General features: G+C 44.6%; 1 protein-coding gene and 1 long non-coding RNA gene across 2 annotated transcripts in view; both read left to right on the forward strand.

Moving 5' to 3' along the window:
* The window catches only part of LOC125339071, a 21,345-nt gene extending 12,651 nt beyond the window's left edge, over nucleotides 1–8,694 (forward strand). The window contains exon 3 of the long non-coding RNA XR_007208396.1: nucleotides 8,609–8,694. This is a non-coding gene — a long non-coding RNA (uncharacterized LOC125339071). The remainder of the gene's footprint in view (nucleotides 1–8,608) is intronic.
* A 17,054-nt stretch (nucleotides 8,695–25,748) lies between these two features.
* On the forward strand, nucleotides 25,749–60,421 carry Znf331 (zinc finger protein 331). The gene is made up of 8 exons (XM_048368983.1): nucleotides 25,749–25,808; nucleotides 27,748–27,868; nucleotides 30,122–30,204; nucleotides 40,057–40,177; nucleotides 51,380–51,447; nucleotides 54,454–54,574; nucleotides 57,985–58,950; nucleotides 60,375–60,421. Exons 1-8 carry the CDS (start codon nucleotides 25,749–25,751, stop codon nucleotides 60,419–60,421), a joined length of 1,587 nt encoding a protein of 528 aa, XP_048224940.1.
* Nucleotides 60,422–72,089: the final 11,668 nt, after the last annotated feature.

The raw sequence follows: 72,089 nt of genomic DNA on the forward strand, positions 1-72,089 counted from the left end.
CAACGAATTCACACAGGGGAGAAACCTTTCAAGTGTCAGCAGTGTGGCCAGTGCTTTAACCAGCTGTCCAATTGTAGAAAACATTTCCAAATTCACACAGGAGAGAGACCCTACCAGTGCAAAGATTGTGACAAGTCATTTAGACATGTCTGCAGGCTGAAGGAACATGAGAGAACACACACTGGGGAGAGGCCATTCCCATGTCTTGTATGTGGCAAAGCTTTTCAAATATGTTCACATTTAAAAAGGCACCAACGGATCCACACACAAGAAAAATATCACAAATGCAATGCATGTGACAAATTGTACATGCGGCGTGGGAATCTGATCAGACACCAGCAAATTCACATTGGAGAGAAACTTTATGAGTGCAAACACTGTGGTAAGACCTTCTGTTCTATATCCAAATTGAAAGGACATGGCAGGACACACACAGGAGAGAAGCCCTACACATGTGAACAGTGCCACAAATCTTTCAAATCCAGCTCAAACCTCAGAGATCACCAGAGAATCCACACTGGGGAGAAAACTTATGAATGCAACACTGTGGTAAGACGTTCCGGAATAACTCCAACTTTAAACATCATGGGAGGAAACACACTGAAGAGAAGTACTACACCTTTGAGCAGTGCCACAAATCCTTCAAATATGAATCCAGCCTCAGAGCTCACCAGAGAAGCCACACTGGGGAAAGACCCTACAAATGCCATTCATGTAGCAAATCATTTATACAGAGTTCACACCTGAGGACTCATGAGAAAATCCACGTGCCAACGAAACCCTATAAGTTCAAGGAATAAGGAATGGCCTTTCCACACTACTCAAGCCAAAAGAAACACAGAGGAAGCCACACTGGAAGAAAACAGAGAAAACAGAAAAGAGAGAATTCAGAAAAGTATCCAACTAAGCCTGGGCATTACAATGAGCACAGAAAGTAGGAAGGAGAGAAGACAGAAAGGAAGGGGATGGATGATATCAGTAAACCACTGCTCCAGTTCGCTAAAACACAAGAATCCGTACACATAGCTCAAGAATGGATGGCAGTATGGGTTAGCAAACATGAGATTCTGGTTTTGCACTCCAGGAAATGAAGAAAAGAAGGGGAGGCTCAGATTTGGAGGGGGCATGTCTACAGTGGTGGAATGTTTGCCCAGCAAGTTTGAGCCTTATGTTCAAAAGTAACCCTACACAAAGAATGGACTTGGCCAGGCCCTGGTAGCTCACACTTGGACTCCCAGCTGCTCCGGAAGCTGAGACCTGAAGAGCACGGTGTGAAGACAGGCAGGGCAGGAAGGTCCATGAGACGCTTATCTCCAATTAATCATGAATAAAAGTGACCAGAAATACAGCAATGGCTCAAGTGGTAGAACTCCATCTTGAAGCAAAAGAAGTTCAAGGATATTGCCCAGGCTCCGAGATGAAGAAGGGAAGGAAATGGTCAATGTTTAAGGAGACAAACTAGCCTGACCATGGAAGAATGGATACATATTTCAAATAGGAAATTTTACAATGTCCAAAAATATTTGTTTGGGGATGATTAATACATAATTTCAAGCATCAGTAAACAGTGAAAAATTTCTCTTTGAAAGAGTGTAAGTATATTACAAACCTGCAGTTCCTAATGTAAATCTGGGGTCACTGAGTTCTAAGTGCATGGGTAAGAAGGTTTTTTAATCACACTTAATTGCAAGGATTTTCGTGAATGTATAATTGTGTTTTAATCTGTATATACCAGGTGTACAGATGTTTAATTTATAGTGATTCATTTTAATACTTAGTTCCCTTTACTAGGGAGTGGATTTTACCGTTTGAAGTCTGAATGTCAATAAATGAATGGTTAACCTAGCACTCAACTGTCATTTATCTCGTTGTCGAGAATGTTAGGGAACCAAGAGTCAGCCAGGGCCTTACCCCTGGTATGAGACCGCCCCCTCGAAAATGAGTGCCCCCCATAATAAGGCCTCCATTATCCTGGTTCTTTGCTGGAAGAAGTGTGATTGAGGTAGGCAGAAATTCTCCCCATCAGAATGAGCGTCTCCATGGACAAACAAACCCAACACCACTGCAGAGACACAGTGCAGGTGCCCCTGGCCTGTAGGCCTAGGCTCTGGGGTCAGGTGAGGCCCAGCAGTGCTGCTCTGGATCTGAAGTCTCCATCTGCACCAGGAAAGCCTCCATGCTGACCCAGCTCCAGGGAGGAGGGAGTCGGGCAGCAGCAGGGCCTCTGGTCACACGCAAGTCACAGGCCGACTGAACACAGACATCTTGCTGAATTCAGGAGGATTTGAGGCCAGTGGCCAACATGGGCTCAGTGCAGCAGCTCTGCTGACGAGGAAGCACCCACCTCACTGGAGAAGATCCAGAATCTCATCCTCAAAGGTTCCTTTGCACCATGATGGTTGGATGAAGTCGATGCCTCTTGCTGAATGGTGGGCAAAGTCAGGGCCTCTATTCCATGTACATAGGGGTTCAAGGACCACTAATACTCCATGGAACCACTGATATGCCTACGTGTTTATAGGCCAACTAATATTTCATGTGCATATGTAGTCATGGGAGTACTAATACTCCATGTACCAATGTGATCATATGACCATGTACCTTGAAGGGAGTGTTGAGGTAGGGACAGAAGGAGCACCGTCTACTCCTTGAGTTCCAGCTCCAGCACAAGCACAAACCAAATACTGTTAAATCTTTGTGGCCCACAATGCTCCTAGCATTTGAATCCAAGAGCTCTTTTTTTTTTTTTTTTTTTTTTTTTTGCCTGTTCTGGGCCTTGGACTCAGGGCCTAAGCACTGTCCCTGGCTTCATTTTGCTCAAGACTAGCATGCTACCACTTGAGCCTCAGCGCCACCTGTGCCTACTTTCTATAAATGTGTAGCTTGGGAATTGAACGCAGAGCTTCATGTATAGTAGGTGAGCACTCTTGCCACTCCAAGCCCTCCAAGACCTCTTACAGGGAAAAACAGGCTGCTGATGACCACTGAGACCCCACTTAGCCATTGTAGAGTTGCATTTTGGGAAAGACTGAAGGAGCTATTCCAGTTCCCTTCATTCCATATGCTACAGTGCATTTCTCAGAGGCATTGGGTCAGAAGCTATTAGATCTGTGAAGCATTGCATGCGAGGAAAGTCTCAGGGAAAGCCTCTGGTTGGATGAATTTCTCATTGGAATCTATTTACCAAAGGCCTATGGGGCCAACACCAATAGTCTGTGGACTATTGCAAGCTGGGAGAAGAAGAGTTTAGAAGGCCAGCCTTCATGATTGATGCTGTGGGGAGTGTCATGGGGCGGACCGGGTGGGGAAGCGTGGAGAGGATGGGGTGTCAGCATAGGGAGGATGGGACAGAGTGACGTGGATTGGTTGGAACATACTTGGTGGCCATCTTCTCTCCTGCTCTCAGCAGACATGTCACTCAATTTTGGCAATGCCCGGTCCTTAATGTCTGTAAACCAGTCCTAATTACCTGTCTTTAACAAGATGAGAGATTAGAAAGGGAGAGGAATGGAAATGTCAGGGAAATGTAAGTTAAAATGAACAAAACCTGGGCTGGGGATATGGCCTAGTGGCAAGAGTGCTTGCCTCGTATACATGAGGCCTGGGTTCAGTTCCCCAGCACCACATACACAGAAAGCGGCCAGAAGTGGCACTGTGGCTCAAGTGGCAGAGTGCTAGCCTTGAGCAAAAGGAAGCCAGGGACAGTGCTCAGGCCCTGAGTCCAAGCCCTAAAACTGGCCAAAAAAAAAAAAAATGAACAAAACCTCATTCCAAGAAAACACTGAAAATATTGGTGGTGATTGGTTTTTATTTTGCCAGACCATCAACTTAAAGTAGGGGCCTGGGTGCTGTCCCTGAGCCTCTTGTACTCAAGGCTAGAGCTCTAGTACTTGAACCACACAGCTCCATTTCTAGATTTGAGGTATGTTACCGGAGGCTAAGTTTCTCACAGACTTTCCTGCCCAGGCCGACATTGAACCATGATTCTCAGCACTCAGACTCCTGAGTAGCTAGGATGACAGGTGTGAGCCATAAGGCTTCTCTTTTCTTAATGTTTCATTTGGGGATTCTGCAGAGATGGTCCTCACGGAGTGCATGTTATGGAACCTTCAGGAATCGCTCCAGTCTCACTGTGTACGAGAAAATCCACTGAGAAAAGCAATCACTCCAGGGAGAATCCTCACTCATGCAGACACCGTCAGGCATCTCTTCAGCCTCAAACAACAGGGGAAAACCTACCCTAGTAAGAATGTCTTCAAATGTGAGCAGTGCCACAAATTCTTCAAATACATGTCCAGCCCTAGAAGACACCAGAGAAGCCACCCTGGGGACATCTTTACAAATGCCACACATGTGACAAATCATTTAAGTCATCCTCTTCAAGGTCTGCAGGGAGAGCCACTAGCACCAAGGAAGGAAGGGGGCAGGTCAGAAGGGCAGTGACAAAGGAGAGAGCTTGGGCCAAAGCCCAGTGGAGAACAGAGACTGGGCAGGGCCAGAAGGAAAGGAGGTTTAAAGGACCAGTGGTTGGATGCTCAAAAAGGTAGGTGTGGCCTTAAAGAGGCTAGACTAGGGAAAAGACCTGGGCTTGGGCTGCTTACACAGTGGGCTGGGAAGAATCTGACTTGACAAGGAGGCAGCCCTAGGAAAGAGAGTAATTGGACAGAGCTTTGCCTGGGGTACACTGGCAAAAGGGATGAAGCCTTGGCAGACCCCAGGCCTCCCAGTGGCCACTGGCCGGAAGCAAGGATGCTAAAGTGGGGCTCAAGTTGAGGGTCAGAGTCAGGGTGCTGAGCTGCAAGTTCAGGCTGTAGAGGGGACAGGCAATCACTTGGCCTGGAGGGGCTGGGGCAGTGTTTCTATGGATTGGGCCAGGTCCCTGATGGGCTGTACTGGGCTCTGAGGGGTGAGGTCCAGGTGTTGGAGGGAGGCAAGAGCCAATTTATGGGAAGGACCAGGTATCTAGGAACTAGGGTAATGAAAGATAGAGGCAGGATTCTGATGGCAGAGCAAGGGTGATATTGGAAAGGCCAGGAAAATAGAGGAGGAACCAGGATGACAGGGAGTGAGCCAGGGTGGTGACGGGAAGGACCAGCTTGATGGGGGAAACTTAGGGTGCTGAGGGGTGGGGTCAGTGTGATGTGGGTGGGGCCAGCATGCTGAGGGACAGGGCCTGGAACCAGGCCCAGCCTCTGCTCTTGGCTTCTCTCAGACTCTGGGTGTTCTCCTAGGGGTTGGAGGTCAGACCTCCCAGGGAGGAGACCCAGGCTCCTTAGCCTGGCAAAGGAGATCTCACTGCAGATCATGATGCACCAATGCACAAAGGAGGTGAAGCCACTGTCATCTTGGCAAGGAGTGTGGCAACCAGTATCTCAGGGAAACTTTAGGAACTTAAATCTGCCCAATATAGGGAGTAATGCATTGTGTGCAGTGAAGTGTTAGTGAGGAAGACTGGCGTTGGCTCATTTTCTTTAAAAAAAAAAATGTGCTGCTTTTTAATAGATAGATAATATACATGTTAATGACATAAGATGATGCTTTCCTTCTGGGACACTGTAGAGACAAACAAGCAAACACATGAACCTTGCTATCACCTCAGGGACTTCTTACTTGAGGGTTTCACATGTCATCCTTCACCATTTAAAATTCCCACCGCCCCAAAAATAATCACCACAAGCACTCAGAACTGACATTGTCTGCTGTCTAAACTAATATTACTAGTTTAACAGGATCACTGGACACTGGTGGGTCATTCCTTTCCTCCTAGCTCCTCAGAAGTCTGAGATCAGAGGACTGTGGTTCCCTGAAACCTTAGGTTTACAGAATCCTCTGAAACACTTATCTGCCATTAACTAGGAATAAAGGAAGAAGTAGAGTTGTGGGTGATGAGCAAAGAAGGTGAGCAAGTGCACAGGGCCTGCAGTTGGAGCCCGGATATTGGCAGACAGAAACACCAAATGATTCAAAAAGCTTATTGGATACAAAGAAAAAGTGGCATTGTCTAATAAGAAATGCTCTTATTCACTGACTTCTGAAATGGTCAGGCCTCAGAATAACACCTTCACAGTAACAATACACTTACATTTTTTATAAAATTATAAAGACTCTTGTTCTTTATATTCTTTACCCAAGATCATGTAAGTATGGCCATTGGTAGTGCCCCGTGCACAGCCAGTTAAAATTCTTCCATTTCTCCCACTGAAAGGCAAGTCCACTTATGGTGCAGAAAGGAGCACACTTGGCCGCACTTCCTCCTGGTGTGTGTGCCCAGGAGAGTCGATGTGCAAGCCCAACCAACCCTGCTAAGGCCATGCACAAGGCCGAATGGCAGGATTATCCAGGGTTTCAAACTTCCACACCTCCTGACTCTGCACCCCCAGCAGCCCCCAGACCCCTTCACCTATGGGTGTGGAAGGGCAGCCAATGACTTAAAGGCAGACCCTACAGAGCAAGGAGTGGTTGATTAAGCTTATCTGAGGGAAGGAGGACACGCAAGGAGGGAGGAAGAAGAGGAGGAAGTGATGTTTGCTTCCCAGGAACTCTGGCCCAGGTCAAGGTCAGAACCCCACTTCCTCCTGGAATGTCACATGGTTCAACCTGCATGGAGGTTGTAGAAGTGGCTCAGAGGGTGGAGCTCTGTGCAAAGTGAATGCATCAGATACAGATGGGAGTCCTGCACTTAGACAAGAAAGGAAAAAAGAGGACTGGAAAACTGGCATTTCCACCTCCGTTCCTTGCCTGATGAGCATCTTCCATGGACTTTCTCTTCTGCTTTTCTTCTTCCCACATCAAGCCCACTGTTAGAGATTCTTCTCCCTGCCGAGGAGAGCATTTTGCCATTCTGTCAACCTCCCCCACTCCTCTGTGGACAAAGTCTCACCAGGAATCACACCCTCACATGACTACAAAGTGTGTCAGCAGGCTGTGAGCTCTGAACATGGGACTGGCATTGCAGGATGCTGTTGCAGTGCATCTTGGTTCTTCACCACCCATGGAGAAGGAAATGGGTGGTGATAGTTTCATCCCAGGTGAGGATTTCCATTAATGCCCTTAGAGAATCGGGCGCCATGGCTCACACCTATAATCCTTGCTCCTCAGAATCTGAGGATCATGGTTCAAGCCAGACCAGGCAGGAAAATCTGTGATATTTTTTGTTACTGTTGTTATTGGTTGTGACCTTGAACTCAAAGCCTGGGTGAGTTGTCTAAGCTCTTTTTGCTCAAAATTAGTACTGAACCATTTTGGAGGACAGCTCCAATGGTTTTGAATTTAGGATTAGAGTCTCATGGGGACTCTTTCTGCCCGGGTCTTTTGGAATTTCAATCCTCAGGTCTCAGTCTCATGAGTAGCATGGATTACAGGCATGAGCCACTGGTGTCCAGCAAGGTAGAGTGTTATATCCAATTCATCACCAAACGGGAAACAGTAAACATGTGGCTCAAGTGGTGGAGCATTAACTTCAACAAAACAACTCAATGACAGTACCCAGGCCACGAGTTCAAGCCCCCAGATTTGGCTCTCATTTTAAAAAGGGCTGGGAGAGCTTTGAAACCAAAGGGCACCTGTTGCTTAAAACAGCTCAGAAAATGAAGAGGATTTAGAAGATGTCTGATTTCTCAGAAGCTAAGTATAAAAAGCTGAGACATACAGGAATTTGTGAAATATAGAAATCAGGGGTGGCTGGAAGCTGGCTTTAAGTTCATTATTAATGAGTGGATTCAGGTGACAGAGATCATTCTATTTCTTTGATGTCCACTGTAGGGCAATGACAATTTTGGCTGATAATTTCTTTGTTCACTGGGATGATGAGTCTGGGTCAAATACCATCATCATAGATATCCATGGTTAATTTTCTCTTTGCTACTAAATTTGTTCAAATTTATGAGGAGGTGACAAGTTGGCATTCAGCCTGTCCTTTCTTTGTTGATCAAAATGAATAAAAACTTTTTTAAACTACAAAAACATAGTTAATGGGCTTCACTTCCTAGACTAGCTTTGACCGACCTCCCTCATACCTCACTCTTCTGACTAGGTAGGATTACAGTTGTGAAGCACCAGTTCCTAGATCATAGAAACCTTTGAAAACATACCATGCAAATCCAAATTAACTCTCTTAAAAGGAATCAAATCAAAAGTTGGACAATAGTTATTGCAGTACATTGTAAAATGTGAGGTATATATATGCATACACACACATACCCATACATATATATTTATATATACACATACACACACATTAGATTAAGAGATTCCATGTCAGGACAATAGACTCCTAATGCTATGTGACATAAAATATAGTAATAAAAAAACAAAGTCTTATCTTGATAACATAATTTTATATCATATATACAATTTCATCTTGTTCTCCTTTCTTATTCTATTCTTATTATACTGTGTACATGGTTTGGAGAATGTGATTCCATATTTTCACGTGCTCAGTTATACGCCTGGGAAACCACGAACTATGAAAGTGTGTATTTAAATTCACAAGTTTTGCTCATCTATAGCAGAATCATAACCTTACTTTTGTCAGTTTCCTGTACTATGAACAGAAACTTGTCCAAGTACAAATGCTCATATTGTTATCATTTGTCTTTTCCTTCCTGAGGACAGTTGACATTTGAGGACGTGGCTGTGGAGTTTACACAGGATGAGCGGCAGTGCCTGACCCTGACTCAGCGGGCTCTGTACAGGGAGGTCATGCTGGACAACTACAGAAACCTGCTGTCTGTGGGTGAGGAGCTTCCATCCTACTTCAAGTTCATTCTCAGAATTCCCTTGCAGAATATTTCATATCAGGCCCATCTTTGCTGAGTACTGGTGGCTCCTGCCTGTAATCCCAGCTATTCAGCAGGCTGAGATCTGAGGATCGTGCTTCAAAGCCAGTCCAGGAATGAAAGTCTATTAGACTCTCCTCTGTAATTAACCACCAGAAGCCATCTGTGGAGTTATAGCTCAAATGGGACAGTGCTAGCTTGAGCAAAAAAACTGATCACAAAAAACTGAGACAGTAACCAGGCCCTGAGGTGAAGACCCAGGATATTCCAAAAGTAAAAGATTAAAAACAAAACAAAAGAGTGAAGCCTGCTTAGTGCAAGTGCATCTCAGATAACCCCATTTTGAAAAATCCTGAGAACGGGTTGCTTTAAAACACACACACACACACACACACACACACAACACACACATGTACACACACACACACACACAAACACACACGTCAACCGAAACTGGTGGCTGACACCTGTACTCCTAGCTAATGAAGAGGCTGAGATCTAAAGACTTGGTTTAAAGCCTGCCTAGACAGAAAAGTTGGTCTACCTATTATCTCCAAATAACCCCATAAAAGGTGGAAGTGCAGTTTTGACTCAAAGAGGTAGAGTGCTAACTTTCACTGAAACAGCTCAGGGAGAGAACACAGTCCTAGAAATCAACCACAAAACCAATAAAAAGGAAGAAATAAAAGAAAATAACACTTGTATAACTTCTGATCCTGTATATTTTACTCTGTGTTTTTTGTTTGTTTGATTCTTTCTTTCTTTTTTTATAGTCCTCAGGCTTGGACTCCGGACATGAGCACTGTTCCTGGCTTTTTCTTGCTCTGGACTATCACTTTACCAGTTAAGCCACAGTGCCTGTTCTAGCTTTTTCTATGTATGTGGTGTTGAGGAATTAACACCAGGGTTTCATGTATGGGATGCAATCACTGTAATACTGAGCCATAACCAATGACCTACATTCCACTTTGGAAGGTAAATGAATGCTACAATTTATTTTGGCATATGTCTGTGTGTGTGTGTTCTCTGTGTGTGTTTGTCCTTATATATGTGTGCGCCTTGCACTCTCAGTAGATTTGCTTTCTTGTGGATATTCTCAATCCACTGAGAAGGGAAGCTTACAGGCATGAGCCACTGGCACCCAGCTTGCATGCCTATCTTAGCTGAGTGGGAATGCCAACTATTCAGTGACACAGGACACTGTGTCCCACAGCTCAGCAGCTCCAGGTCACCCTGCACATTTGACTCACTGGAAGCAGGATACTGAAAACTGCAGGAGGAAATTGCACGTGGGACCTGCTTGCCACAAATGCCCCTTCTGTGTGGCTGGGAATATGGCCTAGTGGCAAGAGTAATTTCCTCATATACATGAAGCACTGTGTTTGATTCTGCAGCACCACATATACAGAAAATGGCCAGAAGTGGCGCTGAGGCTTAAGTGGCAGAGTGCTAGCCTTGAGCAAAAAGAAGCCAGGGACAGAATTCAGGCCCTGAGTCCAAGGCCCAGGACTGGCAAAACAAAACAAAACAAATAACAAATGCCCCTTCTGTAGCTATACTCCAGGGGCATACGAAGGGCCATATTCTCTTGTGTACTCCAGTGCAAACACCTTCCTACTTTTTCAATGCCCAGGTCTTAATGTCTCTAAACTAGACTTCATCACCTGTCTGGAGCAAGGAAAAAAGCCCTGGAGAAAAAGGAGAAAGCACCCATCAGAAAAAACTATAGGTAAGTGGAAAGGTACTGAACAGCATCCCCAGAACACACTTCCAAAGGGAAGTTAGACAGGAGGCAGAAATTGGAATTGCAATATTTTCCTAAACTGGAAATGTCTGTTGTTGGTTTTTCCATTGGCCAGGCCTGGGAAGTGATCTCAGGGCCAGTGTCCAGTCCTTGAGCCTCTATGCTCAAGGCTAGTTCTCTAGCTCCTGAGCCACAGCACCCCTTCTCCTTTTTCAGGGGGTTAAGGGACACAAAGAACCTTGCAGAATGTCTTGTATGTGGCAAAGACTTTCGACAATGTTCACATCTTAAAATCCACCAACTGCTCTACACAGGAGAAAAACCCCACAGATACAATGCTTGTGACAACTCCTTCATGCAGCTTGGGGATATGATCATCCACTAGAGAATCCACACTGGAGAGAGACCTTACCAGTGTCCCCACTGTGACAAAGCCTTTAAACTTATGTCAACATCTAGGCAACACCAGAGAACCCACACTGGGGAGAGACCTTATGAGTGCAAAGTGTGTGGTAAGACCTTCCCGTCTGTCTACAGCCTGAAAGAACATGGGAAGACACACATTGGAGAGAACCACTAACATGTGAACAGTGCCACAAGTCCTTCACATCCAGTTCCACCCTTAGGATACACCAGAGAAACTACACTGAGAGAAAGGTCATGAGTGTAAACACTGTGGTAAGACTTTCTGCTATATCTCCAACCTGGGAGGACACCCACGGGAGAGAAACACTACACATGTGAACAGTGCTACAAATCTCTTCAAAAACAGCTCAAGCCTCTGAATTAACCAGAGAGGTCACACTGGGAACAGACCCTACAAATGCCATTCATGTGGCAAATCATATACACAGAGCTCACACTTGAGGAGACATGAGAAAATCCACAATCCAGTGGAACCCTAACATTCAGAAAATGAGGGATGGTCTTTTCACACTACTCAAGCTGGAAGAAACACAGAGAAAGCCACAGTGAATGAAACCTACAAACACTGAGAATTCAGAATAGCCTGTGCCAAGGCCCAGGAATTAGAGTCCAACACACACACTATGAAGGAGACAAGACAGACAGGAAGGAGATGGAGCACATCACCTGACCACTGCTCCAGTTGGATAAAACACAAGAATCCATACACATAGCTCAAGTGTGGAGAGCAATATAAATTGACAGACATGAGATTCTGAGTTACAATGCCTAGAAAACAAGAGATGAGGGAAACTCAGATTTGGGGACATTTCTTCAGTGGTGGAATGTTTGCCTAGCAAATTTTAGCCTTTAGTTCAAACGTAACCCAACAAAAACAATGGATGTGGCCAATGCCCTGGAAACAGTGGCTTAGGTTTGCAATCTGAGCTGCCCAGGAAGCTGAGATCTGAGGATGGCGGTGTAAAGACAGGTGGGCTGGAAGGTCCGTGAGACTCTTATCTCCAATTAATCATGAATAAAAGAAACCAGAATTACGATAATGGCTCAAGTGGTGGTACAACATCCTTGAGCAAAAGAAGTTCAAGTATAGTCCACAGGACCCGAGATGAAGAAGTGAAGGAAATGGTCAATGTTTAACTAAAGAGAAAAACTAGCCTGACCATGGACAAATTGATGCCTATTTCAAGTAGGAATAGTTAGAATATTCAAAAATATTTGTTGTAGGATAATAAATATTTTCAGTCACCAGTAAAGAGTGAAAACAATTCTCTTTCTAGGACTAAATGTGTCTCAAATGTGCAGTTGCTCAGGTAAATCTCGGGGCACTGAGTTTTAAAGTCAAGGGATAAAAAAGCTTAATTAACCAGTTTCATCAGGTGTAATTTGTGAATATATAATCTGTGTTTTAATGAGGTATCACTTAAGAGATGTACAGATACTTAATTTGTTGTGATTCATTTTATTCCTTAATTCCCTTTACTAGGGAGTGGCTTTTAAAGTTGGATGTCTGAATGTCCATAAATGCAACCTGAACCTCGCAGGGATCTCTAGTTTTTCTCTATTCTCACATTGCTAGGGACCAAATGGGCAGCCAGGGTCTTCCCTGATATAATCTCTTCCCCATAACGAAGCCTTAAATCCCATGGTCTACGGCTGAAAAATTTGTGACTGAGAAGATCCACACTCATCCTGAAAGGGCGTCTTGTCTTCCCCTACAGTGGCTGTAGCAGGGGTTCCTGTGCACTGACGTGCCTCAGTGTTCATTGGCCCACTGATATTGCATGTTCACATGGGACCATGGGACCAGCTAACTGGAGTGGATGGTCAGGCTGAGACAGAAGGAGCAGCACAGAGTCCCTGAGTTCAAGCCCCAAGACCAGCACACACACAAATTTGTTAAATCTTTCTGGGCAGCCAAATTCCCAGCATTTGAGGGCCAGAGAAAGAACTCTTCAGAGGGGACCAGAGGCTCATGGGGACCACAGAGTCCCAAAAGCCACTGTTGCACTGCATTCTGGGAAAGTCTAAGGGAAGCTCCTGGTTCCAGGAATCTCTGCTCATTGGAGTCTATTTCCCAGAGGCCTCTGGAGTGAACCCCAACAGTCCACAAGCTTTGAATGCTGGGAGAGGATGAGTCCCAGAAGTCAGCTGCCATGTCTGGTGGTGTGGGCTGTGGGCTGGTGGTGGGTGAGGGTGGTGGTGTGGGCAGGTCTTGGCTGGCGGCCTGGCATGTATGGGGCAGGGCGGGTAGCAGGTTGGCGGCCACATTTTGAGAAACCAGATCAGCTCCAATGGAGAGCTAAAGTTGGATGCCATGACCAGAGCAGGTCCAGGTAATGGGAGACAGGACATGAACAGAACAGACACCTGACATGGCATAATGGCGGCGGAGCTGGCCAGAGCCTTAGCAAGCTGAAGCAAGACACCTTCACCTTGGAGCATTTGAATTGCAAGGCCCCAGTTATATAGTTGGGAGGGTTACAGGGTTACTGGGCACTTAAAGTCTCCACATCAAGGCCCTGCCTCAAGGAATTTGGCACACCCATTACAGGGTGGGGGGAGTGGGGGAATGGGACTCCACCTCCAAGAGTTTTTGGAATCTTGATGGAACCAAGTTGGCCCTTTCTAAATTCAATTCTATTGTCTGCCACATGATCAATGCTAGAGAAAACTTAGGATTTCGTAAACAACAAGAAGAATTTTATTGAATCTCCAAGCTTAACAAACATCAATAACAACAGAAAAACTTCTTTTGTGTCTTTCAAACATTAAGTACCTTTGGAAGCAGGTACCTATATCACATCTCCTATATCACAGGCAGGCAGGTAGGCAAAATTGAGAAGAGAGAGAGAGAGAGAGAGAGAGAGAGAGACAGAGACAGAGACAGAGAGAGAAAGAGAGAGAGATCCATCTGCCTGAGTGCTCATAGAAGTTGTGTAAGTCGTATAAAATATCAGAGGTCCCATGTCACATAAGCACTGTGGCACTGTGGCTCAAGTGGTAGAGTGCTGGCATTGAGCAAATTGAGGCCAGGGACAGTGTTCAGGACCTGAGTCCAGGCCCAGGACTGACAACAAAATGCTTTCATACATATATATTATATGTAGATATAATTATAAATGTATATTTATATATGAACATATATACGCCTCACACTCTACAATGTACAATGAACTAAATATTGTCCCACTTCAGATTTTTATTCTTTTTAGGATCTTTAGTGTGGATATACATGGTGTATTTTACAAGGTCTCTAGGGGCTGAAGATCTGGCTTAGATAAAGAGTGCTCCCCTTGCATGCATGAACCCCTGTTTGATTCCTCAGCACCACATAAACAGAAAAGCCAGAAGTGGCATTGTGGCTCAAGTGGCAGAATTCTAGCCTTGTGCCAAAAGAAGCCAGGGACAGTGCTCAGGCCCTGGGTTCAAGCCCTACCATTGATAAACAATAAGGCTCCTATAATATCAGTATTCTGGGTCCAAAAGCACACATCTTTTCTCTTAGCAAAAAGTAAAGTTTGGTCAACTTTCCTGATAGCTTTTGTTGAAAAGAATTTATGGACTCTATAGCATCTTCCACAATCCTGGGTGTTTCTACAAAGTGTTTTCTGCAGAGTATTTTACCTACAAACCACATAATAGCATTTTTCTCAGCAGCTGCTAAAACTTCCCCCAAACAGATCATATTTTTGGACATAGAGTAAACTTCAGTACATATATGCTATTGAAATATTCTCTGTAGTCTGTCAGATCAGAATGGATTAAAACTAGAGTTTAAAGAAACCACACAAAACATTCCAATTCAGGAAGACAGAACAACATATTGTTGAATGAAGAAAGAAAATTCACCAAGCTCAACAATGTTATCTAATCTACTCAAAAGGTTTCAGGTGCTGGTTGAAACAAGCCTGGGCAGGGAAATCCATGTGACATTGCAGAGAATTGTAACCTCTTCGTAGAGACACTTAATAAAACTTAAATTATATTAAATGACATTGTAGAGTCAGGAAGAATGATAAAATGAATGATGGTCCATAATGATGGTCTTTTGGCCAGACTCAGCATTCAGTGAATAAAGTTATTAACAGGCAACCGTGTCATTGCCCTCACAGTAGAATCGAAGGAATTGAAAGATCTGTCACCTGAATCCACTGATTAATAATTGATGTAAAGCAGATTTCAAGCCACACCTGCTTTCTATACTCTCCAACTACCTGTATGTCTCAATTTTTCAAGAAAGGTTGGCCATTTTCTTTCTAAGGCTGTGTCTGTTTGATTGTTTACTTTTATGAATGCCAATTTTTTGAGTCTGAAGTCATGGCTTGTTTACCATCATTGAGGGTTTTTGTTGAAGTCTAGTACTCACCACATAAGCGAAAGCTTCACTTCTAGTGGTTGGTTGTGAATTAGAGATAACAGTGTAACTTGCCAGTGCCTGACACTAGTGCTCGTAATCCTCACTACTCTTGAGGCTGTGATCTGAGGATCAGAGTTCCAAGCCACCCAGGCAGAAAAAGTCCTGGTGAGAATCTACTCTTCAATGAACCATACAACACCAGCATTGGCGCTGTGGCTCAAAGTAGCTAAGGACTCACCTTCAGAAAAATAGCTCAGAGACAGCTCTGAGGCTCTGAATTCAAGTTCACAAGTAACGAACACAAATCGTCTCACAGATTTTCCTGGCTGCTCTGGCTTTGAACCATGATCCTCAGATCTCAGCTTCCAGAGGAGCAAGGCATACAGTTGTGAGCCATGATCCCCTGTTCTGCATGGCATTAGTTGAATTCTCATGCAGGAAGAAACTCCCACCACACCATTCCTTCTCCACTGATGTCGCAGGACCTAGTTCCAGTCCAAACAGCACCTAAAAATGCCGGTTACATGTGCAGAGCTCACTGCTTGCTGAAACACTTTGCAGTCACGTGAGTGAGCAATTCCTGGAGAGACTCTGTCCAGATAGAAGTGAGGGGAGGAGGACAGAATGGGGAGGACTTTCTCCTCAGGGAGAAGATTCTCTAAGGATTCAGCTTGATGAGGAAAGAAGAAAGGCAGAAGAAAAAGTCCATGGGAAATGCTCGTCAGGCAAAGAGACAGAAGTAGAGAAGTCAACATTTTACAGTCCTTCTATGATACTTTTTTTTTTTATCTTACAACAGGACTGGAACTCCTATCTGACGCTTTCACTGAGCTCTATCACCTGATCCAGGCCTCCAACCCCCATCCAGATTTAACCCTGTGACATTCCAAGAGGAAGCAAGATCTGACCTTGACCTGGGCTGGAGTTTCCAGGGAAGCAGCCATCATTTCTTCCTCTTTGTCCTCCTTCCTCATGTTTCTGCTCTGGTCAGAGATGAGCTCACTAGACACTCCTTGCTCTGTAGGGTCTGCCTTTAAGACACTGACAAAACCTCCTCACCTGCCCTTCCACACCCACACGCAGGTGAGCCTGGGTCGCTGGGGGACCCAGGTCCCCCCATTCTGCTCTGTCCCCATATGCAGAGGCAATGAGGAGCTTGGAACTGAAGACTGAGAAAAGACTAAAATGGAGACTGAAGGGAGATCAGGAAGCCGCACACCCACATCTAGACGCCTGGTTCCTGACCTCAGGCAGTCAGGACCAGAGCACTGATGCTCCACCAGGCAGCAGATGGGGGGATGAGTGTCATCTATTTCCACTGGAGAGAATCAGTAAGTGACCAGGCACATGAGGAGCCTGGAGAAACCATGGTGTCCCAGCAGCCAGGAGGGCAGCATGGGAAGCCTGGGGCAGGGATAAGGAATCAGACCGTGAGGACATTTTCGGCCGGAAGGGTTGAGCTAGGCAAGGGTGTTTCATGGTTGCCGACTGGCCACCAGTCTCTGAGTGTTCTGGTTGTAACTCTTTCCTGCTGTCAGTCATAAAGACTTCTGGGCATGCTGAGGCAGAATGTGTGGAAGTTTGAAAGTCTGGAATCAAAATGCTATTAGGCCTGCTTTGCCTGCTAACAGCTGGATTTGTTGGGCGTGGCCATCCCCTCTCCCTGGCCACACACACCAGGAGGAAAGGAGGAGAGCTCTGCTCCTCTCTGCATAACCAGGAGACCTGGATTTCAGTGCCAGAAATGGAAGATTTTTAACTTGTTGTGTATGAGACACTGAAGATGGTGATCGTTTCCTGATATGGAGAGAAAGAATACAAAGAACAAGTGTCTTTATATCAATGTTTAGTAATATATAATAATCTTATTATGAATCTGTTGTCCCGAGAGATGGCCATTTCAGAAATCTGGTTTTGAGTACATTTCTCTTTGCACAGTGTCACTTTTTCTTTTAGTTTCAGTAAGCTTGTTGAAAGAATTGCTGTTTGCAGGTGTCAGTACTGGGCCGAGCACAAGGCCTTCTGCTCCTGCTCATATTTGCTCATCAGCCACACTCCACTTCTTGCTTACTTGCTAGTCAATTGCAGATAATTCTTTCAGAGAATGCTCTCAGTCCAGGGTCACACTGAACTGTAGACATCAAATCTCAGCTTTCTTAAGTTCCAGGAATAAACCAGTGACCCTCTAGGGTCCAGTGATTTTACTAAACTAGTAATATGAATTTATACAGCAGATGATTGCCAATTCGGAGTGTTTCTTGTGATTATTTATTGGAGGTGCTGATTTTAAATTTTCTATGGTGGTATTTCAACTTCAAGTAAGAAGTCTCTGAAGTATTCATGTACTTGGTTATTTTAACCATCAACAAGCAGGAATGAAACCATCACAACCATACCCGTTTGGGCTCAATTATTATATCTGTGTGTGTGTGTGTGTGTGTGTGTGTGTGTGTGTTTGTGTGTTTGCTGCCTCTTTGTTATTGCCCATGAAATGATATAAAAAATTGAAATGTTAGATTTTGACATAATCCTTTTTTCACCGTCTCATATTCCACCATAGAATACACTTCAGTAAATGCTGGGTATGTCACATTGCAAGATAAACTGGTTAAACTCTTCTAATATGTGTAAACTAATTCCATCTTGATTCTTTTCTTTTAACGTTCTGTGTTAGATAGTTCCCTACGGAGTCATAGAAATTATTCTTGAAACTCTGTCTACTTTAAGGAGTAAGTCATCATAAATCAAATAGCAGCTGGTGTCCGTGGCTGACTCTTGTCATCCTCGTTACTGAGGAGGCCAGATATGAGGAGCTGTAAGGCCTAGATGAAATATCAAAACAATCTAAGTAATTTAGGTAGCCATAAGTCAATGGCACGAGGATACTTTGACTCATTACTTAAAATGTACCCAGGGCCTTGCTTACATAACTGAGCTTGAATAAAACTGTTTTACTTTCCCACACATAGGGAGTTGAAGTCAGTCCCTCTCAGCCACAGCCAACTGCTAACAATGTTAATGTTAGCATTGTCCCTGCCTCAGGTCCTCAGCTCCTCCCATTAGCCCCCAGATTCACCCATACCTAATGAGCCACTCCTACTCATTATTAAGACTTACCTACTTTCCCTTTAGCCACAGAGAGAAGCTGCCACCTGGATAAGGTGCAGAAGCTATGTAGCTCCCTCTCCCGTGGGAGCTATGGTCCCACTAATAAACCTTCTTCTCCTGTCTGTGATTATCTCCACATGATTCCCTGGGATATCTGGGACATATCTTTTCATTGGTGCCGAATCCCAGGATAGGTTCTCCATAGGACCCCTCCATTTCTGGGGGGTCCAAGCTGTGCCCAGAACCTATTCTGCTATCCTAAGTCCATTCAGAAGAACACCAAGGTAACTACTCCTGACCTAGTTCTCTAATTCCATCCACCACAACAAGGACAGCTTTGAACTTCCAACCAGGGTGAGTGATCATTTAACCGGGGGCTCAAATCTGCTTTTCCCTTGGGTCACAGGGTTCAGAGCTACAAAAAGAAAAAAAAGAAAAAATCTTGGCATTCCCAGGGACCATTAATCACAAGGCTAGGTAGGTCAAGGGAATCAGCATTTGTGGGTGATGACTCCATCGCTGTTTCTTCCCTCACAGTCGACTCCATTTTGAAGTCAACTGAACAGAGCCCCACTGGGATGCAGTGGATTACCTCTAGTTCAGCTCTGCTGCTCACTCATCAAGAGGGGGACAGTCTAAAATGCTTCAAGAAAGCTGCTCAAGTTTGAGCCCAATCTTAAGCCTCATGCAATCAAATTTGACCCCAAATTTGGAACTCCATGAGGCCCCTTATTGTGACATCAGATCTCGAGTATTTTATAGGACTTATATAACTTCTATGAACGCTCAGGCAGATGGAACTCTCTGTCTCTCTCTTGTTCTCTCTCTCTTTGTAAATTCTTCCTACCTGCCTGCCTGTGATAAAGGAGGGGCTGGTACCAGCTTCCAAAGGTACCAATGTTTGAAAGACACAAAAGAAGGCTTTCTGTTCTTGTTATTGATCTTTGTTACGCTTGGAGATTCAGTTAAATTCTGTTTGTTGTTGGCTAAATCCTAAGTTTTCTCTAGCACTGACCAGGTTGTGGACAATAGAATTGAATTTAGAAAGGGCCAACTTGGTTCCATCAATGTTCCAGAAACTTTTGGAGGTGGAGTCCCACCCACCCCCAGGTAATGGGAGTGCCAAATTCCTTTAGGCTGGTCAGGGATGTGGAGACTGTAGTGCCTGGTAACCCTGTCCCCCTCCCCCACCAACTCCTTAGTCTGCCACCTTGCCATTCAAATGCTCCAAGGTGTCTCTGCCCAGCTCTGATGCCATTATGCCATGTCGGGTGTCTGTTCTGTTCATGCCCTGTCTCCCATCTCCTGGACCTGCTCTAGGCATAGCATCCCACGTCACCTCCCCATTGGAGCTGAACTGGTTTCTCAAAATGTGGCTTTTCCGTTTCCTCTCTGGATAATCTGTGAAAATTTTTGTTTGCTGGAAAAGTTTTTGTTTTCTAACTGACCACATGGTTCTAAAATTTGGGCAAAGTAATGTCATTTTGCAACTACAATTCCAGAAAACTTACATGGCCAATTTAAAAAAAATTCTAAGCATGCCCCACAACTTGTGCACAACTGTCTGTCTGTCTGTCTGTCTGTCGGAAAAATGTGTAAAAAAAAAAACTGGCATCATGGTTTCAAAATTACTTGCTTTTGACTACTATTTTAACTTACTTTAAGTCCTGTATTAAATTGATCCTTGCAGACTGTAGGTGGTGTCACGGTGAACAGCCTGGAGACAATCCTGACTCCAATCACCAGACTCCAAGCAAAAAAAAAAAACAAAACAAACAAAAAAAAAACAGGTTTTAAACCCAAACTGATTATGTTTGGGTGCAGCAAATGGGTCTAAGAAAAAGTACAAAAGCTTCAAATATGCAGCACATGGTCAAAGTACAATGATGCAAAACCAGCGTTATTCTTTATTTCCATCTATGCTAAAAGTGGTAGAGTGCTATCCATAAGCAAAAGAAGCACACGGGCACTGCACAGGCCCTGAGTTCAAGTCCCCTCAGTGGCAAAAAAAAAAAAAAAAAGAAGAAGAAGGCAGAGGTGGCTTTTCAATGAGAAAGTCAGTTTCTTGGACACTGTGAAGTTCCTAATTTCACACATGTTATAAGATAACTATAACAGCCCCTGGAGTGTGAGTCAGGGCTACCTGTGCTGGCTGATGGTGGGGCCCCACCCATGGAGTGATTTCCACCTTCACCCTGTTTGTTCAACTCTAGCTCTGAAAAGTGTGGCTGCCCTCCCCTGCTCACACTTCCTCCCTTAAATGACCTCCCCTGCTGTCCTCCCAGTTCTCCTCTCAGGACTCTGTCTCTGCCCTTCACAGTGTTGCCTGGGTTTCCCAGGTAGGGTCCCTGCGCCCACCTCAATGCTTCCCATGCTGATCCTGCAAGAAGAACCAGGAACCCCGGGGACCTGGCGCCCAACCATCCACTCGCCCTGCCCTTTGTACCCCAGGCTGCCAGCCCAGACCTGCCCACACCACTGCCCTCACCCACCTCTTACCCACAGCCCACACCACCAGCCATGGCAGCTGACTTATGGAACTCATCCTCTCCCAGCATGCAGGGCTCGCAGAATGAAAGGGTTCACCTCAGAGGCCTCTGGGAAATAGAGTCCAATGAGCAGAGATTCCTGGAACCAGGAACTTCTCTCAGATTTCCCAGCATGCAGCGCAACAGTGGCTTATGGGACTCCATGGTCCCCAGGAGCCTCTGGTCCCCTCTGAAGATTTCTTTCCCTGGCATTCAAATGCTGAGAGCTTGGCTGCGCAGAAAGAGTTAACAATTTTTTGTGTGTGCTGGTCTTGGGGCTTGAACTCAGGGACTCTGTGCTGCTTCTTCTGTCTCAGCCTGACCATCCACTCGAGTTAGCTGTGCCCATGGTCCCGTGTGAACATGCAATATCAGTGGGCCAATGAACACTGAGGCATGTCAGTGCACAGGAACCCCTGCTACAGCCAGTGTAGGGGAAGACAAGATGCCCTTTGAGGATGAGGGTAGATCTTCTCAGTCACACAGCTTTCAGTCCTGGACCAAGAGATATAAAGGCTTCATTATAGGGGACCCCAGAATCTTGGGGAGACGTCTTATCATGGCAGACCCTGGCTGCCTCTTTGTTCCCTAGCAATGTGAGAATAGAGAAAAACTAGAGATCCCTGCTAGGTTCACAGTGCATTTATTGACATTCAGACATCCAACTTTAAAAGCCACTCCCTAGTAAAGGGAATTAAGTAATATAATGAATTACAACAAGTTAATTATCTGTATATCTGTAATGTGATACCTCATTAAATCACAGATTATATATTCACAAATGACACCTGATGAAACTGGCTAATTAAGCCTTTTTATCCCTTGACCTTAAACTCAGTGCCCCGAGATTTACCTGAGCAACTGCAGATTTGAGATACATTTAGTTCTAGAAATAGAATTGTTTTCACACTTTATGGGTGACTGAAAACATTTATTATGCCACAACAAATATTTTTGAATATTCTAACTATTAGTACTTAAAATAGATAGCATCCGTTTGTCCGTGTTCAGGCTAGTTTTTTTCTTTAGTTAAACATTGACCATTTCCTTCACTTCTTCATCTCGGGTCCTGTGGACTATACTAGAATTTCTTTTGCTCAAGGATGGCTACCTAAATTACTTAGATTGTATTGATATTTTGTCTAGGCCTTAGAGATCCTCATATCTGGCCTCCTCAGTAACTAGGATGACAAGTGTCTGCTACTGACATCAGCTGCTATTTTATTTATAACGACTCTCTCCTCAAGTTGACAGGGTTTCAAGAAAAATTTCCATGACTCCATAGGGAACTATCTAACACAGAACGTTAAAAGAAAAGAATCAAGATGGAATTAGTTAACACATGTTAGAAGAGTTTAACTAGTTTATCTTTCAAAGTGGCACAACCAGCATTTACTGAAGTGTATTCTATGGTGGAATATGAGACGGTGAAAAATGGATTATGTCTAAATCTAATATTTCAACTTGTCAGGGGCTGTGAATATGGCCTAATGGCAAGAGGGCTTGCCTCCTCCTATACATGAAGCCCTAGGTTCGATTCCTCAGCATCACATATATAGGAAATGGCCAGAAGTGGCCCTGTGGCTCAAGTGGCAAAGTGCTAGCCTTGAGCAAAAAGGAAGCCAGGGACAGTGCTCAGGCCTTGAGTTCAAGGCCCAGGTCTGGCAAAAAAAAAACCCACTAACATTTGAACTTTTCATATGATTTCATGGGCAATAACAAAGAGGCAGCAAACACATACATACATACACACATACACACACACACACACACACACACACACACACACACAGATATAATGGAGCCCATAAGGGTATGGTTGTGATGGTTTCATCCCTGCATATCGTTCGTTAAAACAACCAAGTACAGGAACCTATGTCTCACCTCAGACACTTCTTACTTGAATTTGAAATATCATCATAGAAAATTTAAAATCTGCACCATCAAAAAATAATCACAAGAAACACTTCGAATTGGCAATCATCCGCTCTATAAACCCATATTACTAGTTTAGTAAAATCACTGCACACTAGAGGGTCACTGTTATATTCCTGGCTCCTAAGAAAGCTGAGATTTGATGTCTACAGTACATTGTCACCCTGGACTGAGAGCATTCTCTGAAAAATTTATCTGCAGTTGACTAGCAAATAAGCTAGAAGTGGAGCTGTGGCTGATGAGCAAAGAAGATGAGCAGGAGCAGAAGACCTTGTGCTCGGCCTAATTCTGACACATACAAACAGCAGTTCTTTCAACAAGCTTACTGAAAGTAAAAGAAAAAGTGACACTGTCCAAAGAGAAATGTACTCATTACTTGGTTTCTAAAATGGCCATCTCTCGGGAAAACAGCTTCATAATAAGATTAAATATATATTACTAAACATTAATATAAAGACACTTGTTTTTTGTATTCTTTCTCTCCATATCAGGAAACTATCACCATCTTCACGGTCCCATGCACAGCAAGTTACAATTCTTCCATTTCCAGCACTGAAATCCAGGTCCCCTGGTTGTGCAGAGAGGGGCAGAGCTCTCCTCACTTCCTCCTGGGGTGTGTGGCCAGGGAGAAGGGATGGCCACGCCCAACAAATCCAGCTGTTAGCAGGCAAAGCAGGCCTAATAGCATTTTGATTCCAGACTTTCAAACTTCCACACATTCTGACTTGGCACTCCCAGAAGACTTAATTGAAAGGATAGGTCCCGGCCATACCAGAGGACCATGCAGTGATCATCACAGACAGGAGAAGAAGGTTCATAAGTAGGTTTATTAATGGGGCCATATTCCCACAGGAGAGGGAGCTACATGGCTTCTGCACCTTATCCAGGTGACAGCTTCTCTCCCTGGGATAAAGGGGAAGTAGTTAGGTAGTGAGTAGGAGTGGCTCATTAGGTATGGGTGGATCTGGGGGCTGGTGAGAGGCACTGAGAACCTGAGGCTAGAGAAATGCTAACATTTATGACTGACAGCAGGAAAGAGTCACAACCAGAACACCCTGAGAATGGAGAGCAATCTGCAACCATGAAACGTTCCTGGGTAGCTCAACCCTGGCTGCAGAAAATGTCCTCGCCCCAGGATTCCCATGCTGCCCTCCTAGCTGCTGGGACACCATGGTTTCTCCAGGCTCCTCATGTGCCTGGGTCGCTTACTGATTCTCTCCAGTGGAAATAGATGACACTAATACCCCATCCCCTGCCTGGCGAAGCATCAGTGCCCTAGTCCTGACTGCCTGAGGTCGGGGCCAAGCCTCTAGATATGGGTGTGCGGCTTCCTGATCTCACCTCAGTCTCCATTTTAGTCTCTTCTCAGTCTTCACTTCCAAGCTCCTCATTGCCAATGCATATGGGGACAGAGCAGGACCTGGGCCCCCAGCGGCTCCCAGGCTCACCTGCATGTGGGTGTGGAAGGGCAGGTGAGGTGGTTTTCCCAGTGTCTTAAAGGCAGAACCTACAGAGCAAGGAGTGGCTAGTGAGCTCATCTCTGACCAGAGAAAAAACATGAGGTGAGAGGAAGAGAAAGAAGTGATGGCTGCTTCCCAGGAAACTCCAGCTCAGTTCGAGGTCAGATCCTGCTCCCTCTTGGAATGTCACAGAGTTAAACCTTGTTGGGGATGGAGGCCGGGATCAGATGGTAGAGCTCAGGCCTAGAAGTGAAAGCATCAGATAGGAGTTCCAGTTCTACTCCTAGACAAAAAAATTAAAATAGAAGGACTGTAAAATGTTGACTTCTGTAGTTCTCTCCTTGACTAATGAGCATTTCCCATGGACTTTTTCTTCTGTCCTCATCTACTGATTCCTTAGAGAATCTTCTCCCTGCTGAGGAGAAAGTCCTCCCCATTCTGTCCTCCTCCCCTCACTTCTATCTGGACAGAGTCTATCCTGGAATTGCTTACTCACAGGACTGCACATTTTTTCAGCAAGCAGTGAGCTCTGAATATGGAACCAGCATTGCCAGGTACTATTTGGAGTGGAACTAGGTCCTCTGACATCAGTGAAGATGGAAATGTGTGGTGGTACTTTCATCCTGCATGAGAATTTAGATTAGTGACCTTGGAGAACAATGTGTCATAATTCAGACTTGTATTCCTTGCTCCTCAGAAAGCTGAGATCTGAAGATTATGGTTCAAAGCCAGAACAGGCAGGAAAATCTGTGAAATATTTTGTTTCGCACTCGTGAGCTAGAATTCAGAGCCTGGGGCTGTCTCTTTACTATTTTTTCACAAGCTCAGTCCTTAGAAACTTTGAGCCACATCTGCAAAGGTGGTTTTCGAGTGCTTAATTGAAGATGAGAAGTCTCAGCAGGACTTTTTCTGTCAGGTTGCCTTTGAACCTTGATCCATAGATCTCAGCCTCCTGAGTAGCTAGGATTACAAGCCTTGGTGCCGAGTGTGGGCAAGTTAGACTACTCTCTCTAATTAACTACCAAAGAGCAAAAGGTAAGGCTGTGGCTAAAGTGGTTAAGGTCTAACCTCAGTGAAAAAAAACCTCTATGCTAGTACCTAGGCCCTGAGTTCAAGCCCCAAAATTGGTATTCACAAAAACAAAAAAGCAAAAAGCAAAAAAAAAGAAAACAAACAAACAGAAAAACAGCCTTAAGAAAGAAAATGGCAACTGGTGCTTAAAAAAGCTGAGAAATGAAAGAGTATTAGAATATATGTGATTTTCAGAGGCTGAATGTGAAAGCTGAGACAGGAATTTATACAATATAGCAGTCAGGTTTGGCTTGATTCCTGCCTAAAATTGCTTATTAATGAGTGGATTCAGTTGACTGAGTCCTTTCTATTCCTTCTGTCTCTACTGTCAGGACAATGACAATGTTGGCTGACAATTACTTCATTCACTGGGATAATGAGTCTGGTCCAAATGCCATCATCGTAGATAGTTATGGTTATTTTTCTCTTTGCCACCAATAACGAGCAGGCAGACAGCTTCTGGAGTATGTGCGTTAACCACCAATACCGAAGCACAGGTTTCCTCCTCTTCCTCTATTGTGGGGGAGGAGGGCTCTCACCTGTGCTTGATGAAGATGTATTGCCCAGGTACATATCTGAACGTGGGTCTCAGTTCTGTAAGTTTTCACTTCATTCTCTACATGGTTGCATCTTTAGATTTTCAGAAAACAAAACAAAGCCACAGAGTTAGTACTTCTCTACATACTTTGTAAATCCTAAAAGGTACCATAGAGCATATCATACACCTGAAATAATAGCATTCATTTTCATTTTATCATTGTTCTTTTCTCTACAATTTAGTTTAATATAATTTAAGTTTTATTAAGTTTCTATGCAAAGAATTTTCAATTTTATTCAACGTCGCATGGACTTTCCTGCTCAGGCTGGATTTTAACCAGGATCCTAAAACCTTCTGAGTAGCTAACAGTTATGAGCTTGTTGAATATTCCTGCTTTCTTTGATGACTGACTCATCATTCAACAATGTGTTGTTCACTCTCACTGTGTTTGAATATTTTGTGTGCTTTCTTTAAACTCGAGTTTTAATCCATTCTGATTTTTTAGACTACAGAGAATATTTCAGTGTCTTATATGTACTTACCTTTACTTTATGTATGAGAATAAGATTTTTTTTTTAGAAAGTTTTAGGAGCTGCAGACAGAAATGTTATGTGTGGTTGGTGAATAAAATATTCTGCAGAAAACGTTGTGCAGGACCACCCAAGATTTTAGAAGATGCTATACAGTCCAAAACTCTTTCCAACATGTACCACTGGAGAAGCTGACCAAACTTTACTTTTTGCTCAGGAAAAAGATATATGCTTTTCACCCGGAACACTGACATTATTGGAGACATGTTTTCTTTTAATCAATCTTGGACTTGAACTTAGGGCCTGGGCACTGTCCCCGTGTTCTTTCACTCAAGGTTAGCGCTGTACCAATTTAAGGATACTTCTACTTCTGGTTGACTTGTTATTTATTGGAATAGACTCTAATGCACTTTAGTGCCCGGACTTCTTTGAAGCCCATGCATCGATTTGAAAGTTCAAAGAAGCTAGGTAGGATAACAGGGGTAAGGATAACAGGGGAAGTGCCTAGCTACTAGAGACCTTTTAAAATGTATCCAAATTAAAGATCTTAAGAAGAAACAAAATCTAAAGTTGGGGGCTGGGGATATAGCCTAGTGGCAAGAGTGCCTGCCTCGGATACACGAGGCCCTAGGTTCGATTCCCCAGCACCACATATACAGAAAACGGCCAGAAGCGGCGCTGTGGCTCAAGTGGCAGAGTGCTAGCCTTGAGCGGGAAGAAGCCAGGGACAGTGCTCAGGCCCTGAGTCCAAGGCCCAGGACTGGCCAAAAAAAAAAAAAAATCTAAAGTTGGATAATATTTAGTTCATTGTTGTACATTGGAAAGGTGAGGTATATTATATATACATGTGCATGTATAAATATATCTATATATGATATATATGTATACAAACACATATCTGAATAGAAGATCCCATGTCAGAACAATATATTGCTCTTCCTATATGACATAAACGTAGCAATTAAAAAACACATACTTATGGTGGCATGTTAATTTTGTCATATATAAAATTTCTACTTATTTATGAATGTTATTATATGTTTAGTATATTGTGCACAATGATTTTGAGAATATGATGCCATATTTTCACATGACTAGGTTATACTGCAGGAAATTCCACTAAGCTTGAAAGTGTGTATTTAAAATCACTCACTTTGATAATCTGTAGTAGAAGGGTGACCTTACTTTGCTCAATTTCTTGACCAGGAATCAGAAATGGCCCACAGGCAAATGCTCACATTGTTATCTTTTGTCTTGTCCTTCTTGGGGACAGTTGACATTTGAGGACGTGGCTGTGGAGTTCACGCAGGACGAGTGGCAGTGTCTGACCCCAGCTCAGCGGGCTCTGTACAGGGAGGTCATGCTGGACAACTACAGGAACCTGCTCTCCGTGGGTGAGGATTTTGTGTCCCAATTTCTAGTTCATTTACAGAATTCCTTTGCAGAATATTTCATGTCAGGGGCAGCTTTCTTGGGTAATGGTGGCTTGTGTCTATAAGCCCAGCTACTCGGGAGACTGAGATCTGAGGATGGACCTTAAAAGCCAGTCTGAGAAGGACAGTCTATAAGACTCTTATCTGTATTGAGCCACTAAAAGCCTTCTGTGGAGCTGGGGCTCAAGTGATACAGTGCCAGCCTTGAGCACAAAAGCACAGGGACACTTACCAGGCCCTGAGTTCAAGCCCCAGGACCTTCCATACGTAAAAAAAAAAAAAAAAAAAAACAGAAGCAAAGTGGTGCCAGCTTTATCCAAGTGCATCTCAGATAACCTCATTTTCTGAAGCCAGGGAAAGGGTGCACACACACACACACACACACACACACACACACACACACACATACATTTTAACCAGACACGGATGGCTCACACTTGTAATCTTGGCTAATGAGGAGGCTGGGATCTTAAGACTGTGCCTTAAAGTCTGCAATGTAGAAATGTTTCTGCATCTATTATCTGCCAATAACTCCATAAAACCTGGAAGTGGAGTTGTGTCACAAAGTGGTAGAGTGGCAGCCATGACTGAAGGAATTTCTGGACAGCACCCAGGCACTGCAATCAACCACACAACCAATCAAAAACAAGAAAGAAAAGAAAAGCACATTTTCATAACTTCAAATCCTGTGCATGGCACTTTGGGTTTTTGTTGGTTTTGTATTGTTTTGGGGGGAGGGTTAGTTTTTTTGTGCCAGTCCTGGGGCTTGCACTCAGAGCTCAAGCACATGCCCTGGCTTCATTTGGCTCAAGATTAGCACTCTTTCTCTTGAGCCACAGCGCCACTTCCGGCTTTTCCTATATAAGTGGTGCTGAGGAAACCAACCCAGTGCTTCATGTATGCGAGGCAATCACTTTACCACTAGGCCAAATCTCCAGTCCCTCCTTCCACTTTTGAGGGAAATGAATGTGTCATTTTATTTTGGAGTGTGTGTATGTATACATGTGTGTACTGTATATGATATACATGTATATGGATATATATACTTGTGTACATATGTTTGTGCTTTATCAGAAATTCATTTTAGAGTTTTTTTTACTTAATTACAGAAGTCAATTTATACACTTTTCTCCCCCAATGTCTTTCACCTCTGATCCTTCAGTTCTCAATCCACTGAGAAGGGAAGCTTAGAGGCATGAGCCACTGGCACCCAGCTTGCGTGCCCACCAGAGCTGAGTGGAAATGCCAGCCATTCAGTGACATGGGACACTGCGCCCCACAGCTCTGCAGCTCGAGGTCACCCTGCACATTTGACTCTCTGGCAGGTGGATGCTGAAAACAGGGGTCCACAGGCAAATGGTTCCTGGGCACAACAAATGCCCCATCTGGAACTACACACCAGGCACATAGTAGGTAGCCATTTCCTCTCGTGTTCTCCAGCACACATGCCTTCTTACTTTTTCAATACCCAGGGCTTAATGTCTCTAAACCAGACCTCATCACCTGTCTGGAGCAAGGAAAAGAGCGCTGGACATGGAGAAAAAAGGAACCATCAGGAAAAACTATAGGTAAGTGGAAATGAACTAAACAACAACTGCAAAATTCACATGGAATGGATAAGGAAGACAGGACACAGAGAATGGGATTGCAACTTTCTACTAAACTGGAAATGTTAGTAGTGAGTTTTTTTCTTTGGCCAGGCCTGGGAATTGAACTCAGGGCCTGAGTGATGTCCTTCAGCCTCTTTTGTTCAAGTCCATGTGCTAACTTTAGAGCCCGAGCTCCCTTTCTGGTTTTTAGTTGGGTTATTGGACACAAAGAATCTCACAGACTTTTGTCCTGAGGCCGATTTTCAACCACAATCCTCAAAGCTCAGCCTCCTGAAAGCTAGGATGATAGGCATGAGTTATCAGTGTCTTTTTCTTGCTTTCTCAGATGAGCAGTCTGCAGACACACAGTCCCCACGTAATGCATGTGGGAGAACCTTCAGGAAATTATCTCTGCCCTCGCTCTGCACCAGACAATCCACTGTGAAAAGCAACCCTATGAATGTAAAGAATGCCAGAAAACTTTTCGCTACTCCTCGGATTGGCAGAAGCATCAACGAATTCACACAGGGGAGAAACCTTTCAAGTGTCAGCAGTGTGGCCAGTGCTTTAACCAGCTGTCCAATTGCAATTGTAGACCCTACAACAATGTGGCAAATCCTTTCAGAATTCACACAGATTCATGCAGAAGAGAAACCCTACCAGTGCAAAGATTGTGACAAGTCATTTAGACATGTCTCCAGTCTGAAGGTACACGAGAGAACACACACTGGGGAGAGGCCATTCCCATGTCTTGTATGTGGCAAAGCTTTTCAAATATGTTCACATCTAAAAAGGCACCAACTGATCCACACACAAGAAAAATATCACAGATGCAATGCATGTGACAAATTGTTCACGTGGCGTGGGAATCTGATCAGACACCAGCAAATTCACACTGGAGAGAAACCTTATGAGTGCAAACACTGTGGTAAGACCTTCTGTTCTATATCCAAATTGAAAGAACATGGCAGGACACACACAGGAGAGAAGCCCTACACATGTGAACAGTGCCACAAATCTTTCAAATACAGCTCAAACCTCAGAGATCACCAGAGAATCCACACTGGGGAGAAACCTTATGAATGCAAACACTGTGGTAAGACATTCCAGACTAACTCCAAGTTAAAACGTCATGGGAGGAAACACACTGAAGAGAAGTACTACACCTGTGAGCAGTGCCACAAATCCTTCAAATATGAATCCAGCCTCAGAGCTCACCAGAGAAGCCACACTGGGGAAAGACCCTACAAATGCCATTCATGTAGCAAATCATTTATACAGAGTTCACACCTGAGGACTCATGAGAAAATCCACGTGCCAACGAAACCCTAAAAGTTCAAGGAATAAGGAATGGCCTTTCCACACTACTCAAGCCAAAAGAAACACAGAGGAAGCCACACTGGAAGAAAACAGAGAAAACAGAAAAGAGAGAATTCAGAAAAGTATCCAACTAAGCCTGGGCATTACAATGAGCACAGAAACTAGGAAGGAGAGAAGACAGAAAGGAAGGGGATGGATGACATCAGTAAACCACTGCTCCAGTTGGCTAAAACACAAGAATCCGTACACATAGCTCAAGAATGGATGGCACTATGGGTTAGCAAACATGAGATTCTGGGTTTGCACTCCAGGAAATGAAGGAAAGAAGGGGAGGCTCAGATTTGGAGGGGGCATGTCTACAGTGGTGGAATGTTTGCCCAGCAAGTTTGAGCCTTATGTTCAAAAGTAACCCTACACAAAGAATGGACTTGGCCAGGCCCTGGTGGCTCACACTTGGACTCCCAGCTGCTCAGGAAGCTAGATCTGAAGACCACGGTATGAAGACAGGCAGGGCAGGAAGGTCCATGAGACTCTTATCTCCAATTAATCATGAATAAAAGTGACCAGAAATACAGCAATGGCTCAAGTGGTAGAACTCCATCTTGAAGCAAAAGAAGTTCAAGGATATTGCCCAGGCTCCGAGATGAAGAAGGGAAGGAAATGGTCAATGTTTAAGGAGACAAACTAGCCTGACCTGGAAGAATGGATACATATTTCAAGTAGGAAATTTTACAATGTCCAAAAATATTTGTTTGGGGATGATAAATACATAATTTCAAGCATCAGTAAACAGTGAAAAATTTCTCTTTGAAAGAGTGTAAGTATATTACAAACCTGCAGTTCCTAATGTAAATCTGGGGTCACTGAGTTCTAAGGCATGGGTAAGAAGGTTTTTTAATCACACTTAATTGCAAGGATTTTCATGAATGTATAATTGTGTTTTAATCTGTATATACCAGGTGTACAGATGTTTAATTTATAGTGATTCATTTTATTACTTAGTTCCCTTTACTAGGGAGTGGATTTTACCATTTGAAGTCTGAATGTCAATAAATGAATGGTTAACCTAGCACTCAACTCTCATTTATCTCGTTGTTGAGAATGTTAGGGAACCAAGAGTCAGCCAGGGCCTTACCCCTGGTATGAGACCGCCCCCTTGAAAATGAGTGCCCCCCATAATAAGGCCTCCATTATCCTGGTTCTTTGCTGGAAGAAGTGTGATTGAGGTAGGCAGAAATTCTCCCCATCAGAATGAGCGTCTCCATGGACAAACAAACCCAACACCACTGCAGAGACACAGTGCAGGTGCCCCTGGCCTGTAGGCCTAGACTCTGGGGTCAGGTGAGGCCCAGCAGTGCTGCTCTGGATCTGAAGTCTCCATCTGCACCAGGAAAGCCTCCATGCTGACCCGGCTCCAGGGAGGAGGGAGACGGGCAGCAGCAGGGCCTCTGGTCACGCATAAGTCACAGGCCCACTGAACACAGACATCTTGCTGAATTCAGGAGGATTTGAGGCCAGTGGCCAACATGGGCTCAGTGCAGCAGCTCTGCTGACGAGGAAGCACCCACCTCACTGGAGAAGATCCACACTCTCATCCTCAAAGGTTCCTGTGCACCACGCTGGTTGGATGAAGTCGATGCCTCTTGCTGAATGGTGGGCAAAGTCAGGGCCTCTATTCCATGTGCATAGGAGTTCAAGGACCACTAATACTCCATGGAACCACTGATATGGCTAAGTGTTTATAGGCCAACTAATATTTCATGTGCATATGTAGTCATGGGAGTACTAATACTCCATGTACCAATGTGATCATATGACCATGTACCTTGAAGGGAGTGTTGAGGTAGGGACAGAAGGAGCACCGTCTACTCCTTGAGTTCCAGCTCCAGCACAAGCACAAACCAAATACTGTTAAATCTTTGTGGCCCACAATGCTCCTAGCATTTGAATCCAAGAGCTCTTTTCTTTTTTTTTTTTTTTTTTTTTTTTTTTTTTTTTGCCTGTTCTGGGCCTTGGACTCAGGGCCCAAGCACTGTCCCTGGCTTCATTTTGCTCAAGACTAGCAAGCTACCACTTGAGCCTCAGCGCCACCTGTGCCTGCTTTCTATAAATGTGTAGCTTGGGAATCGAACCCAGGGCTTCATGCATAGTAGGTGAGCACTCTTGCCACTAGACCATATTCCAAGCCCTCCAAGACCGCTTACAGGGGAAAACAGGCTCCTGATGACCACTGAGACCCCACTTAGCCACTGTAGAGTTGCATTTTGGGAAAGACTGAAGGAGCTATTCCAGTTCCCTGCATTCCATATGCTACAGTGCATTTCTCAGAGGCAATGGGTCAGAAGCTATTAGATCTGTGAAGCATTGCATGCGAGGAAAGTCTCAGGGAAAGCCTCTGGTTGGATGAATTTCTCATTGGACTCTATTTCCCAGAGGCCTATGGGGCCAACACCAATAGTCTGTGGACTATTGCAAGCTGGGAGAGGATGAGTTTAGAAGGCCAGCCTTCATGATTGATGCTGTGGGGAGTGTCATGGGGCATACCGGGTGGGGAAGCGTGGAGAGGATGGGGTGTCAGCATAGGGTGGATGGGACAGAGTGACGTGGATTGGTTGGAACATACTTGTTGGCCATCTTCTCTCCTGCTCTCAGCAGACATGTCACTCAATTTTGGCAATGCCCAGTCCTTAATGTCTGTAAACCAGTCCTAATTACCTGTCTTTAACAAGATGAGAGCTTAGAAAGGGAGAGGAATGGAAATGTAAGTTAAAATGAACAAAACCTCATTCCAAGAAAACACTGAAAATATTGGTGGTGATTGGTTTTTTATTTTGCCAGACCATCAACTTAAAGTAGGGGCCTGGGTGCTGTCCCTGAGCCTCTTGTACTCAAGGCTAGAGCTCTAGTACTTGAACCACATACCTCCATTTCTAGATTTGAGGTATGTTACCGGAGGCTAAGTTTCTCACAGACTTTCCTTCCCAGGCCGACATTGAACCATGATTCTCAGCACTCAGACTCCTGTGTAGCTAGGATGACAGGTGTGAACCATAAGGCTTCTCTTTTCTTGATGTTTCATTTGGGGATTCTGCAGAGATGGTCCTCATGGAATGCATGTTATGGAACCTTCAGGAATATCTCCAGTCTCACTGTGTACGAGAAAATCCACTGAGAAAAGCAATCACTCCAGGGAGAATCCTCACTCATGCAGACACCATCAGGCATCTCTTCAGCTGCAAACAACAGGGGAAAACCTACCCTAGTAAGAATGTCTTCAAATGTGAGCAGTGCCACAAATTCATCAAATACATGTCCAGCCCTAGAAGACACCAGAGAAGCCACCCTGGGGACATCTTTACAAATGCCACACATGTGACAAATCATTTAAGTCATCCTCTTCAAGGTCTGCAGGGAGAGCCACTAGCACCAAGGAAGGAAGGGAGGCAGGTCAGAGGGGAAGTGAAATGGAGTTAGCTTGGGCCAAAGCCCAGTGGAGAGCAGAGACTGGGCAGGGCCAGAAGGAAAGGAGGTTTAAAGGACCAGTGATTGGATGCTCAAAAAGGTAGGTGTGGCCTTAAAGAGGCTAGACTAGGGAAAAGACCCAGGCTTGGGCTGCTTACACAGAGTGGGCTGGGAAGAATCTGATTTGGCAAGGAGGCAGGCCTAGGAAAAAGAGGAATTGGACAGAACTTTGCCTGGGGTATACTGGCAAAAGGGATGAAGCCTTGGCAGACCCCAGGCCTCCCAGTGGCCACTGGCCTGAAGCAAGGATGCTAAAGTGGGGCTCAAGTTGAGGGTCAGAGTCAGAGTGCTGAGCTGCAAGTTTAGGGTGTAGAGGGGACAGGCAATCACTTGGCCTGGAGGGGCTGGGTCAGTGTTTCTATGGGTTGGGCCAGGTCCCTGATGGGCTGTACTGGGCTCTGAGGGGTGAGGTCCAGGTGTTGGAGGGAGGCAAGAGCGAATTTATGGGAAGGACCAGGTATCTAGGGACTAGGGTGATGAGAGGTAGAGGCAAGATTATATTGGCAGAGAGAGGGTGATATGGAAAAGGCCAGGAAAATAGAGGAGACCCGGATGACAGGGAATGAGGCAGGGTGGTGAGGGGAAGTACCAGCTTGATGGGGGAAACTTAGGGTGCTGAGGGGTGGGATCAGTGTGATGTGGGTGGGGCCAGCATGCTGAGGAACAGGGCCTGGAACCAGGCCCAGCCTGTGCTCTTGGCTTCTTCTCAGACTCTGGGTGTTTTCCTAGGGGTTGTAGGTCAGACCTCCCAGGAAGGAGACCCAGGCTCCTCAGCCTGGCAAAGGAGATCTCACTGCAGATCATGATGCACCAATGCACAAAGGAGGTGAAGCCATTGTCATCTTGGCAAGGAGTGTGGCAAACAGTATCTCAGGGAAACTTTAGGAAAATAAATTTGCCCAATAGGGCTGGGAATATGACCTAGTGGCAAGAGCGCTTGCCTCCTACACATGAAGCTCTTGGTTTGATTCCCCAGCACCACATATATGGAAAACGGACAAGAGGGGCGCTGTGGCTCAGGTGGCAGAGTGCTAGCCTTGAGCAAAGGGAAGCCAGGGACAGTGCTCAGGCCCTGAGTCCAAGGCCCAGGACTGGCCAAAAAAAATATAAGTAAATAAATAAATAAATAAATAAATTTGCCCAATATAGGGAGTAATGCATTGTGTGCAGAGAAGTGGTAGCCAGGAAGACTGGTGTTGGGTCATTTCCTTTAAAAAAAAAAAAGTGCTGGATTTCAATAGATAATATACATGTTATTGACTTAAGATGATGCTTTCCTTCCGGGACACTGTAGAGACAAACACGCAAACACATGAACCTTGCTATCACCTCAGGGACTTCTTCCTTGAGGGTATCTCACGTCATCCTTCAATATTTAAAATCACCACCACCCAAAAAATAATCACCACAAAGCATTCAGAACTGACATTGTCTGCTGTCTAAACTAATATTACTAGTTTAATAGGATCACTGGACTCTGGTGGGTCACTGCTTTCCTCCTAGATCCTCAGAAGGCTGAGATCAGAGGACTGTGGTTCCATGACACCCTAGGTTGACAGAATCCTCTGAAACACTTATCTGCCATTAACTAGAAATAAAGGGAGAGGTAGAGTTGTGGGTGATGAGCAAAGAAGGTGAGCAAGTGCACAGGGCCTGCAGTTGGAGCCCAGATATTGGCAGACACAAACGCCAAATGATTCGAAAAGCTTATTGGACACAAAGGAAAAAGTGACATTGTCTACTAAGAAATGCTCTTATTCACTGACTTCTGAAATGGTCAGGCCTCAGAATAACACCTTCACAGTAACAATACACTTATATTATTTCAAAAATTATTATAAAGGCTCTTGTTCTTTAAATTCTTTACCCAAGTTCAGATAACTGTGGCCATCCACAGCGCCCTGTGCACAGCCAATTAAAATTCTTCCAATTCTCCCACTGAAAGGTAGGTCCACTTCTGGTGCCAAAAGAGCACACTTGGCCTAATGTACCCCTGGTGGGTGTGCCTAGGAGACATGATGCACAAGCCCAACCAACCCTGCTAAGGCCATGCACAAGGCTGAATGGCAGGATTATCCAGACTTCCAACTTCCATACCTCCTAACTCTGCACCCCCAGCAGTCCCCAGACCCCTTCACATGTGGGTGTGGAAAGGCAGCTGAGGAGGTTTTGCCAATGACTTAAAAGCAGACCCTACAGAGCAAGGAGTGGTTGATTAAGCTCATCTGAGGGAAGCAGGACACCCACGGAGGGAGGAAGAAATGGAGGAAGTGATGGCTGCTTCCCAGGAAACACCGGCCCAGGTCAGGGTCAAATCCCAACTTCCTCCTGGAATGTCACATGGTTCAATATGCATGGGGTTGTAGAAGTGTCTCTGGAGATGGAGCTCTGTGCAGAGTGAAAGCATCAGATACATATAGGAGTCCTACTCTTAGACAAGAAAGGAAAAGGAGAGTACTGGAAAACTGGTGTTTCCACTTCTGCTCCATGCATGATGAGCATCTTCCATGGACTTTCCCTTCTGCTTCTCTTATTCCCACATCAAGCCAACTGTTAGAGATACTTCTCTCTGCTGAGGAGAGCATTCTCACAATTCTGTCATCCTCCTCCACTTCTCTCTGGACAGATTCTCACCAGGAATCACTCCCTCTCACGACTACAAAGTGTGTCAGCAGGCTGTGAGCTCTGAACATGGGACTGGCATTGCAGGATGCTGTTGCAGTGCATCTTGGTTCTTCACCACCCATGGAGAAGGAAATGGGTGGTGATAGTTTCATCCCCGGTGAGGATTTCCATTAATGCCCTTAGAGAATTGGGCGCCATGCCTCACACCTGTAATCCTTGCTCCTCAGAATCTGAGGATCAGGCCAGACCAGAAAATCTGTGAGATTTTTTTCTTGCTGTTATCATTTGTTGTGACCTTGAACTGAAAGCCTTGGTGAGTTCTCTAAGCCCTTTTGCTCGAAATTAGTGCTCAACCAATTTGGAGGACAGCTCCAATGGCTGTGAATTTAGGATTAGTGTCTCATGGGGACTCTTTCTGCCCAGGTCTCAGTCTCCTGAGTAGCAAGTACTACAGGCATGAGCCACCAGTGCCCAGCACAGTAGCGTGTTATATCCAATTCATCACCAAATGAGAAACAGTAAACCTGTAGCTCAAGTGGTGGAGCACTAACTTCAACAAAACAACTCAATGACAGTACCCAGGCCATGAGTTCAAGCCCCAGATTTAGCACTCATTTTTAAAAGGGCTGGGGAAGCTTTGAAACCAAAAGGCACCTGTTGCTTAAAATAGCTCAGAAAATGAAGAGGATTTAGAAGATGTCTGATTTCTCAGATGCTAAGTGTAAAAACACTGAGACTTACAGGAATTTGTGTAAAATAGAAATCAAGTGTGGCTGGAAACCGGCTTTAAATTCATTATTAATGAGTGGATTCAGGTGATAGAGATCATTCTATTTCTTTGATCTCCAATGTCAGGGCCATGACAATCTTAGCTGATCATTACTTTATACACTGGGATGATGAGTCTGGGCCAAATACCCTCCACATAGATATCCATGGTTATTTGTCTCTTTGCCAGTAATAAGTAGCCAGCAGACAGCTTCTACTGTGATGTGTGTTAACCTTCAATACAGAAGACCAGCTCCCATGCTCATTCCTTTCTCTTCTCTGGGCCCTGGTGTGGGGAGGAGGGCTCTCACCTGTGCTTGATGGAGATGAACTTCCCTGACAGGTGCAGATCTGAAAGCATCTCTCCACTCTGCATGTTTCATTTCATTGTATACTTGGTTACATCTTTGAGTTTTCAGAAATTAATAACAAGAGACATAGTTAAAAGCTATCTCTATATTTTTAAATCCTAATAAATAGCATAGTGCCTATAATATACCAGAAGTTTTAGCACTTATTTTGTTGTTATCATTGTTCTGTTCTCTACAATGTATTTTAATACAAGTTAAGTGTAGGTAAGGTCATATACAATTCGTTACAATTCTCTGCCATATCTCATGGACTTCCCTACCATGGTTGATTTTAGCCATGTTTCTAAATATTCTGAGTAGGTAAGATAGCAGTTGTGAGCTTTCTGAATATACCTTCTTTCCTCAGCGACTCATCATTCAACAGTATGTTGTTCAGGATCCCTGTGTTGAAATATTATTTGTAGTTTCTTTTCAATTCTAGTTTTAATCCATTCTGGTCTGATAGAATACAGAGAATATTTCAATATTTTTCTACATAACAAGCCTGTTTCTATGTCCCAAAATATGATCCATTTTGGACAAAGTTTTATGAGCTGCTGAGAAAAATGGTTTTCTGTGGTTTGTAGATAAAATGCTCCACAGTAAACTGTTTCTTGGAACCCCCAGTAAATGTGGAAGATGTTACCCAATCCATTAATCATTTTCAACAAAATCCACTGGTGACCTTGAGGAAACTCTTCACTTATGGCTAGGCAAATGTCTGCTTTTGGACCTGGAAGAGTGATATCACCAGAGACTTTTTTTTGTCCCTATAGGGCTTGAACTTAAAGCTTGGGCACTGTCCCAGAGCACTTTCACTCAAGGCTGGTGCTCTACCACTTTGAGGCACAGCTTCACTTCCAATGATCTGGTGGTTCATTGGAGGTAATAGTTAATGGACTTCACTGCCTGGACTAGCTTTGAACCACCTCCCTCATACCTCGGTCTTCTGAGTAGCTAGGATTACAGTTGTGAAACACCAGTTCCTAGCTCAAAGAAACCTTTTTAAACATACCATGCAAATCCAAATTAAACCTTTTAAAAGGAATCAAATCAAAAGTTGGACAATACTTACTGCAGTACATTGTAAAATGTGAGGTATATATATGCATACACACATATACACATACATATATTTATATATATACACATACACACACATTGGACTAAGAGATTCCATGTCAAAACAATAGACTCCTAGTGCTGTGTGACATAAAATATAGTAATCAAAAAACAAATTCTTGGGCTGGGGATATAGCCTAGTGGCAAGAGTGCCTGCCTCAGATACACGAGGCCCTAGGTTCGATTCCCCAGCACCACATATACAGAAAACGGCCAGAAGCGGCGCTGTGGCTCAAGTGGCAGAGTGCTAGCCTTGAGCGGGAAGAAGCCAGGGACAGTGCTCAGGCCCTGAGTCCAAGGCCCAGGACTGGCCAAAAAAAAAAAAAAAAATTCTTATCTTGATACCATAATTTTATATCATATATACAATTTCATCTTGTTCTCATTTCTTATTCTATTCTTATTATATTGTGTACAATGGTTTTGAGAATGTGATACCATATTTTCATGTGCTCAGTTATACCCATGGGAAACCAAGAACTTTGAAAGTGTGTATTTAGGGCTGGGGATATGGCCTAGTGGCAAGAGTGCTTGCATCTATACATGAAGCACAGGGTTCGATTCCCCAGCACCACATATACAGAAAATGGCCAGAAGTGGCGCTGTGGCTCAAGTAGCAGAGTGCTAGCCTTGAGCAAGAAGAAGCCAGCGACAGTGCTCAGGCCCTGACTCCAAGCCCTAGGACTGGCCAAAAAAAAAAAAGAAAGAAAGTGTGTATTTAAAAATCACAAGTTTTGCTCAACTATAGCAGAACCATAACCTTACTTTTCTCAGTTTCCCGTACCACATATAGAAACTTACTCAAGTTCAAATGCTCACATGTGATCTTTTGTCTTTTTCTTCCTGGGGACAGTTGACATTTGAGGACGTAGCCATGGAGTTCTCCCAGGATGAGTGGCGGTGGCTGACCCCGGCTCAGCGGACTCTGTACAGGGAGGTCATGCTGGACAACTACAAGAACCTGCTGTCTGTGGGTAAGGAGCTTCTGTCCCACTTCTAGTTCATTCTCAGAATTCCCTTGCAGAATATTTCATATCAGGCCCATCTTTGCTGAGTACTGGTGGCTCCTGCCTGTAATCCCAGCTATTCAAAAGGCTGAGATCTGAGGATCGTGCCTCAAGCCAGTCCAGGAATGAAAGTCTATCAGCCTCTCCTCTGTAATTAACCACCAGAAGCCATCTGTGGAGCTGTAGCTCAAATGGGACAGTACTAGCCTTGAGCACAAAAAACTGATCACAAAAAAAGAGAGTGTAACCAGGCCCTGAGGTGAAGACCCAGGATATTCCAAAAGTAAAAGAAAAAATAAAAGCGGTGCCTGCTTAGTGCAAGTGCATCTCAGATAACCTCATTTTGAAAAATCCTGACAATGGGTAGCTGTAACACACACACACACACACACACACACACACACACACACCACACCACCCCCCACATACACACACACACACACACACACACACACACACACACACACTTGTCAACCAGGAACTGGTGGCTGACACCTGTACTCCTGGCTAATGAAGAGGCTGAGATCTAAAGACTTGGCTTAAAGCCTGCCTAGACAGAAAAGTTGGTCTCCCTATTATCTCCAAATAACCCCATAGAAAGTAGAAGTGCAGTTGTGACTCAAAGTGGTAGAGTGCTAACTTTCACTGAAACAGCTCAGGGACAGAACACAGTTCTAGAGATCAACCACAAAACCAATAAAAAGGAAGAAATAAAAGAAAATAACACTTGTATAACTTCTGATCGTGGGTTTTTTGTTTGTTTCTATCTTTCTTTCTTTCTTTCTTTTTTGCCAGTCCTTGGCCTTGGATTCCAGGTGTAAGCACTGTTCCTGGGTTCTTCTTGCTCTAGGCTAGCACTCTACCACTCGAGGCACAGTGCCCGTTCTACCTTTTTCTATACGTGTGGTACAGAGGAATTAACACCAGCGTTTCATGTATGGGAGGCAATCACTCTAACACTAGGCCAAAACCACCGACCTTCCTTCCACTTTTGAAGGTAAATGAATGCTACAATTTATTTTGGCGTGTGTGTGTGTGTGTGTGTGTGTGTGTCCTTATGTACGTATATGCCTTGCACTCTCAGAAGATTTGCTTTCTTGTGGATGTTCTTTACCAAAAATCCATATGACAATCTTGCTGGATAATTAGAGGTGTAGTTTTACAGACTTTTCTCCACCGGCTGGCTGTCACCTCTGATTATTCTGTTCTCAATCCACTGAGAAGGGAAGCTTACAGGCATGAGCCACTGGCACCCAGCTTGCGTGCCCATCAGAGCTGAGTGGGAATGCCAGCAATTCAGTGACATAGGACACTGCGTCCCACAGCTCAGCAGCTCCAGGTCAACCTGCACATTTGACTTACTGGCAGCAGGATGCTGAAAACTGTGGGTGGAAATTGCACATAGGACCTGGTTACCACAAATGGCCAGTCTGTAGCTACACTCCAGGTGCATACAAACTGGCCATATACTCTTGTGGACTCCAGTGCAAATATCTTCCTACTTTTTCAATGCCCAGGTTTTGATGTCTCCAAACCAGACCTCATCACATATCTGGAGCAATGAAAAGAGCCCTGAAGACAAAAGAGAAAGCAACCATCAGGAAAAACTATAGATAAGTAGAAATGAACTGAACAGCATCCCAAGAACACACGTCCAAAGGGAAGTTAAACAGGAAGCAGAAATTGGGATTGCAATATTTTCCTAACCAAGAAATGTCTGTTGTGGGTTTTTTCCTTGGCCAGGCCTGGGAAGTGATCTCAGGGCCAGTGTCAAGTCCTTGAGCCTCTTGTGCTCAAGGCTAGTTCTCTAGCTCCTGAGCCATAGCTCCCCTTCTACTTTTTTAGTGGCTTAATGGACACAAAGAACCTTGCAGACTTTCATCATTGGGCTGACTTTCAACCCCAATCCTCAGATCTCAGCCTCCTGACTGGCTTGAATGACAGGCGTGAGCTATAAGTTTCTTTTCTTGCTTTCTCAGATGAGCAGTCTGCAGAGACACAGTACCCAGGGAAGGCATGTAGGAGAAACTTCAGGAAACTCTCTGCCCTCACTCTGTACCAGAGAATCCAGTGTGAAAAGCAACCCTATGAATGTAAAGACTGTGGGAAAACAATTTGCCCAGAACTCTGTGTTCCGGAAGCATCAGCAAATCTACACTAGGGAGAAACTTTTCAAGGGTCTGCACTGTGGCGAGTGTTTTCAGTATCTGTCCAGTAGTAGGAGACATTTCCGAGGTCACATGAGAGAGAATCCCTACTGGTGCCAGGTGTGTGGCAAATCCTTTAGATGGAATTCAGATCTTCAGACACACAAGAGAATCCATGCTGCAGAGAAACCCTACCAGGGTAAAGATTGTGACAAGTTATTTAGACATGTCTCCACGCTGATGGCACATGAGAGAACACACACAGGAGAGAGGCCATTCCCATGTCTTGTATGTGGCAAAGCCTTTCCAAAATGTTTACATCTTAAAAAACACCAAATGCTCCTCACAGGAGAAAAACCCCACAGCTGCAATGCATGTGACATATCCTTCACACTGCATGGGGATCTGATCAGACACCAGCGAATCCACACTGGAGAGAGACCTTACCAGTGTCCCCACTGTGACAAAGCCTTTAAACTTATCTCAACATCTAAGCAACACTAGAGAACCCACACCAGGGAGAGACCTTATGAGTGCAAAGTGTACAGCAAGACCTTCTGGTCTGTCAAGAACCTGAAAAAACATGGCAGGACACACACGGGAGAGAAACCCTACACATGTGAACAGTGCCACAAATCCTTCACATCCAGCTCCACCCTTAGGATACACCAGAGAAACCACACCGGGAGAAAGCTCATGAGTGTAAACACTGTGGTATGACTTTCTGCTATATCTCCAACCGGAAAGAACATGGGAGGACACACACTAGAGAGAAAACCTACACATGTGAACAGTGCCACAAATCTTTTCAAAAACAGCTCCACCCTCAGAGTTGACCAGAGAGGCCACACTGGGAACAGACCCTACAAAAGCCATTCATGTGGCAAATCATTTATACAGAGTTCACACTTGAGGAGACATGAGAAAATCCACAATCCATTGGAACCCTAACATTCAGAAAATGAGGGATGGTCTTTCCACACTACTCAAGCTGGAAGAAACACAGAGGAAGCCACAGTGAATGAAACCTACAAACATTGAGAATTCAGAAAAGCCTCCTGCCACACCCCTGGCATTAGAGTCCAGCACACACACTATGAAGGAGAAAAGACAGACAGGAAGGAGATGGAGCACATCACCTGACCCCTCTCCAGTTGGCTAAAACACAAGAATCTATACAGAAGGTCAAGTGTGGACAGCAATATGAATTGACAGACATGAGATTCTGAGTTACAATGCCAAGAAACCAAGAGAAGAGGGGAACTCGGATTTGGGGGGCATTTCTTCAGTAGTGGAATGTTAACGTAGAAAATTTGAGCCTTTAGATCAAAAGTAACCCAACAAAAACAATGGACTTGGCCAGGCCCTGGACTTGGTGGCTCCCATTTGCAATCTGAGCTGCCCAGGAAGCTGAGATCTGAGGATGGCGGTGTGAAGACAGGTGGGCAGGAAGGCCCATGAGACTCTTATGTCCAATTAATCATGAATAAAAGAAAACAGAAGGATGATAATGGCTCAAGTGGTGGAACTGCATCCTTGAGCAAAAGAAGTTCCAGTATAGTCCACAGGACACGAGATGAAGAAGTGAAGGAAATTGTCAATGTTTAATTAATGAAAAAAACTAGCCTGAACATGGACACATTGATGCCTATTTCAAGTAGGAATGGTTAGAATATTCAAAAATATTTGTTGTGGAATAATAAATATTTTCAGTCACCAGTTAAGAGTGAAAAAAATTCTATTTCTAGAACTAAATGTATCTCAAATCTGCAGTTGCTCAGGTAAATCTCGGGGCACTGAGTTTTAAGGTCAAGGGATGAAAAGGTTTAATTAACCAGTTTCATCAGGTGTAATTTGTGAATATATAATCTGTTTTAATGAGGTACCACACAACAAATATACAGATACTTAATTTGTTGTGATTCATTTTATTACCTAATTCCCTTTACTAGGGAGAGGCTTTTAAAGTTGGATGTCTGAATGTCAATAAATGCACTGTGAACCTAGCAGGGATCTCTAGTTTATCTCTATTCTCAAATTGCTAGAGAACAAAGAGGCAGCCAGGGTCTGCCATGATAAGATGTCTCCCCAAGATTCTGGGGTCCCCTATAATGAAGCCTTTAAATCTCTTGGTCCAGGGCTGAAAGATGTGTGACTGAGAAGATCCACACTCATCCTGAAAGGGCATCTTGTCTTCCCCTACAGTGGCTGTAGCAGGGGTTCCTGTGCACTGACGTGCCTCAGTGTTCATTGGCCCACTGATATTGCATGTTCACATGGGACCATGGGACCAGCTAACTGGAGTGGATGGTCAGGCTGAGACAGAAGGAGCAGCACAGAGTCCCTGAGTTCAAGCCCCAAGACCAGTACACACAAAAAATTGTTAAATCTTTCTGCGCAGCCAATCTCTCAGCATTTGTGGGCCAGAGAAAGAACTCTTCAGAGGGGACCAGAGGCTCCTGGGGACCATGGAGTCCCATAGGCCACTGTTGCGCTGCATGCTGGGAAAACCTGAGGGAAGCTCCTGGTTCCAGGAATCTCTGCTCATTGGACTCTATTTCAAAGAGGCCTCTGGGGTGAACCCTTTCATTCTGCGAGCACTGCATGCTGGGAGAGGATGAATTCCAGAAGGCAGCGGCCTTGCCTGGTGGATGGGCTCGGGGCTCGGGGCTGGGGGTTGGTGAGGGCGGTGGAGTGGTCAGGTCTGGACTGGTGGCCTGGGGTACATGGGGCAGGGCAGGTGGAGGATTGGGGGCCTGGACCCTGATGTTCCTGATTCTTCCAGCAGTATCAGCATGGGAGGCACTGGGGGGGTGGGCACAGGGACCCTACCTGGGAAGCCCAGGCAACACTGTGAAGGGCAGAACTGGGAGGACAGCAGAGGAGGTCATTTAAGGGAGGAAGTGTGAGCAGGGAGGGCAGCCACACCTTTCAGAGCTAGAGTTGAACAAACAGGGTGAAGGTGGAAATCCCTCGATGGGTGTGGCCCCACCATCAGCCAGCACAGGTAGCCCTGACCCACACTCCAGGAGCTGTTATAAAGTTATCTTATAACACGTGAGAAATTAGGCGTCTTGAAAGGAACTTCACAGTGTCCAAGAAACTGACTTTCTCAGTGAATAGCCACCGCTGCCTTCTTCTTTTTTTTCTTTGCTACTGCTGAGACTTGAACTCAGGACCTGGGCAGTATCCCTGGGCTTCTTTTGCTAATGGATAGCACACTACCACTTTTAGCATAGATGGACATGAAGAATAACACTGGTTTTGCATCATTGTACTTAGACCATGTGCTGCATATTTGAATCTTTTGGAGTTTTTCTTAGACATATTTACTTGTACCCAAACATTAGCAGTTTGGGTTTAAAGCCTGGGTTTTTGTTTTTTATTTTGGCTTCGAGTCTGGTGATTGGAGTAAGGATTGCCTCCAGGCTGTTCACTGTGATTCCACCCACAGTATGCCGGGATCAGTTTAACACAAGACTTAAAGTAAGTTAAAAAACGTAGTCAAAAGCAATTAATTTTGAAACCAGGATACCAGTTTGGGTGTTTGTTTTTTTTTACATATTTTACTGAGAAACAGTTGTGTACAAGCTTTGGGGCACGCTTAGAATTTTTTTTTAATTGGCCAGGTAAGTTTTCTGAAATTCCACTGGCAAAATGACATTACTTTGCCCATATTTTAGAACCATGTGGTCAGTTAGGAAACAAAAAGTTTTCCAGGAAATAAAAATTTTCACAGATTATATGGCAAGGAAACAGAGAATCCACATTTTGAGAAACCAGTTCAGCTCCAATGGGGAGCTGAAGTGGGATGCCAGGAGCAGAGCAGGTCCAGGAGATGGGAGACAGGACATGTACAGAACAGACACCTGGCATGGTGTAATGGCGGAAGAATCATGGCTGCTTGTCTGAAAACTCGAGCCCAGGTCAAGGTCAGATCCTGCTACCTCTTGGAATGTCCCAGGGTTAAACCAGGATGGTGGTTGGAGGCCTGGATTAGGTGGTAGAGCTCAGGCCTAGAATCGAAAGCATCAGATAGGAGTTCCAGTCCTGCTCTAAGACAAAAAAAAAAAGTATAATAGAAGACTGTAAAGTGCTGACTTCTCTACTTCTGTCTCTTTGCCTTACCAGCATATCCCATGGACTTTTTCTTCTCCTTTTCTTCTTTCCTGATCAAGCCTAATCCCTGCTGAGAAGAAAGTCCTTCCCATGCTGTCCTCCTCCTCTCCCTTCTATCTGGACAGTCCTTCCAGGAATTGCTCACTCACATGACTGCAAAGTGCTTCAGAAATCAGTGAGCTCCAAACATGGGAAAGGCATTTTAAGGTGCTGTTTGGACTGGAACTAGGTCCTCCGACAGCAGTGGAGAAGGAATGGTGTGGTGGGAGTTTCATCCTGCATGAGAATTCAGACTAATGCCTTGCAGAACAGGGAATCGTGGCTCACAACTGTACTCCTTGCTCCTCTGGAAGCTGAGATCTGAGGATCATGGTTCAAAGCCAGAACAGCCAAGAAAAGCTGTGAGATGTTTTGTGTTTGTTAATTGTGAACTTGAATTCAGAGTCTGGGTGCTGTCTCTGAGCTATTTTTCTCAAGGTGAGTCTTTAGCTACTTTGAGCCACTGCACCAATGCTGGTTTTGAGTGGTTCATTGAAGAGTAGAGTCTCACCAGGACTTTTTCTGCCAGGGTGGCTTGGAACTCTGATCCTCAGATCACAGCCTCAAGAGCAGTGAGGATTACGAGCACTAGCATCGGGCACTGGCAAGTTACACTGTTATCTCTAATTCACTTTTTTTTTTTTTTTTGGCCAGTCCTGGGCCTTGGACTCAGGGCCTGAGCACTGTCCCTGGCTTCTTCCCGCTCAAGGCTAGCACTCTGCCACTTGAGCCACAGCGCCGCTTCTGGCCGTTTTCTGTATATGTGGTGCTGGGGAATCGAACCTAGGGCCTCGTGTATCCGAGGCAGGCACTCTTGCCACTAGGCTATATCCCCAGCCAGTTATCTCTAATTCACAACCAACCACTAGAAGTGAAGCTGTGGCTCAAGTGGTCCTGCACTAGACTTCAGCAAAAACCCTCAATGACAGTACCCAAGCCATGAGTTCAGACCCCAAAATTGGCATTCACAAAAGTAAACAATCAAACAGACACAGCCTTAGAAAGAAAATGGCCAACCTTGCCTGAAAATTGAGACCCACAGGTATTTGGAGAATATAGAAAGCAGGTGTGGCTTGAATCCTGCTTTAATCAGTGGATTCAGGTGAAAGTTGTTCCAGTTTCTTTGATCTCTAATGTCAGGGCAATGACAATGTTTCCTGTTAATAACTTTATTCACTGGGATGCTGAGGCTGGCCAAAAGAACATCAGTATAGATATCTATGGTTAATTTGCTCTTTGTCACTAATAAGTAGCAGGCAGAGGGCTTAGGGAGTTATGTACATTATCCATGAATACAGAAGCCCAGCTTCCCCCCTCATCCTCTGTTGGGGAGGAGGGCTTTCACTTGTGCTTGCCAGAGTTGGATTGCCCTGACAGGTGCAGATCTGAAAGGGGCTCTCAGTTTGGCAGGTTTTCATTACATTCTATACTTGGTCATGTCTTTATTTTTTCTGAAAATAAAACAAAACCATAGAGATAATACCTCTCTACATACCTCTCCTAACACATAGGAGAGAGCATATAATACATTCATTTTATCATTGTTCCTGACTCTACAATGTCATTTAATATAAGTTAAGTTTTTGCCAGAACTCTGTGTTCCGAAGCATCAGCAAATCTACACTAGGGAGACATTTTTCGAGTGTCTGGAGTGTGGCAAGTGTTTTAAGTATCTGGGCACTTGAGGCCCTGCCGCAAGGTCTTTGGCAGCCCATTACCTGGTGGGTGGGTGGGACTCCACCTCCAAGAGTTTTTGGAACCTTGATGGAACGAGGTTGGCCCTTTCTAAATTCAATTCTATTGTCACCACATGGTCAATGCTAGAGAAAACATAGGATTTAGCCAACAACAAGCAGAATTTAACTGAATCTCCAAGCTTAACAAACATCAATAACAAGAGCAGAAACCTTCCTCTGTGTCTTTCAAACATTACCTTTGGAAGCCGGTACCAGCCACTCCTATATAACAGCCAGGCAGGTAGGCAGAATATATGTACAGAGAGAGAGAGAGAGAGAGAGAGAGAGAGAGAGAGAGAGAGAGAGAGAGAGAGAGAGAGAGAGAGAGAGAGAGAGAGATCCATCTGCCTGAGTGCTCATAGAAGTTATGTAAGTCCTATACAATATCAGAGGTCCCATGTCACATAAAGGGGCCAAATGGAGTTCCAAATTTGGGGTCAAATTTGATTGCATGAGGCTAAGGATTGGGCTCAAACTTGAGCAGCTTTCCTGAAGCATTTTAGACTGTCGCCCACCTGATGAGTGACCAGCAGAGCTGAACTAGAGGTAACCCACCTCGTCCCAGTGGGGCTCTGTTCAGTTGACTTCAAAATGGAGTCAACTGTGAGGGAAGAAACAGCAATGGAGTCATCACCCACAAATGCTGATTCCCTTGACCTACCTAGCCCTGTGACTAATGGTCCCTGGGAGTGGGGCTCGGAACTTCGTGCCAAGATTGTTGTTGTTGTTGTTGTTGTTGTTGTTGTTGTTGTTTTTATGGCTCTGAAGCCTCTGCCCTATAACTCCAGGGAAAATCGGATCAGAGCCCCTGGTAAAATGATCACATACCCTGGTTGGAAGTTCAAATCTGACCTTGTTGTGGTGGATGGAAGTAGAGTACTCAGTCAGAGGTAGTTACCTCGGGGTTCCTCTGAGGGACTTAGGGATAGCAAAATAGATTACGGGCGCAGCTTGGACCCCCCCAGAAATGGTGGAGTAAATCAACCGGGGCCTATCCTCAGTTTCCATACCAATGAAAGGAAATGTCTCTGACATCCCAAAAAACCATACGGAGATAATCACAGACAGGAGAAGATGGTTTATTAGTGGGGCCACAGCTCCCACGGGAGAGGGAGCTACATAGCTTCTGCACCTTATCCAGGTGGCAGCTTCTCTCTGTGGCTAAAGGGAAAGTAGGTAAGTCTTAATAATGAGTAGAAGTGAGTGAGTAGGTATGGGTGAATCTGGGGGCTAAAGGGAAGAGCTGAGGACCTGAAGCAGGGACAATGCTAACATTAATATTGTTAATAGTTGGCTGTGGCTGAGAGGGACTGACTTCAACTCCCTATGCGTGGGAAAGTAAAACATTTCTATTCAAGCTCAATTATGTTGGCAAGGCCATGGGTACATTTTAAGTAATGACTCAAAGTATCCTAGCGCCATTGACTTATGGCTACCTAAATTACTTAGATTGTATTGATATTTCATCTAGGCTTTACAGATCCTCCTCAGTAACTAGGATGACAAGAGTCAGCCACTGACACGAGCTGCTATTTTATTTATAATGACAGAGTTTCAACAATAATTTCCATGACTCCATAGGGAACTATCTAACACAGAAAGTTAAAAGAAAAGAACCAAGATGGAATTAGTTAACACATGTTAGAACAGTTTAACCAGTTTATCGTTCAAAGTGACACAACCAGCATTTACTGAAGTATATTCCATGGTGGAATATGACACAGTGAAAAAAGGATTATGTCAAAATCTAACATTTCAACTTTTCATATAATTTAATGTACAATTACAAAGAGGCAGCAAGCACACGCGCGCGCACACACACACACACACACACACACACAGATATAATTGAGCCCAAACAGGGGTGGTTGTGGTGGTTTCATCCCTGCATATTGTTGATTAAAACAACCAAGCACATGAAATTATCTCTCACCTCAAGGATTTCTTACATGAAGTGGAATTGTCATCATAGAAAATTTAAAATCTGTACCCCAAAAAAATGATCACAAGAAACACTCCGAATTTGCAATCATCTGCTGAATAATCTCATATTACTAGTTTAGTAAAATCACTGGACACTAGAGGGTCACTCGTTTATTCCTGGCTCTTAAGAAAACTGAGATTTGATGTCTACAGTTCAATGTGACCCTGGACTGAGAGCATTATCTGAAAGAATTATCTGCAAATGACTAGCAAGTAAGCTAGAAGTGGAGCTGTGGCTGATGAGCAAAGATGAGCAGGAGCAGAAGACCTTGTGCTCGGCCCAATACTGACACCTGCAAACAGCAATTCTTTCAACAAGCTTACTGAAAGTAAAAGAAAAAGTGACACTGTGCAAAGAGAAATTTACTCAAAACCTGATTTCTGAAATGGCCATCTCTCGGGACAACATCTTCTTAATAAGATTAAATATATATTACTGAACATTAATATAAAGAAATTTGTTCTTTGTATTCTTTCTCTCCATATCAGGAAACTATCACCATCTTCAGTGTCTCATGCACAGCAAGTTAAAATTCTTCCATTTCCGGCACTGAAATCCAGGTCCCCTGGTTGTACAGAGAGGGGCAGAGCTCTCCTCACTTCCTCCTGGTGTTTGTGGCCAGGGAGAGGGGATGGCCACGCCCAACAAATCCAGCTGTTAGCAGGCAAAGCAGGCCTAATAGTATTTTGATTCCAGACTTTCAAACTTCCACACATTCTGACTCAGCAAGCCCAGAAGTCTTTAAACTCACAGTGGAAAAGAGTTACAACAAGAACACTAGTCGGCAACCCTGAAACACCCATGCCTAGCTCAACCCTGGCTGCCGAAAATGTCCTCTCACTTCTGATTCCTTATCCCTGCCCCAGGCTTCCCAAGCTGCCCTCCTGGCTGCTGGGATACCATGGTTTCTCCAGGCTCCTCATGTGCCTGGTCACTTACTGATTCTCTCCAGTGGAAATAGATGACACTAATCTACCCATCCGCTGCCTGGCAGAGCATCAGTGCCCTGGTCCTGACTGCCTGAGGGCGGGAGCCAGGCCTCTAGATGTGGGTGTGTGGCTTCCTGGTCTCCCCTCAGTCTCCATTTCAGCCTCTTCACAGTCTTCAGTTCCAAGCTCCTCATTGCCAATGCATATGGGGACAGAACAGGATGGGGAGACCTTTGCCGCCCAGCGGCAGCAGGCTCAGCTGCGTGTGGGTGTGGTAGGGCAGGTGAGGAGGTTTTGCCAGTGTCTTAAAGGCAGACCCTACAGAGCAAGGAGTGGTTAGTGAGCTCATCTCTGACCAGAGCAGAAACATGAGGAAGGAGGAGGAAGAGGAAGAAATAATGGCTGCTTCCCTGGAAACTCCAGCCCAGGTCAAGGTCAGATCCTGCTCCCTCTTGTAATGTCACAGGGCTAAACCTGGATGGGGGTTGGAGGCCTGGATCAGGTGGTAGAGCTCAGACCAAGGAGTGAAAGCATCAGATAGGAGTTCCAGTCCTGCTCTAAGACAAAAAAATGTATAATAGAAGGACTGTAAAACGCTGACTTCTCTACTTCTGTCTCTGCCTGATGAGCATTTCCCACGGACTTTCTCTTCTGCTTTTCTTCTTTCCTCATCAAGCTGAATCCTTAGAGAATCTTCTCGCTACTGAGGAGAAAGTCCTCCCCATTCTGTCCGCCTCCTCTCACTTCTATCTGGACAGAGTCTCTCCAGGAATTGCTCACTCAAGCGAGTGCAAAGTGTTTCAGCAAGCAGTGAGTTCCAAACATGGGAAAGGCATTTTAAGGTGCTGTTTGGACTGGAACTAGGTCCTCCGACAGCAGTGGAGAAGGAATGGTGTGGTGGGAGTTTCATCCTGCATGAGAATTCAACTAATGCCTTGCAAAACAGGGGATCATGGCTCACAACCGTATGCCTTGCTCCTCTGGAAGCTGAGATCTGAGGATCATGGTTCAAAGCCAGAACAGCCAGGGAACTGTCTGAGACGATTTTTGGTCATTACTTGTGAACTTGAATTCAAAGCCTCAGAGCTGTCTCTGAGCTATTTTTCTCAAGGTGAGTCCTGAGCTACTTTGAGCCACAGCGCCAATGCTGGTTTTGAGTGGTTCATTGAAGAGTAGAGTCTCACCAGGACTTTTTCTGCCCAGGTGGCTTGGAACTCTGATCCTCAGATCACAGCCTCAAGAGTAGCGAGGATTACGAGCACTAGTGTCAGGCACTGGCAAGTTACACTGTTATCTCTAATTCACAACCAACCATAAGAAGTGAAGCTTTCACTCACGTGGTAAGCACTAGACTTCAACAAAAACCCTCAATGATGGTACCCAAGCCATGACTTCAGACTCAAAAATTGGCATTCACAAAAGTAAACAATCAAACAAACACAGCCTTGGAAGGAAAAGGGCCAACCTTTCTTGAAAATTGAGACATAGTTATTTGGAGAGTATAGAATTCAGGTGTGGCTTGAATCCTGCTTTACATCAATTATTAATCAGTGGATTCAGGTGACAGAACTTTCAATTCCTTCTATCTCTACTGTGAGGGCAATGACACGGTTGCTTGTTAATAGCTTTATTCACTGGGATGCTGAGTAATTTTGCTCTTTGTCACTAATAAGTAGCAGGGAGAGGGGTTAAGGAGTAATGTCCATTAACCATGAATAAAAAAGCCCAGCTTCCCTCCTCATCGGCTATTGTGGGGAGGAGGGCTTGCACTTCTGCTGCCGGAGATGGATTGCCCTGACAGGTGCAGATCTGAAAGGGGCTTTCACTTCCGCAGGTTTTCATTTCATTCTATACTTGCTCACATCTTTATTTTTTCTGAAAATAAACAAAACCATGGAGTTAAAAGCTCTCTACATACCTCTCCTAATACATAGGAGAGAGCATATAATACACTTGAAATAATGGCACGTACATTCATTTTATCATTGTTCCTGATTCTACAATGTCATTTAATATAATTTAAGTTTTATTAAGTGTTTATACAAAGAGGTTACAATTCTCTGCAATGTCTCATGGATTTCCCTGCCCAGGCTGGTTTCAACCAGGACCCTAAACCTTTTGAGTCGCTAAGATAACACTGTTGAGCTTGGTGAATTTTCTTTCTTCATTCAGCAATATTTCGTTCTGTCTTCCTGAGTGGAATGTTTTGTGTGGTTTCTTTAAACTCTAGTATTAATATCCATTCTGATCTGACAGACTACAGAGAATATTGCAATAGTATATATGTACTAATACATGTCCAAAAATATGATCTGTTTTGGGGAAGTTTTAGCAGCTGCTGAGAAAAATGCTATCATGTGGTTTGTAGGTAAAATGCTCTGCAGAAAACACTTTGCAGGAACACCCAGAATTGTGGAAGACGCTATGGAGTCCATAAATTCTTTTCAACAAAAGCTACCAGGAAAGTTGACCAAACTTTACTTTTTGCTAAGAGAAAAGATGTGTGCTTTTGGACCCAGAACACTGACATTACTGGACACTTATTTTTGTTATCAATGGTAGGGATTGAACCCAGGGCCTGAGCACTGTCCTTGGCTTCTTTTGGCACAGGCTAGAATTCTACCACTTGAGCCACAGCACCACTTCAGGCTTTTCTGTTTATGTGGTGCTGAGGAATCAAACTGTTCATGCATGCAAGGGAAGTACTCTACATCTAAGCCGGATTCTCAGCCCCTAGAGACCGTTTAAAATGCACCATATATATCCATACTAAAGATCATAAAAGAATCAAAATCTAAAGTGGGACAATATTTAGTTCATTGTACATTGTAGAGTGTGAGGCGTATATATGTGTACATACACATATACATTTATAAATATATCTACATATAACGTAGATGTATATAAACAAACTTAGATGAGAAGATTCCATGTAAGAACAATACACAGCTTATTCTGTATGAAAAAAACATAGTAATCAAAAAACACATCCTTATGGTGATGTCTTTTATATATCATATGTAAAATTTCAACTTATTTTTTAATATTATTTTATTCTTACCATATTGTGTACAATTATTTTGGGAATGACATACCATAGTTTCATGTGTCTAGGTTATACTTCTGAAAATTCCACTAAGATTGAAAGTGTGTTTTGAAAATCACTCACTTTTCATATCTGAAGTAGAACAGTTACCTTAGGTCTCTCAGTTTCTTGACCAGGAATTGGCAGTTGCCCACAGACAAATGCTCACATTGTTATCTTTTGTCTTTTCCATCATGGGGACAGTTGACATTTGAGGACATGGCTGTGGAGTTCACACAGGACCAGTGGCGGTGCCTGACCCCGGCTCAGCGAGCTCTGTACAGGGAAGTCATGCTGGACAACTACAGGAACCTGCTGTCCGTGGGTGAGGAGCTTCTGTCCCACTTCTAGTTCATTCTCAGAAATTCCTTGCAGAATGTTTTGTAACAGAACCATCTTTGCTGGGTACTGGTGGCTCGTGCCTGTAATCCCAGCTACTCAGAAGGCTGAGATTTGAGGATCAGGCTTCAAAGCCAGTGCTTCAATGCCAGAAGGAAAGTCTATCAGACTCATATCTCTAATTATCCAATAAAGCCATCTGTAGAGCTGTGCCTCGAGGGGTACGGTGCTAGCCTTGAGCACAGAAGCACAGGGATAGTACCCAGACCCTGAGTTCATGCACCAAGACCTTCCAAAAGGAAACAAAAAAAGAAAGCAGTGCCAGCTTGGTGCAAGTGCATCTCAGTTAACCTCATTGTCAGAATTCCTGGGTTGTTATTCAAAAACACACCCACATATTTTCAACCACGCATCAGAGGCTCATACCTGAAATCTAGCTAATGAGGCTGAGATCAAAAGACTGTGGTTTACAGCCTGCCAAGGCAGGAAGTTTTGCCTATCTTCTTTCTCCAAAGAACCCCATAAAGAATGGAAGTGCAGTTTTGACTCAAAGTGGTAGAAGGCTAGCCTTCACTTAAAGAGCTCAGGGACAACAACTAGTCCTGGAGATCAACAACAAAACCAATGAAAAGGAAGAAAGAAAAAAAACATTTTTATAACTTCTCATCCTCTACATCCCCATTTTGGTTGTCTTGTTTGTTTCTTTTCTTTCTTTTTTTTTAAGTTTTTATTATAAAACTGATGTACAGAGAGGTTACAGTTTCATACGTTAGGCATTGGATACATTTCTTGTACTGTTTGTTACCTTGTCCCTCATACCCCCCTCCCCCCTCCCCCTTTCCCCCCCTGAGGTGTTCAGTTCACTTACACCAAACAGTTTTGCAAGTATTGCTTTTGTTGTTGTTTCTCGTATTTTACCCTTTGTCTCTCAATTTTCGTATTCCCTTTGAATTTCCTAATTCTAATACCAGTACACACTGTTTCCCATACACTCAGATAAGATTACAGAGATAGTGTAGATACAATCACAAGAAGGTGATAAACGAACATCATCAATAGTAGGAACTACAGATACACATGGGATGTTGAAAGTAGTTACAACTCTGATATAACAATCATTTTCATAAAATGGAGTTCATTTCACTTAGCATCATCTTATGTGATCATAAGGGTATAGCTATTGGGCTCTTGTGATCCTCTGTGACTTGCCTAAACCTGTGCTAATTATTCCCAATAAGGGAGACCATAGAGTCCATGTTTCTTTGGGTCTGGCTCACTTCACTTAGTATAATTTTTTCCAAGTCCTTCCATTTCCTTACAAATGGGGCAATGTCATTCTTTCTGATAGAGGCATAAAATTCCATTGTGTATATGTACCACATTTTCCTGATCCATTCGTCTACGGAGGGGCATCTGGGTTGGTTCCAGATTCTCGCTATGACAAATTGCACTGCAATGAACATTGTTGTGCTGGTGGCTTTACTGTGATTTTGTTTGTAGTCTTTTGGATAAATACCCAAAAGTGGGGTTGCTGGGTCATAGGGGAGTTCTACATTTAGCCTTCTGAGAAATCTCCATACTGCTTGCCAGAGTGGCTGAACCAGTTTACATTCCCACCAACAATGAAGTAGGGTTCCCTTTTGGCCACATCCCCTCCAACAACTGTTATTGTTAGTTTTCTTGATATATGACATTCTTACTGGGGTGAGATGGAATCTCAATGTTGTTTTGATTTGCATTTCCTTTATGGCCAGTGATGTAGAGCACTTTTTCATATGTCTCTTGGCCATTCTCATTTCCTCATCAGAGAAGTCTCTTTGTAGGTCTTTAGCCCACTTGATGAGTGGGCTATTAGTTCTTTGTGGTTTTGTTTTGGTCTTTCTTTCTTTCTTTTTTTTTTTTTTTTTTTGGCCAGTCCTGGGCTTTGGACTCAAGGACTGAGCACTGTACCTGGCTTGTTTTTGCTCAAGGCTAGCACTCTGCCACTTGAGCCACAGCACCACTTCTGGCCATTTTCTGTATATGTGGTGCTGGGGAATTGAACCTAGGACCTCCTGTATACGAGGCGAGCACTCTTGCCACAAGGCCGTATCCCCAGCCCTTTTCTTTCTTTCTTATTTCTTTTTTTTTTTTTTGCCAGTCTCGAGGTTTGGCCTCAGGCCATGAGGACTGTCCCTGGCTTCTTATTGCTCAAGGCTAGCACTTGAGCCACTATGCTATTCTAGATTTTCTATATAAGTGTGCTGAGGAATTGCCCCCAGGGCCTCGTGGATGTGAGGCAATCACTGCCAGGAGGCTATATCCCAGCCCAACCTTTGAGTGTTGAAGGGAAATGAATGCTTCATTTGACTTTGCCGTAAGTGTGTGTGTGTGTGTGTAGATATAGATACATATAGTATATGTGTGTATATTGTACACATGTGTGTAATGTATGTGTGTATATATATATATATGTATGTATATATGCTGTGTGCCTGAAGCAAGTTTTGAACTAAGGGCATTCTCACACAATTTGCTTCTTTGTGGATGTTCTTTACCACAAACCCATTTTAGTATTTTGCTGGTTTTTTAGAGGTGTAGTCTTACAGACTTTTCTCCCTCAGCTGGCTTTCACCTCTGATCCTTCAGTTCTCAATCCGCTGAGAAGGGAAGCTTACAGGCATGAGCCACTGGCACCCAGCTTGCATGCCCATCAGAGCTGATTGGGAATGCAAGCCATTCAGTGACGCAAGGCACTGCATCCCACAGCTCAGCAGCTCCTGGTCAACCTGCAATTTGACTGACTAGCAGCAGGATGCTGAAAATGGGTGAAAATTGCACATGGGGCCTTTGTGCCAAAATTGTCCCATCTGAAACTAAACAATAGGCCCATCTTAGATGGCCATTTTCTCTCATGTTCGCCAGCACACATGCCTTTTTACTTTTTCAATATCCAGGGCTTAATGTCTCTAAACCAGACCTCATCACCTGTCTGGAGCAAGGAAAAGAGCCCTGCAGAGGGAGAAAAAAAGAACCATCAGGAAAAACTATAGGTAAGTGGAAATGAACTAAACAACACCCCCAAAACACAGGTGGGATGGATAAGGAAGACAGGTCGCAGAGAATGGGCTTGAAACATTCTACTAAACTGGAAATGTTTGTTGGGAGTTTTTTCTTTGGCCAGGCCTGGGAATTGAACTCAGGGCCTGGGTGATGTCCTTGAGCCTCTATTGTTCAGGTCTAGTGTGCTAACTCCAGAGCCCGAGCTCCCTTTCTGGTTTTTAGTTGGCTTATTGGACACAAAGAATCTCAGACTTTTATCCTTGGCAGATTATCAACCCCTATCCTCAGAGCTCAGACTCCTGAGTGCTAGCATGATAGGCATGAGTTATCAGTGTCTTTTTCTTGTTTTCTCAGATGAGCAGTCTGCAGACACACGGTCCCCTCGTAATGCATGTGGGAGAACCTTCAGGAAATTATCTGCCCTCACTCTGCACCAGACAATCCACTGTGAAAAGCAACCCTATGAATGTAAAGAATGCCAGAAAACTTTTCGCTACCCCTGGAAGTTGCAGAGGCATCAACGAATCCACACAGGAGAGAAACCTTTCAAGTGTCAGCAGTGTGGCCAGTGCATTAACCAGCTGTCCAATTGTAGAAAACATTTCCAAATTCACACAGGAGTGAGACCCTACCAGTGCAAAGATTGTGACAAGTCATTTAGACATGTCTGCAGGCTGAAGGAACATGATAGAACACACGCTGGGGAGAGGCCATACCCATGTCTTGTATGTGGCAAAGCTTTTCGAAGATGTTCAAATCTAAAAAGCCACCAACTGATCCACACACAAGAAAAATATCATAGATGCAACGCATGTGACAAATCCTTCACGCAGCGTGGGGATCTGATCATCCACCAGCGAATCCACACTGGAGAGAGACCTTACCAGTGTCCCCACTGTGACAAATCCTTTAGACAAATCTCAGCATCTCTGGAACACCAGAGAATCCACACCCGGGAGAAGCGTCATGAGTGCAAATACTGTGGCAAGGGCTTCTGGTACCTCTCCAAGTTCAAACAACATGAGAGGTCACACACCAGAGAGAAACCCTACACATGTGAGCAGTACCACAAATCCTTCAAACACAGCGTCAGCCTTAGAAGGCACCAGAGAATCCACACCGAGGAGAAACTTTATGAGTGCAAACACTGTCGTAAGACTTACCAGGATCACTCCAACTTAAAAAGTCATGGGAGGACACACAGAGGAGAGAAACCCTACACATGTGAACAGTGCCACAAATCCTTCAAAAACAGCTTCAACCTTAGAAGGCACCAGAGAAGCCACACCAGGGAGAAACCTTATGAGTGCAAACACGGTGGTAAGACTTACCGGAATCACTCCAACTTAAAAAGTCATGGGAGGACCCACACAGGAGAAAAGTCCTACACATGTCAACAGTGCCACAAATCCTTCAAATACAGATTCAGCCTTAGAAGGCACCAGAGAAGCCACACTGGGGAAAGACCCTACGAATGCCGTTCATGTGGCAAATGATTTATACACAGCTCACACCTAAGGACTCATGAGAAAATCCACATGCCAACACAACCCTAAAAGTTCAAGGAATGAAGAATGGCCTTTCCACACTCCTTAAGCCAGAAGAAACACAGAGGAAGCCTCACTGGAAGAAAACAGAAAAAACAGAAAAGATAGAGTTCAGAAAAGGTTCCACCTAAGCCCGGGCATTAAATAAGCACCGAAACTAGGAAGCAGAGAAGACAGAAAAGAAGGGGATGGATGACATCAGTAAACTACTGCTCCAGTTCGCTAAAACACAAGAATCCGTACACATTGCTCAAGTATGGATGGCACTATGGATTGGCAAACATGAGATTCTGGGTTTGAACTCCAGGAAATGAAGTAAAGAAGGGGAGGCTCAGATTTGGAGGGGGCATGTCTACAGTGGTGGAATGTTCACCTACCGAGTTTGAGCCTTATGTTCAAAAGTAACCCTACACAAAGAATGGACTTGGCCAGGCCCTGGTGGCTCACACTTGGACTCCCAGCTGCTCAGGAAGCTGAGATCTGAAGAGCACGGTGTGAAGACAGGCAGGGCAGGAAGGTCCATGAGACTCTTATCTCCAATTAATCATGAATAAAAGTGACTAGAAATAAGAAATACAGCAATAGCTCAAGGGGTAGAACTCCATCTTGAAGCAAAAGAAGTTCAAGGCTATTGCCCAGGCTCCGAGATGAAGAAGGGAAGGAAATGGTCAATGTTTAAGGAGAAAAACTAGGCTGACCATGGAAGAATGGATGCATATTTCAAGTAGGAATTTTCAGAATGTCCAATAATATTTGTTTGGGATGATAAATTCATAATTTCAAGCATCAGTAAACAGTGAAAAATTTCTCTTTGAAAGAGTATAAGTATATTACAAATCTTCAGTTCCTGATGTAAATCCAGGGTCACTGAGTTCTAAGGGTAAGGGGTAAGAAGGTTTTTTAGAAGTTTCAATCACATGTAATTGAAAGGACTTTTGTGAATGTATATTTGTGTTTTAGTCTGTGTACACCAGGTGTACAGATGTTTAGTTTATACTGATTCATTTTATTACTTAATACTCTTTACTAGGGATTGGATTTTATAGTTTGAAGTCTGAATGTCAATAAATGAATGGTTAACCTAGCACTCAACTCTCACTTTTTCTCTTTGTTGATAATGCTAGGGAACCAAGAGTCAGCCAGGATCTGACCCCTGGTATGAAAGCGCCCCCTCAAAAATGAGTGCCCCCCCCATAGCGAAGGCCTCCAGTCTCCTGGTTCTTGGCTGGAAGAAGTTTGATTGAGGTGGGCAGAAATTCTCCCCAGCAGAGTGAGAATATCCATGGACAAACAAAGCCAACTCCACTGCAGAGACACGGTGCAGGTACTCCTGGCTGCAGGCCTGGGCTCTGGGGTCAGGTGAGGCCCAGAAGAGCTACTCTGGCTCTGGAGACTCCATCTATAGGAGGAAAGCTGCCATGCTGACCCGGGTCCAGGGAGGTGGGAGACAGGCAGCAGCAGCCCCTTGAGTGACTTGCAAGTCACAGGCCCACTGACCACAGACATCTTGATGAATTCAGGAAGATTTGAGGCCAGTAGCCAACATGGGCTCAGGGCAGCAGCTCTGCTGATGAGGAAGCACCCACCTCAGTGGAGATGATCCACACGCTCATCCTCAAAGGAAATCCTGTCTTCATTGCAGTGGCTGTAGCAGGAGTTCTTGTGCATCACACTGGTTGGATGAAGTCGATGCCTCTTGATGAATGGTGGGCAAAGTCAGGCCTCTATTCCATGTACATAGGGGTTCAAGGACCACTAATATTTCATGGAACCACTGATATGCCTAAGTGTTCATAGGCCCACTAATATTACATGGACACATGTAGTTATGGGACTACTAATACTCCAAGTATCCCTGTGATCATGTGACCATGTACCTCGAGGGGACTGTTGAGGTGGGGACAGAAGAAGCACCAGCTAGTCTTTGAGTTCAAGCCCCAGGGCAAGCACAAACCAAATACTGTTAAATCTTTGTGGCCTGCAAAGCTCCTAGCATTTGAATCCAAGAACTCTTTTTTTCTTTTTTTTTTTTTTTTTTTTTGCCAGTCCTGGACCTTGGACTCAGGGCCTAAGCACTGTCCCTGGATTCTTCTGGATCAAAGCTAGCACTCTGCCACTTGAGGCACAGTGACAGCTCTGGCCACTTTCTATATATGTGGTGCTGGGGAATCAAACCCAGGGCTTCATGTATAGGAGGCAAACACCCTTACCACTGGGCCATATTCCCAGCCCTCCAAGAACTCTTACAGGGGAAAACAGGCTCCTGACGACCACTGAGACCTCACTTAGTCACTGTAGAGTTGCATTTTGGGAAAGACTGAAGGAGCTCTTCCAGTTCCCTGCATTCCATATGCTACAGTGCATTTCTCAAAGGTTCTGGGTCTGAACCTATTAGATCTGTGGAGCGTTGCATATGAGGAAAGTCTGAGGGAAAGCCTCTGGTTGGATGAAATTCTCATTGGACTCCATTTCCCAGAGGCCTATGGGGCCAACACCAATAGTCTGTGGAGTATTGCAAGCTGGGAGAGGATGAGTTTAGAAGGCCAGCCTTCATGATTGATGCTGTGGGCAGTGTCATGGGTGGATAGAGTGGGGAGTGTGGAGAGGATGGGATATCAGCATAGGGTGGGTGGGACGGGGTAGCGTGGATTGGTTGGAGCATACCTGGTGGCCATCTTCTCAGTAGACATGTCACCCAATTTTGGCAATGCCCAGTCCTTAATGTCTGTAAACCAGTCCTAATTACCTGTCTTTAACAAGGATGATAGCGTAGAAAGGGAGAGGAATGGAAATGTCAGGGAAATGTAAGTTAAAATGAACAAAACAGCATTCTAAGAAAACACTGAAAATATTGGTGGTTGTTGGCTTTATATTTGGCCCGTCCATCAACTTAAAGTAGGGGCCTGGGTGCTGTCCCTGAGCCTCTTGTACTCAAGGCTAGTACTCTAGTACTTGAGCCACACAGCTCCATTTCTAGATTTGAGGTACATTACTAGAGGCTAAGTGTCTCACAGACTTTCCTGCCCAGACTGGCTTGAACCATGATTATCAGCACTCAGACTCCTGAGTAGCTAGGATGACAGATGTGAGCCATAAGGCTTCCCTTTGCTTGATGTCTCATTTGGGGAGTCTGCAGAGATGGTCCCCATGGAATGCATGTGATAGAACCTTCAGGAATTGCTCCAGTCTCACTGTGCACGAGAGAATCCACTGAGAAAAGCAATCACTGAGGGAGAATCCTCACTCATGAAGACACCTTCAGGCATCTCTTCAGCCTCAAACAACAGGAGAGAACGAATGTGAGTGAGAATGTCTTCAAATGTGAACAGTGCCACAAATCCTTCAACTACATGTCCAGCCTTCGATGACACCAGAGAAGCCACCTTGGGGACAGGCTTTACAAATGCCACACATGGAGAAATCATTTAAGTCATCCTCTTCAAGGTCTGCAGGGAAAGGTGCTAACACCAAGGAAGCAAGGGGGGGCAGAAAAAAACAGAGGGAATGGGAGCAGGTCAGGGGGGCAGTGACAAAGGAGAGAGTTTGGGCAAAAGCCCAGTGGAGAGCAGAGACTGGGCAGGGCCAGAAGGAAAGGAGGTTTAAGGGACCAGTGATTGGATGCTCAAAAAGGTAGGTGTGGCCTTGAAAGGGCTAGACTAGGGAAAAGACCTGGGTTTAGGCTGCTTACACAGAGTGGGCTGGGAAGAATCTGGTTTGGCAAGGAAGCAGGCCTAGGAAAGAGAGAGTAATTGGACAGAGCTTTGCCTGGGGAGTACTGGCAAAAGGAATGAAGTCTTGGAAGATCCCAGACCTCCCAGTGGCCTCTAGCCTGAGGCCAAGATGCAAAAGTGAGGCTCAAGTTAAGGATCAGATTGAAGGTGTTGAGCAGCAAGGTCAGAGTGCAGAGGGGACAGGCAATCACTTGGCCTTGAGGGGCAGGGTCACTGTTCTATAGGTTGGGCCAGGTCCCAGATGGGCTGTACTGGGCTCTGATGGCCGGGGTCAAGGTGTTGGAGGGAGGGAGAGCGAACTTCTTGGAAAGGACCAGGTAGCTAGGGACTAGGGTGATGAGAGGTAGAGGCAGGATGCTGATGGCAGAGCCAGTGAGTTATGGGAAAGGCCAGGAAGATAGAGGAGGGACCAGGATGACAGGGACTGACCCAGGGTGGTAGGGGAGACACCAGCTTGATGGGGGCAAGCTAGGGTTCTGAGTGGTTGGGTCAGTGTGATGTGGGCGGGGCCAGCAGGCTGAAGAATGGGGTCTGGGACCAGGCCCAGCCTCTCATCTTGGCTTCTTCTCAGCCTCTGGGTGTTTTCCTAGGGGTTGGAGGCCAGACCTCCCAGGGAGAGGCCCCAGGCTCCTCAGCCTGGCAAAGGAGATCTACCTAGATAGCACGATGCACCAATGCACAAAGGAGGTGAAGCCATTGTCATCTAGGCAAGGGATGTGGCAAACAGTATCTGAGGAAAACCTTAGGAAATTAAATCTGCCCATTATGGGGAGTAATGCATTGTGTGCAGAGAAGTGGTAGCCAGGAAGACTGGTATTGGCTCATTTTCTTTAAAAAAAAATGTGCAGGATTTCAATAGACAGATAACATGTGTTATTGACTTAAGATGATGTTTTCCTTCCGGGATACTGTAGAGACAAACATGCAAACACATGAACCTTGCTATCACCTCAGGGACTTCTTCCTTGAGGGTTTTCATGTCATCCTTCAACATTTAAAATCACCACCACCCAAAAAAATAATCACCACAAGCATTCAGAACTGACATTGTCTGCTGTCTAAACTAATATTACTAGTTTAATAGGATCACTGGACACTGGTGGGTCATTCCTTTCCTCCTAGATCCTCAGAAGGCTGAGATCAGAGGACTGTGGTTCCATGACACCCTAGGTTGACAGAATCCTCTGAAACACTTATCTGCCATTAACTAGAAATAAAGGGAGAGGTAGAGTTGTGGGTGATGAGCAAAGAAGGTGAGCAAGTGCACAGGGCCTGCAGTTGGAGCCCAGATATTGGCAGACACAAAAGCCAAATGATTCGAAAAGCTTATTGGACACAAAGGAAAAAGTGGCATTGTCTAATAAGAAATGCTCTTATTCACTGATTTCTGAAATGGTGGAGCCTCAGAATAACACCTTCACAGTAACAATACACTTATTTTTTTAATATTATAAAGACTCTTGTTCTTTATATTCTTTTTTTTTCTCAAATTTTTATTATCAAACTGATGTACAGAGAGGTTACAGTATCATACGTTGGGCATTGGATACATTTCTTGTACTGTTTGTTGCCTTGTCCCTCATGCCCTCCACCCTCCCCCCCTTTCCCTCCCCCCCCAGGTGTTCAGTTCACTTACACGAAACAGTTTTGCAAGTATTGCTTTTGTAGTTATTTCTCTTTTTTTACCCTGTGTCTCTCAAATTTGGTATTCCCTTTGAATTTCCTACTTCCAATACCAGTAAACACGGTTTCCAGTTCTTTATATTCTTTACACAAGATCAGATGACTAAGGCTATAGGCAGCGCCCCGTGCACAGCCAGTTAAAATTCTTCCATTTCTCCCACTGAAAGGCAAGTCCACTTATGGTGCAGAAAGGAGCACACTTGGCCGCACTTCCTCCTGGTGTGTGTGCCCAGGAGAGACGATGTGCAAGCCCACCAACCCTGCTAAGGCCATGCACAAGGCCAAATGGCAGGATTATCCAGACTTTCAAACTTCCACACCTCCTGACTCTGCACCCAGCAGCCCCCAGACCCCTTCACCTGTGGGTGTGGAAGGGCAGCTGAGGAAGTTTTGCCAATGACTTAAAAGCAGACCCTAAAGAGCAAGGAGTGGTTGATTAAGCTCATCTGAGGGAAGCAGGACACCCAAGGAGGGAGGAAGAAATGGAGGAAGTGATGGCTGCTTCCCAGGAAACTCCGGCCCGGGTCAAGGTCAGATCCCCACTTCCTCCTGGAATGTCACATGGGGGTTGGAGATGAGGCTCAGGGGGGTAGAGCTCTGTGCAGAGTGAAATCATCAGATACAGATGGGAGTCCTGCTCTTAGACAAGAAAGGAAAAGAAAAGGACTGGAAAACTGGCTTTTCCACTTCTGCTCCTTGTGTGCTGAGCATCTCCCATGGACTTTCTCTTCTGCTTTTCTTCTTCCCACATCAAGCCAACTGTTAGAGATTCTTCTCCCTGCTGAGGAGAGCATTCTCGCTTGTCATCCTCCCCGACTTCTCTCTGGACAGAGTCTCACCAGGAATCACTCACATGACTATAAAATGTTTCAGCAGGCTGTGAGCTCTGAACACGGGACTGGCATTGCAGGATGCTGTTTCACTGCATCTTGGTTCTTCACCACCCATGGAGAACTAAATGGGTGGTGATAGTTTCTTCCTGGGGGGCTGGGGATATGGACTAGTGGCAAGAGTGCTTACCTGAGGCCCTGGGTTCAATTCTCCAGCACCACATATACAGAAAACGGCCAGAAGTGGCGCTGTGGCTCAAGTGGCAGAGTGCTAGCCTTGAGCAAAAAGAAGCCAGGGACAGTGCTCAGGCCCTGAGTCCAAGCCCCAGGACTGGAAGAAAAAAAAAAAAGAAAGGGATAGTTTTTCCTGGATGAGGATTCCGATTAATGCCCTTAGAGAATTGGGCGCCATGGCTCACACCTGTAATCCTTGCTCCTCAGAATTTGAGGATCATGGTTCAAGCCAGACCAGACAGGAAAATCTGTGAGATTTTTTGCTACTGTTGTTATTGGTTGTGACCTTGAAATCAAAGCCTTGCTGAGTAGTCTAAGCTCTTTTTGCTCAAAATTAGTGCTGAACCTATTTGGACCACAGCTCCAATGGCTGTGAATTTAGGATTAGAATCACATGGGGATTCTTTCTACTCAGGTCTTTGGGAATTCAGTCCTTCAGGTCTCAGTCTCCTGAGTAGCAAGGATTACAAGTATGAGCCACCGATGCCCAGCAAGGTAGAGTGTTATATCCAATTCATCACCAAACGGGAAACAGTAAACCTGTGGCTCAAGTGGTGGAGCACTAACTTCAACAAAACAACTCAATGACAGTACCCAGGCCACAAGTTCAAGCCCCAGATTTGGCACTCATTTTAAAAAGGGCTGGGGGAGATTTGAAACCAAAGGGCACCTGTTGCTTAAAATCGCTCAGAAAATGAAGAGGATTTAGAAGATGTCTGATTTCTCAGATGCTAAGTGTAAAAAAACTGAAACAGGAATTTGTGAAATATAGAAATCAAGTGTGGCTGGAAACTGGCTTTAAATTCATTATTAATGAGTGGATTCAGGTGACAGATATCATTCTATTTCTTTGATCTCCATTGTAAGAGAAATGACAATGTTGGGTGATAATCACTTTATTCACTGGGATGATGAGCCTGGGCCAAATACCATCCATGGTTATTTTTCTCTTCGCTACTGATAAGTAGTCGGCAGACAGCTTCTACTGCAATGTGCCTTAACCTTCAGTACAGAAGCTCAGCTCCCCTCCTCATTCCGTACTGTTCTCTGGGCCCTGGTGTGGGGAGGAGGGCTCTCACCTGTGTTTGATGGCGATAGACTGCCCTGACAGGTGCAGATCTGAAAGTAGCTCATAAAATATAGTAATCAAAAAAGAAATTCTTATCTTGATACCATAATTTTATATCATGTATACAATTTCATCTTGTTCTCCTTTCTTATTCTATTCTTATTATATTGTGTACAATGGTTTTGAGAATGTGAAACCATATTTTTACATGCTCAGTTATACACCTGGGAAACCACGAACTTTGAAAGTGTGTATTTAAAATCACAAGTTTTGCTCAATAACCTTCCTTTTCTAAGTTTCCTGTACCACGTATAGAAACTTACCCAAGTACAAATGCTCACATTGTTACCTTTATTCTTTTCCTTCATGGGGACAGTTGACATTTTAGGACGTGGTTGTGGAGTTCACACAGGATGAGTGGCGGTGCCTGACCCCGGCTCAGCGGGCTCTGTACAGGGAGGTCATGCTGGACAACTACAGGAACCTGCTGTCTGTGGGTGAGGAGCTTCCGTCCCACTTCTAGTTCATTTTCAGAATTCCCTTGCAGAATATTTCATATCAGGCCCATCTTTGCTGAGTACTGGTGGCGCCTGCCTTTAATCCCAGCTATTCAGCAGGCTGAGATCTGAGGATCGTGCTTCAAAGCCAGTCCAGGAATGAAAGTCTATTAGACTCTCCTCCGTAATTAACCACCAGAAGCCATCTGTGGAGCTGTAGCTCAAATGGAACAGTCCTAGCCTTGAGCATAAAAAAACTGAGACAGTACCCAGGCCTTGAGGTGAAGACCCACGACCTTCTGAAAGTAAAAGAAAAAAGAAAAGTGGTGCCTGCTTAGGGCAAGTGCATCTCACATAAACTTATTTTGAAAAATCCTGGAAAGGGTTACTGTAAAACACACACACACAAACACACACACACACAAACACACATACAAACACACACACAAACACACACACATATACACACTAGTCAACCAGGAACTGGTGGCTGACACCTGTACTCTTGGCTAATGAAGAGGCTGAGATCTAAAGACTTGGTTTAAAGCCTGCCTAGACAGAAAAGTTGGTCTCCCTATTATCTCCAAATAACCCCATAGAAAGTGGAAGTGCAGTTGTGACTCAAAGTGGTAGAGTGCTAGCTTTCACTGAAACAGCTCAGGGACAGAACACAGTCCTGGAGATCAACCACAAAACCAATAAACAGGAAGAAATGAAAGAAAATAAAACTTGTATAACTTCTGACCTGTGCATTCACTCTGGGTTTTTTGTTTGTTTGTTTCTTTCTTTCTTTCTTTTTTTTTTTCAAGTACTCGGGCTGGGATTCCGGGCATGAACACTGTTCCTGGCTTCTTCTTGCTCTAGGCTAACACTCTACCAGTTGAGCCACAGTGCCCCTTCTAGCTTTTTCTATGTATGTGGTGCTGAGGAATTAACTCCAGGGTTTCATGTATAGGAGGCAATCACAGTAATACTAGGCCATAACCACCGACCTACCTTCCACTTTTTGAAGGTAAATGAATGCTACAATTTATTTTGGGGTGTTGGGGTGTGTGTGTGTGTGTGTGTGTGTGTGTGTGTGTGTGTGTGTGTCCTCATGTATGTATATGCCTTGCACTCCAGGATATTTGCTTTCTTGTGGATATTCTTTACCACAAATCTATTTTATAATCTTTCTGGTTAAATAGAGGTGTGATCTTACAGACTTTTCTCCCTCGGCTGGCTTTCACCTCTGATCCTTCAGTTCTCAATCCACTGAGAAGGGAAGCTTAGAGGCATGAGCCACTGGCACCCAGCATGCGTGCCCACCAGAGCTGAGTGGGAATGCCAGCCATTCAGTGACACAGGACACTGCGCCCCACAGCTCAGCAGCTCCTAGTCAACCTGCATATTTGACTCACTGGCAGCAGGATGCTGAAAACTGTGGGAGGAAATTGCTCATGGAACCTGGCTGCCACAAATGCCCCTTCTGTAGCTACACTCCAGGTGTGTACGAAGTGGCCATATACTCTTCTGTTCTCCAGTGCGAACACCTTCCTACTTTTTCAATGCCCAGGTCTTAATGTCTCTAAACCAGACCTCACCACTTGTCTTGAGCAAGGAAAAGAGCCCTGGAGACAAAGGAGAAAGCAAACATCAGGAAAACTATAGGTAAGTGGAAATGAACTGAACAGCATCCCAAGAACACATGTCCAAAGGGAAGTTAGACAGGAAGCAGAAATTAGGATTGCAATATTTTCCTGACCGGGAAATGTCTGTCGTTGTTTTTTTCATAGGCCAGGCCTGGGAAGTGATCTCAGGGCCAGTGTCAAGTCCTTGAGCCTCTTGTGCTCAAGGCTAGTTCTCTAGCTCCTGAGCCATAGCTCCCCTTCTCCTTTTTCAGTGGGTAAATGGACACAAAGAACCTTGCAGACTTTCATCGTCGGGCTGACTTTCAACCCCAATCCTCAGATCTCAGCCTCCTGACTGGCTTGAATGACAGGCGTGAGCTATAAGTTTCTTTTTCTAGCTTTCTCAGATAAGCAGTCTGCAGACACACAGTACCCAGGGAAGGCATGTAGGAGAAACTTCAGGAAATTCTCTGTCTTCACTCTGCACCAGAGAATCCACTGTGAAAAGCAACCCTATGAATGTAAAGTGTGTGGGAAAACTTTTTGCCAGAACTCTGTGTTCCAAAAACATCAGCAAATCTATACTAGGGAGAAACTTTTCGAGTGTCTGCAGTGTGGTGAGTGTTTTCAGTATCTATCCAGTAATAGGAGACATTTCCAATGTCACATTAGAGAGAATCCCTACTTGTGCCAGGTTTGTGGCAAATCCTTTAGATGGAATTCAGTTCTTCAGACACACAAGAGAATCCATGCTAGAGAGAAATCCTACCAGAGCAAAGATTGTGGCAAATCATTTAGACATGTCTCCAGGCTGAAGGAACATGAGAGAACACCCAGGAGAAAGGCCATACTCATGTCTTATATGTAGCAAAGCCTTTTGACAATGTTCACATCTTAAAATCCACCAACTGCTCCACACAGGAGAAAAACCCCACAGATGCAATGTATGTGTCAAATCCTTCACACAGCGTGGGGATCTCATCATCCACCAGCGAATCCACACTGGAGAGAGAATTTACCAGTGTCCTCACTGTGACAAAGCCTTTAAACAAATCTGAACATATAGGCAACAGGAGAGAACCCACACCTGAGAGAGACCTTATGAGTGAAAAGTGTGCGGCAAGCCCTTCCGGTCTATATACAACCTGAAAGAACATGGCAGGACACACACGGGAGAGAAACCTTACACATATGAACATTGCCACAAGTCCTTCACATCCAGCTCCACACTTAGGATACACCAGAGGATCCACACTGGGAGAAAGCTCATGAGTGTAAACACAGTAGTAAGACCTTCTGCTATATCTCCAATCTAAAAGAACATGGGAGGACACACACAGGAGAGAAACCCTACACATGTGAACAGTGCCACAAATCTTTTCAAAAACAGCTCCAGCCTCAGAGTTGACCAGAGAGGCCACACTGGGAACAGACCCTAAAAATGCCAATCATGTGGCAAATCATTTATACAGAGCTCACACTTGAGGAGACATGAGAAAATCCACAATCCAGTGGAAGCATAATGTTCAGCAAATGAGGAATAGTCTTTCCACACTACTCAAGCTGGAAAAAACACAGAGGAAGCCACAGTGAATGAAAACATGCAAACACTGAGAATTCGGAAAGCCTCCTGCCACAGCCCGGGCATTAGAGCCCAGCACACACACTATGAAGGAAACAAGACAGACAGGAAGGAGGTGGATGACATCACCTGACCACTGTTCCAGTTGGATAGAACACAAGAATCCATACACATAGCTCAAGTGTGGACAGCAATATAAATTGACAGACATGAGATTCTGAGTTACAATGCCTAGAAACCAAGAGAAGAGGGGAACTCAGATTTGGGGGACATTTCTTCTGTGGTAGAATGTTTACCTAGCAAATTTGAGTCTTTAGTTCAAAAGTAACCCAACAAAAACAATGGACTTGGCAAGTCCCTAGACTGCCCAGGGAGCTGAGATCTGAGGATGGTGGTGTAAAGACAGGTGGGCAGGAAGGTCCATGAGACTCTTATCTCCAATTCATCATGAATAAAAGAAACCAGAAGTACGATAATGGCTCAAGTGGTGGTACAACATCCTTGAGCAAAAGAAGTTCAAGTATAGTCCACAGGACCCGAGATGAAGAAGTGAAGGAAATGGTCAATGTTTAACTAAAGAGAAAAACTAGCCTGACCATGGACAAATTGATGCCTATTTCAAATAGGAATAGTTAGAATATTCAAAAATATTTGTTGTGGGATAATATTTTCAGTCACCAGTAAAGAGTGAAAACAATTCTATTTCTAGGACTAAATGTGTCTCAAATCTGCAGTTGCTCAGGTAAATCTCAAGGCACTGAGTTTTAAGGTCAAGGGATAAAAAGGCTTAATTGACAAGTTTCATCAGGTGTAATTTGTGAATATATAATCTGTTTTAATAAGGTATCACATAACAGATGTACAGATACTTAATTTGTTGTGATTCATGTTATTCCTTAATTCCCTTTACTAGGGAGTGGCTTTTAAAGTTGGATGTCTGAATGTCAGTAAATGCAACCTGAACCTAGCAGGAAACTGTGGTTTTTCTCTATTCTCACATTGCTAGGGAACACATACGCTGACAGGGTCTACCCTGATATGACCTCTCCCCAAGATCCTGGGGTCCCTTATAATGAAGCCTTTAAATCTCTTGGTCCAGGGCTGAAAGATGTGTGACTGAGAAGATCCACACGCATCCTCAAAGGGCATCTTGTCTTCCCCTACAGTGGCTGTAGCAGGGGTTCCTGTGCACTGACATGCCTCAGTGTTCATTGGCCCACTGATATTGCATGTTCACATGGGACCATGGGACCAGCTAACTGGAGTGGATGGTCAGGCTGAGACAGAGGGAGCAGCACAGAGTCCCTGATTTCAAGCCCCAAGACCGGTACACACAAAAAATTGTTAAATCTTTCTGGGCAGCCAAGCTCCCAGCATTTGAATGCCAGAGAAAGAACTCTTCAGAGGGGACCAGAGGCTCATGGGGATCATGGAGTGCCAAAAGCCACTGTCGCGCTGCATGCTGGGAAAGACTGAGGGAAGTCCCTGGTTCCAGGAATCTCTGCTCATTGGACTCTATTTCCCAGAGGTCTCTGAGGTGAACCCCTTCAGTCCACGAGCACTGAATGCTGGGAGAGGATGAGTTCCAGAAGTCAGCTGCCATGGCTGGTGGTGTGGGATGTGGGCTAGGGGTGGGTGAGGGCAGTGGAGTGGTCAGGTCTGGGCTGGCGGCCTGG

The sequence above is a fragment of the Perognathus longimembris genome, chromosome 20 (genome assembly GCF_023159225.1).
Source record: "Perognathus longimembris pacificus isolate PPM17 chromosome 20, ASM2315922v1, whole genome shotgun sequence".
Taxonomy (NCBI): domain Eukaryota; kingdom Metazoa; phylum Chordata; class Mammalia; order Rodentia; family Heteromyidae; genus Perognathus; species Perognathus longimembris.

Coding starts and splice junctions, on each gene's coding strand:
- Znf331 (XM_048368983.1), top strand. CDS start 25,749: ATGTTGGCTGACAATTACTTCATTCACTGGGATAATGAGTCTGGTCCA. Junction 25,809..27,747: donor CTGGTCCAAATGCCATCATC/GTAGATAGTTAT, acceptor TCTTGGGGACAG/TTGACATTTGAGGACGTGGC. Junction 51,448..54,453: donor GTGTGGGTGTGGTAGGGCAG/GTGAGGAGGTTT, acceptor TCATGGGGACAG/TTGACATTTGAGGACATGGC.